Source organism: Carex rostrata, chromosome 28 (genome assembly GCF_964058835.1).
Source record: "Carex rostrata chromosome 28, lpCarRost1.2, whole genome shotgun sequence".
Lineage (NCBI taxonomy): Eukaryota > Viridiplantae > Streptophyta > Magnoliopsida > Poales > Cyperaceae > Carex > Carex rostrata.
The window spans coordinates 1,801,561-1,873,649 of NC_135945.1; the positions used below are offsets into that span (position 1 = coordinate 1,801,561).

At 30.2% G+C, this 72,089-nt stretch overlaps 2 protein-coding genes across 2 annotated transcripts; one reads left to right on the forward strand and one right to left on the reverse strand.

The window, feature by feature from the left end:
• The first annotated feature begins 8,182 nt into the window (after positions 1-8,182).
• LOC144545598 (Cytochrome c oxidase, subunit Vib family protein) lies at positions 8,183-41,795 on the forward strand. Its single transcript, XM_078294160.1, has 4 exons — positions 8,183-8,186; positions 40,313-40,385; positions 40,460-40,597; positions 41,506-41,795. The coding sequence occupies exons 2-4, from the start codon at positions 40,320-40,322 to the stop codon at positions 41,620-41,622; spliced, it is 321 nt and encodes a 106-aa protein (XP_078150286.1). The 5' UTR covers positions 8,183-8,186; positions 40,313-40,319; the 3' UTR covers positions 41,623-41,795.
• A 1,632-nt stretch (positions 41,796-43,427) lies between these two features.
• Positions 43,428-47,830, reverse strand: LOC144545601 (cinnamoyl-CoA reductase 1-like). Its single transcript, XM_078294165.1, has 5 exons — positions 47,498-47,830; positions 47,249-47,403; positions 46,972-47,160; positions 45,917-46,269; positions 43,428-43,834 (listed from the first exon to the last, which is right to left on the reverse strand). The coding sequence occupies exons 1-5, from the start codon at positions 47,640-47,642 to the stop codon at positions 43,645-43,647; spliced, it is 1,032 nt and encodes a 343-aa protein (XP_078150291.1). The 5' UTR covers positions 47,643-47,830; the 3' UTR covers positions 43,428-43,644.
• Between the last annotated feature and the right edge of the window lie 24,259 nt (positions 47,831-72,089).

Sequence of the window (72,089 nt, forward strand, 5' to 3'; positions counted from 1 at the left end):
AATGAATAATATACTTTTTAAGTTTCTCTTAACATCATCCATACAATCCTATAAATTTGTCATAAGATGATTTAGTGCACATGCTTTTATCATAACAACACATTTCATGACTTGTGAAAATTTACTACACTATTATAAATTTTGAAAAAAAAAAAAAAATCAGCAGTCTTACTGATTATCCGACCAATGAACCAATAAAACAAGCCTTGACCTAACCAAATTGACGTCTAATCCGGTTATATTAATACCTGAATAGAGCTTGGATGAGCTCACTTGCCAAGGAGGTAAATAAACTGAGCATAAATAATCATTGGGCTGGCTTCTAACAATTAAATTCTAATCCTTCACCTCAACGTACTTCACGAACCATGTTATAAATTCCTAGTTTGTGATTTATTTAGTCTGTGGTGTGCATGATCAAGATGTTGAAAAAAAAAATTGTGAAGTTAGTAGTTCGTTTAATTGTCAACAAAATTTGAACTCTTGATTAACCAATAAAACAGTAAAAAAATTACAAATTTGTAACACAAATGTAAGAGGATGATGTTTCGAACAAAATCAACACTTAAATTAGACTCATTGGAGTTTTATAACAGTACAGAAATATTTTTCAAGCTTGATGACTTTCTCCCAACATAAGATAAATTCTGTAGGGGATATGCAGTTTTTCTTTTGTTTTAAGTGGACAGCATTGAACTAAAAGGTGGATAACTCAAAATACAAAAATAGTACATGTAAAGGATTTTTTTTTAAGGTAAGTGATTAATAGTCTACTAACAATGGTATTGACAAAAAAAAATCTGCTATAGAATCTAATCACTCCTACTCTATTTAGCAATCCCAGACATTTAACACAAAATTTTATCTTACAAATAAACCATGAGATTTATAGCAAAATTTTCAGAGAATTTTTGTTCACGCATTTAGAACATTCATGCATGATGCATTCCACATTCATTAATTTGAATTTGAACCAGTCAGCTGCTACTCTGCCACAATTGTCATATTAAATAAGGGTCTTATAAATGCTAACATTATCTTTGTGCTAAGTTTCAGAATTAGTATTACAATATAACACAACCGATAACCGTCCTTTGTACAAAAAAAAATATAATTAGACACTAGGTCAAAAAAATGAACCTTTCAGTGTGATATCAACTATTGCACAAAATATAGATCATGTCCCTTAAATATAACAGAAAACTAGAGAACAATATATAGTTTGGGTATATGTCAAACAAATCCTTGGTTACTTTTAAGTACAGAAATTGATAGCACACACTAAATAAAAATTTGGTTTTTGGATCGACAAATTGTATAATAGTTAAAAAATTAGGTACAATTTTTTTTTTTTTTAACCATGCAGGGATATTACATCAAGAATGCCCCATATATGCAACAAAGCTCAATTGTCTCACGAAAGCACATCATGCACACAAACTCATAAACATATAACGACAGATGCAGTAGAGTTGATTGGTAAAACATGAAATAATATAAGACAAACCAGATATAATTGAGATAGTAGAGAACAAAGAATTCATCCTTAGATTGTTTGTTTAATGTTTATTCCAACAATTTAATTATAACCACCAACTATGCAAAAAAAAAAAATGATAGGTTTCAAAGGAATTAATTATTTTATGCTTAATATTGGACCACATGAATTTGTATGGTTATAAACTAGACATGTATCATACTTGAAAGATCAATTAAAAACAGTGATAGGTTTCAAAGGATTAATTTTTATGATTAATAGGACCACATGAGTTTTTGTATTGCGATGACATGCAATACAAATTTGACCTCCTTGCAAACAGGCTAAAAAATATATTTACTAACTCTTAAATTTGATCTGTCCTTAATATTTCATCTTATGATCAAAGATTCTCCAAGTGAAACATCAATTTTATTTTTTTAGTTGGAAATATTGTGGACCATTCTCATGTTATGATCACATGCATGAACAAATTTTTTTTTTACAAAATAGAAATCAGAAAGGAACTATACCAAACAAAAAACAAATTTTGTACAACTGTGGGCATCAGAAACTTTCAAATTCAAAGAAGAAGAACGAATATTTATACATTTATAGTAAAAATTGCCAGCTTAAAACCAAATATGAAATTTATGCATGATTATTGCATGTAGTGTAAACTCACAAATACATACAAATAATTAATAAGAACAAACCCTCCTATATAGAGAAAACCCTAGCAGATCCTTGAAGCTTGAAATACAGTACAAATCTACAAAAGAAGGATTACAAGTCTAAAGATCCATACCTTTTTATCCTTTCTTTTGACTTCAAATATTCATCCATTGATCATGATCTAGGGCTCCTCTTTCTAGAACCAATTAACAATCACAGATCAACTTGTAGCAAAAGAAACAAAAAGAAAAAAAAATAAAAGAAAAAGAAAAACAAAGGTGAAAAAGAAGAAATGAAAGAGAGAGAAGGAATGAATGAAGAGGTGCAAGATGAGACCAGTCAAAACAGTAATAATTTCTCTTTCCGTTAAATCCGGGCAGCGTGCAAAGTAACCCAAAATCCAAAATCTCGTTTTCCCATAAAAACCCTAAACAAATCTCTAATTAAGTAATGATCTCTATCCGTACGATAAACTAGGTAGAATTTTATTTTCTCAAAAACCCCGCTCCCACCTCACGCCTCTCCTCTTTTCCAATGATTTATTCCTCCCAAAAAGAGCACAGAAATTAAGAAAGTACTGGATAACCTGATAAGATCAGATAAGATAAGATAAGATAAGATAAGATCCATTTCTCTTGCCTCCATGGGAGTATCTCTGAGCTTTCTTCATGATATGTCAAATCTGAAACAAAAGAAAAAAAAGAAAAGAAAAGAGGAGACAGCACAGTAGTGGATAGTAGTGGATGGGAAGGGATATGATTCAGTTCCTGGTACAAGTACCGAGAGAGGAAGCAGAGCTGACAGATAGAGACGTGAGCACGCAACAGCACCGGTACCGTTTCTTCTCAGTTCTCTCTTGACAGGTACCGAGTAACCGCTATGTGCTCACTCTCTTCTGTCAGCCTCTAAACCCATATTTCCCCAACCACTACCATTCAAAACACAAACAGAGAAGGAAGGAACAAGAAGCATCGATCAGATCTAGGGTTTTTTATCATAGAAGAAGCAAAGAGAGGCGGCTAGATCTGATCTAGTGTTGCTTAATTAGTTGGTGTGTGTGAAAGAACTGCTGTAGGTTGCTCCTTTTATAGAAAGAGAAGTGTCCCCAAATTCCTTCCATGATAGGCTAACCTAAGAAATTAGGGTTTTTTAATTTTTTTTCTTGTTATAGGTCATCTACAATAGGACCATCCTCCATGCCGCCTCATCTCTCTCCGTGAGTGGTTTCTAAAAAAATATATATTCTTCAGTCTTTTCAGGCTGTAAGGTTTCCAAATACACGGTAAAAATATTGTACATAGATTGTAAATTTTGACAAGTTAATGAAAGATATAGATATAGACCTTACAACTCACATCCTTTAATTGTTTGTTTGTTAATTTGTTTGTTTCCTATTTTCAGCAAAAAAATCTTTCATCTCACCTTCTTCTGGGGCCCATTTGAGGTGGTAAAAAATGGACACGTCGACGCGGTCAATTCTTGGACGTGTCACCAATTTACGCCTTGTTCTGGTAAAGTTTCTTTGATTGGATTGTCAAAACAAAAATTAGTTTGGTATTGTTTGTTTTCTTTTGTATTACAATGAACTAAACAGGCACACATGTGTTCCTCGCTCTTTCCTGTAATAGTAACTTTTATTATTAATAAAAAAAAGCAAGTGGGGAAAAAAAATAAGCATTAAAGGAGGGATACAATCGTCAATATATATAGTATGGAAATATTTGATCTTGTAAGGTAATTAAATGGTGAATCAAATCCAGGTCAAAATACTTTGTATATGTTTCTACGATTGATTGCTACCACGTTGATTTTATCTCTGGTCAACAAAGTAACTTGTCAAGTTGTCATCATTTATTACTGATTTTGATCGTTAATTGACTCCCTTAAATGGTTTTTTTTGTTTTTTCCTTTTTTGTACACAAGAATAGTTTAATCCTTTGTAAACATTTATTTTTCATACACCCCTATACACACCCTTTAGAATGAAACCATTAAAAATATTTGAGTTTATTTATTTAATTTTGACAATTTGAAGTCGGATAAGCTAAACCGACCCAAGTAAACAATAACACACAATATATATAGTATTGCAATATTACACATGAATTGCAGTATAGAATTGGGAACAAATTAATTTAATGTGTTGTGCTCATTAAGAAAGTTCGGTGAGCACAATTTTAAAAATTTATCGAATTGGTTTTAAACAATGAATTCTAACTGTTGAAATTGACCTACTTCATTAGTGATGTGTATGCATGCAAAACTTTGAAAATTTCGAATTAATTTAGTACAAAGTGAAATCGTCAAAAGATGAACTTTTAAAAGTTATTTTATGTATTTATTTTTCATCTTCTTTTTTTACCGATTGACTTTGTACTAAATGAATTCAAAAATTTCAAAATTTTGCATGTACGTACATCACTCATGTAGTAGATCACTTGAATTCATCATTTGAAACAAATCCGACAGACTTTTGAAATTGTGTTCACCAAACAACACACACTAGCTTTACTCTAGAATTGCAACATTACACATAATAAGTATCAACAAGTTAATGACTGTATCATTGCTCAGCAATCGGGTGTTTTATACTAATTTTGTTAATAAAATTAAACCAAAAACTCAAAAATGGATTCTGCATCTTTTATTAGATTTACCTTGTTCAATTGAGTTAACACATTCTGAAATCTGAAGAATGTTCAGTTTGGTTAATCAAAATCTCAATATATATAGATTATCATGCTAATTAAAGAATTATGTTACCGAGAAACCCCAATAGTAAATTCACATTTTTTTTTAGAAGAAAGCTCCTTCACATCTTTTTGAGAAGAGGTTGAGATTCTCAGCCGTTTCCTTCACATCGCGTCATATTCAATTCTAAGATTTGGTAAAGTGGAACATCAATTCCGCCTATCCTTTTTAAGATTCTAAAATTATTGAGCGTTGTCATTTTCAATTATAAATTTTGGTTGTTATGTAGCAATATCACATCCGAGTATTGAAGTGTGTTAAAATATTTATTGTTGAAAATGTAAAAATGGATGTACAAGGGAAAAAAATCATCTATGTGTCATTAGTTCTTGGTATTAGCATCTACATCACTGGTACTATGAGAGTTTCTAATCTGATGTGGCAGTTTCTAATTTAATTTTAGGGATGTGGAGAGTTTCTTATTAAGAAATTGTTTATAAACTCTATGTTAGCCAAATGATTGGCTGAAATTTTATCTCCTTTTAATTTTATTGCTAATGTGGTTTAATAGAAATTTTAAAATTAATTTCAGGAATATGAGAGTTAGAAGCTTTAGAGACTAATTTCTAAAAAGTAGTTGACCGTTATTTTTCTTTCTTTTATGATGTTTGTAACAAATATAAAATGGTTTGCGTCTGTTTTCCAAGGAAGAACAACCATTTGTTTCTTTACAATATCATTTGAAAGATTATATATGCTGTCGGAAAGTATTGTACAAATCTGGTGATTTTAATTGACAATATATATATATTTCCATGCATTGGTAAATCTTGTAACATATTACTTCAATCCTATTTTCCTAGAAGATGCAAGTTGGATTATTGTTTCAATATGTTTATACTAATTAAGAGGTGATAAAAGGGGTGGTAATGATAAAAGTTGGTTCTTTCAACATGTTTAATTACACTACTTTAATCCAAAAAGATGCAAGTACTATATATATGTTTATACTACATAGAAATGACTGAGTTTTTTTTTAAAAAAATTCTGACAAAAGGGGTAATTATTAAATGCCGGTGGATACAAACATTAATTTTCAAAAGCTGGCATTTTGAATTGTAACATTATTATAGGTGAATTCAAGAAACATATAGAAAGAGAGTTACAAAGTATATAATTCTAATCAAAAGTCATAACTATTAGTCCCAATGCAGTACCCAGAGATAAGCCTTAGGAAAAACTATAGCATTCTATCTTAAATTGTTGATAATTATGACCCTGAATATAATTTCTTTTCATGCTTAATATTTCTTGAACTGTATACAGTGTAATTCTCATAGTTTTTAACAAAATTGTTCACTATGGGAGTGAATTCATTAGAGATGTCTGTTTTCAAAAGGAACAAAGCATAATGTATAAACAAGAGCACAATAAAAGTAAACATAGAATTACACAACAAAGGCTTTATTAGCATCAATTTATACATCACATGCTACCATGGCAATATCAGAGGAAGTAACTAAAAATAATGGTACATGGACCGAAGAATTAGATCTATTCATAGGTACCTAAAAATCTAACATGCTCAGTGAGGCCAAGAACAACACTAGCTATGTTGTGGCTTCGATCTGTTGATGCGCCTACCACTGTTGATCCGGTCACTATACTTGCTATTGATGTGTATGTTACTCTTCTTTGTGTTTTTGGGGCGCATCTAGAAGCCGAAAGGGTGCACCATAGGAAACTTCAGACATATTATACAGGCTGTTGCAAAACCAAATTATTATATCTGCCCCACAAAATATGTAAAGTTCATAACCATAGTTGTTATTTTTGTTTTTCCTTGTAAAAAGGCTGTAATAGCCCTGTAGCAATAGTTGTTGTGTACTTAATAACATGCCAAATTCCCTAGGCACATATTGCACATGTCAAAGTGCTATAGTGTACACTAAAACAAAGGATTCAATCAGACAAACCAATAAAGATGGAGACCGAATCGTCTGCCCCCCAGGGGGCAGGAAATTCCTGCTCCCAGAGTCTCTGCGGATGGGACCCCATTTAAAAACAGTAATAATAATTAAACCCTTAAACAGTAACCGGTCCCACCCCGGTCCCACCATGCAGAGACTCTGGGGGCAGGAAATTCCTGCCCCCCGGGGGGCAGACGATTTGATTTCGTAAAGATGGAGGCTGGATTTCCATCCTCAGCATTCCATGAAGTCTACTCAGCAATTTCCTAAGAATTGATTTCATCTGGTCATTTTAATTCTATCCTTTATAATGAACTACTAGGTGCATATATCAGCTTTAATGATGCATTTGAACCCCAAGAAAAAAAATTTATGACTTTTAAAACCTACATAAGTTAAATAGAAATTATTAATTCTAGAAGTAGAATAATTTCTTGTGATTTCCATCCTCAGCATTCCATGAAGTCTACTCAGCAATTTCCTAAGAATTGATTTCATCTGGTCATTTTGATTTTAACCTTTATAATGAACTACTAGGAGCATATATCAGCTTTAATTATGCATTTGAACCCCAACAAAAAAAATTGACATTTAAAATATATATAAGCAAAATAGAAAGTATCAATTCTAAAAGTAGAATAATTTCTTGTGATTTGAATAATATTAGTACCTTATTATTAAGATTTTGAATCAATTGATTTTTAAAAAAGAGAGATCTCTAATTTAAATCAATGTAAGTTTTTTTAGTAATACCAATATTATCAATTGGTACAACAAGTATGTAATACTAAGGAATAGCTTTTTAATTTACCAAAGAGAAATCTAATTTAATTATCTTCTTCTATTCTTGTACATTTCGTGCTCATGGTAACTTTGATCTAATTAAGCAAAAAAGGTGTCAGTTTTAAAGCAAGTAGCCTAATAATGCAACAAATTCCATGAATCGAAAGAGACAATTAGTGAAAGTAGTAAATAATTTTTAAAAAGATCAACAAAACTGAATTTGGGTTCATCTGATCCCAACCAAAATTAGTCTAGTGTGGAGATCAGAAGGCACAAGAGAGAAGCGAGCTCGCAAACCTTTGCTCTGGTGAAATTAGGGTTAGGGTTACGGGGAGGCTTGCCACTGTGAGCAAACACCGGCGAGAAAAATGAAAATGAGAGAGAGAGAGAGAGAGAGAGAGAAGATGTTCTTCGCCTTTTTGCTCACATGAGATGGGGTTTACTGTTTCAATTTTCTTCGTTTTGCTTTGAAGTTTTTTTCTTTCTTTTATTTTTGAATTAAACAAAATTGGGAAAATTATACGGTTTGTTCTTATATTGCGTCAACTACCTGAAAACAAGATAAGTTTTCTTAACAAAACAAAAAGAGAAAAGGACAAAACAAAAAAAGGGAGAATCCCACCAGCTGTCTCAATGGTACTTTGCTTGTGGTTTTTGGGGAAATTAAAGTTTTAATAAAAAAAAATAATGGAGAATTTGGAGAATTTTTTATTCATAGTAATTATAAAAAAGAGATGTACGGAAACAGATAGATTACATCATTTTTAACCAATATAGTAAGATCGTCAGCACGGATCACAATTCACATTTTATGAATCTGAAGCAATGCCCACGATCCATCTTTTTTTTTAAAACTTAGAAAGTTTTACAAAAAAAGAAAAAAGAATGTGGATCGTGGGCATTGCCTCATATCCATAAAATGTGGATCGTGATCCGTGCTGACAATCTTACTATATTGGTTGAAAACAAGGTACTTTATCTATTTTCGTATATCTATTTTTTATAATTACTACGAATAAAAAATCTCCAGCTGCATGTGGGAGTGAGTTTCTGCCATATCGACACAATAGTTCTAAATATTATATCAAATAATTTTAAATATTTATTCAATGTAAATTCTTATAACCATGGAAGTTAGACTTTCAAGTTATGAGGATCAATCATATTAAATTTATATACAGAGAATTTCACAGTAACGTAGCATTTTATTATAAATTATAAAAAAAATAATAAAAAAATTGGAAATGAATGGGGTCAATTGACCCCATTCAATTAACTTAGACCCGCCTCTGCTTATAACTTGCGGTGTTGTGTGTTGACCATCTAATATTTTTATAATTCACGTATTTATTTAATGTAATCAAAATATATCAAATATAATCAAAATTTAAATTAATTATATTTAAAATTATAAAAATTACTATTAATTTAGGATTAATTGAAACTACATCCTCCTTAGACATTATCTCCAATAAATGTGACTGGAATGGCATTGGAGAGAGTCAAAAGTAATCATAAGGTGTGATGTTTAGCACAAGAGGAAGGGGAAATTTCACAATTTTGATGCTAAAGGTTATAGAAGCAAGGAGCGATCATAATTTTAACAAACTAGGAAAGAGAAGGGACATAATTAGATACTTATATACATAGACATATACATAGAGATTGACTAAGGTCACAATGGTGTGACCAAGGCCAATACACAATCAATTTGTTTTTGCAATTTCAAATTTCAAATAATAAATCTGAAGTGCTCAATGTGTTCTCCATATTAAAATGTATACTATTTTTTTTTTTTTTGAAAATCACTGTTTTAAAAAATATATTTTTTTTGGAGACCAAATCATATGTATGTGCATGTGTATATAGATTGGCTACGGTTATAGTGGTATGACTAAGGTTTTGATACTACACCAAATCAATTTTGTAATTTTTAAGTTCGAAAAGTGATCAATTTGAAGTGCTGAAGGTGTTCTTCATATTATAATGTGTTTGAAGACCAAGTTTTACATTTTTTTTTAGAATTTTTGTACTATTTTTAAGATAAAAAATTTTGAGATAAAATTCTTAAAATTTAGTAATTCTTTTTCAAAAAAAATATAAAATTTTCAAATTTAACCACCGCCTTGTTACGGTCGTTGTGGCAGTCAATAATGTTGTAACTCATTTATGAGAGTTAATTAATGAACCCAAATTTTCAGTGTCATAAACCGAAATATTGGATTTAATAAAGAAAAGGAATCAGGATACTATTACGGAACTGTTCATTTATAAATTTAATTTATAACTGTGGGCCTGCATGCAATAATCGAGTTAATTATGCTGTTTTGTAATAAGAACAGTAGGCCATCCAAAAAAAAAAAAAAACAAAAACAAAGAATTAAAATACGAGCAGCTGATCAAATCCAACTTTATTGGTACAAGGGCCAAGGCCAACCTGTGGCATTAATTAAGTAATTTTATAATTAATTTAATTCTTCTCTTGTTCTGTAGTGCATCACTAGTAATTAACCTAGCACATCTATTACAAGGTTATATGTTATTATTTCGTTTGAAAGGTTAATTGACTCACTTGTGCCTGGCATTAATTGTGCTTATGGTGGTAATTTATCAGGCTATGCATGTAGTTTTCTATTTGTTAATTACCTTACTATGGTTGTTTAAATTCAAAATCATGACTTCGTTACATGGATGGAACTATAAAAAAATTTGATTGAGGGATTGAAATGTTACATACATAATATAATTTGAACTCAAGTTTTTATGACATTTATTATTTTACAAAGGAAACTGAACTTAAATAAAATCTTATATGACAACAAAATTAAATTAAATTCAAATATACATAATTAAAAAAAAATTATCAGGGGACTAAGCACCCATTAAGATCGCCCCAGTGTATCCTCTCTCTAATTTAAAATCTGTATAAACAAAATAAATTATTTAAAATTTGAAGATATTAGTAGTCACAACACGTAGCATGGTTTTTAACCACAAACACACCATTTTTTTAAGAGAAAAATAGATGCTTTTGGGTATATAGTCTCTGCACAATGTTACATATATATATATATATATAAACCCTTTGACTTAGGATTAATGGTTTGCTAAACCCCTAACGGGTTCAACCCGTTTTGCCCAGCCCGTACCCGTTACCCGAGCTACCCGTACCCGTTGCCCGGGTACAAACGGGTAGACGGATACGGGTAATAAACGGACCGGACAACCTAATTTGAAAAAAAACCTGTTATACCCGTACCCGTACCCGTCTACCCGCCTACCTGTACCCGCCTACCCGTACCCATCTACCCGCATACCCGTACCCGACCCGTTTCACTTCAAAAAAATTTGAATTTTTTTAAAAAAACAGAAAAAAAAAAAACCGGGCGGACCGGACCCGTACCCGGATACCCGGATCCGTACCCGCGGTACCCGTACCCGTCAACCCGCAACGGGTACGGGTAATAAACGGACCGGATAGAGGTTTTGGAAAAATTACCCGTATACCCGTTACGGGTTTTACCCGTACCCGACCTACCCCTTTACCCGTCCTACCCCTTACCCTAACGGGTAACCCGGAACGGGTCACGAGTAACCCGTTAGCAAACCACTACTTAGGATGACGACTGACACATGCACTGTGATATAAAAGACTGACATGTCTAGATGCACTACAATATAATAATATCTGATAAAACTATCCTAACATTATCATTCTGGAAGATTACATGATCATCATCATTTTTGGAATCTTTCTGTATCTTTTGTGTGACAATTTATCTCCTTAATTCATCTGTGTTTTCTTTTAAATAATTCAAGCACAAATTTTATCTAAGCACGAAGAGTCTGATAATAAATTATGTAGACTCACAATCTATCAATCTGAGTACGAGTTCAAAAAATCAGACATACTTAATATATTATCAATCGACCTGAGTGTAGAAATCTTTGGTTCTGTTTATATTTTTTTATTTTTCTTGTCCACTTTTATAAAGAAATTCAGTTGTAATATTTTATGTACGGATATAGATATTGTATATGCTGGTACGAAACTAAGTAGCCGGTTTGTTCTTATTAAGAAAAACACTTACCGTTTTTAAACCAGAAAATAAAGGAAAGATAGCCATAAAAAATAAACTGACAAGTGGGACAAATTAACAATGATTGAAGTCAAGTTCAGAGAAAATGAAAGAAAGTGAATTGGCTACAAGTGCAGGAATAAAGGAATAAAGGAATAAAGGACTAAATTAAAGGACCGGGAGAGACCAACGAATGAATCTCAAAAAGTGAGAAAACAACATGGTTTATTAGTGGTACAATGGCGGCAAAAAAGTATGAAAACAACCGGGGGTTTGAATGTATATATGTTACAAAATTTAATTTATTTTCAGCCCTCGGAGGAATTTTAAAAGTTATGATTCAAACCAAAAATTAAGAACAATTTAAAGTTTAATTAGTCGCTGTGGTGTCTTCTTGTCTTCAGTGACGGAAGGACGAGTAGTATTTCGTTTGTGTACAGTGGAGTATATCTTTCATTTTCTATTTGATGTTTGTGTATTGTTTCTGCTTCTTCTTTTTTTCTGCTTAGAGGTGACTATATCATGTTGGATTTATTGCCAACCTCGTTGGATTTAATGTCAATATTGAGCATATATGTAATCTAATTATGTATTGTTTACTGTCATATATGATTGTCAATTAAAGTAATCAAATAAGATAATAGACAGTTAATATATTCATTAGGATGTGGTCCATAAATGTGTAAACCAATTTAGGCAAAGATCAAATCATTGATGGACTGATTCTGAAATTTGCAATTAAGGAAACCGATTCTCTAACTAGTTGCTGCACGGATTTTGATGCAGTTGCACACTTTTTGATGCACGTTTTTTTTAAGTTGGCATGTGGCCAGAAAATCGGTTTAGGGTTAGAGTTTGGCAATATGTCGACTCTACATTTCTATATATAATGATTGGTTCCCAAGACACAAGGTAACCAAGAAAAGCACAGAAACTGAATATATGTTTTTCTCTTAAAAAAATACAGTTCTGTGTGCATTCTCTTCTTGTTTCACCATCAACAAATAGAGAAGAGAAATATATTTGGAAATATGGAGAGGATTTCTCAAGGACCACACCTTGCTGTCTTGAAAGACTTATTCCTCGATCCGACGACAAAAGACGAGAATGACTTCTTGTCATTGAAGATTTGTCTCTTGCTCACGGAAATGGCTTGCTCTACAAGGCTTTGGTTATTCCATGACAAACGACATGGAATGAGGTATTATGTTCCGCATTTATGATTTATGTTTTGGGTCTCTTTGGCATAGGACGGTTCTTAGGTTAAGGTGGGGAACTATTTCTCCTTTCCCGGGGTGTAAGTGTTTGACCCCTAGATGAGATGTAATTGTTTGATCTCTAGATAAGACGTAATTGTTTGGCCTTTTATGATTCCCCAACATATCATAGACTGGTTGATTTTGTTGAAACTTGAATTCTAAAAACTCAAAATTATATATTAAAATCTCCGTTTGTAATATTTTGTAATCTTGAGGACTCAACCGCGCGAATATATTCATATCAAATTAAATTAAAAATTACAGAGGTACCTGTGCATAAGCACCCTCTGTTCTCTCTTTGTATTAAATCATTCCATTTATTTTCTAATTAATGACTTTCATTAATTCCTTAAAGACCCTTTTATTGATTGGAAACGGTAGCACTATTTCGGACAGAAAATAAGTCAAAAAGATGCGTTTGTTTTATAATTCAATTATCATATTAGTCTTTCTTTTAATTACATGATATCTCTCTATAAAAACTGACTCTGTTTATTTTGGTAGGATCGATTTCACTATCTAACTGGATCTCCTATCTCTCTTTTGTATCCGATCGAGAAAACAAAAAGGAAATCTATATATTTATTTTCTTTACTCTCCCACATAATCTTTTTATTTATCTCAATTAATCAAATTCTAATTTATACTGGATATTGCAGAGTTATCGTTAATTGCTTCCATAGTGTGTCTAAGAAGCAACATTCCCGGATTATCTTGATTGCAGTTCCATCTTGCACGATAAGACGGAATACGCTTAAGGACAGTGCTTCGCATGATCCGAGTAACTCTATTTATATTTGATTTATTTTAATTAATTTCTAATTATCTGAATATTCTGAAAATTTATACCAGCAGATTCAATTTCCAGTCTGATTTGATTCCGTGTCTTCTCAACTGATGGGTGACTATCACTAAGCTCCTATCACTCCAATCAAGCAAGGATGATTAAATTGTGTCCACAGGATACGCATACCCTATGCATTTTTAGTTTTGTTTAGCTGTATATTTTTACAGACACTCGTTGTCTAATCTTATGTAACACTAATTGGTACATTTTTTATCAATACAATTGCCTACGGAATTTTATTAAAAAATAATAATAATTCAATAAAGGAGAGATGAAAAGAGTTGATTCAAAAATGAATTTTTCATGTTGGAAGCAACCATCTTTTTCTTCTTCTTCAAAGTCTTTATTCTCAAACAAGTTGGAGTATGCTAGAAATGAAATTCAATCGGAATCAGTAACACAAGGACTTTCCAGGAGGTCATCCTAGTACTACTCTTGCCCAATTTGTGAAGGTTTCACTTTCATTTTCATAAAGAGGCTATTTTTTTTTTTACCGCTAGCTCGCCAAGTCTGTCACAAACTCTCCTCCTTTTTCTTGACTTAGGACATGCTGTGTAGAAACTACACAAGCAGAGTTATGTTGGAAGCAACCATCCTTTGGAAAATTCTCCTTTTTGATTAATTTGTATATATACTTAACATTTTACTTAATTTTTTTATTGTGCCACTCAAATTATACATCTAGAATTTGAGTTTATTGCAAAATTGAAAAGATATGAGCAATAAAAGACTATTATAGTGAATCAGAAAGACTAAACTAATGGAATTTACTCATGTTTATTTTCCTCTTCCGATTGGTGAATTCATTCCGATTCTATTTCCGAATCACGTTTTAAATTATCCTTATACGATTAAAGTGTAATTGTGCCATCTAGAAAAGAAGGGAGAATTTCATATATACCACTCAAAAATTGTGAAATTACGTATTTACCATTCAAATTTTTGTAAGTACATATTTATCATCTAAAAATCTAATAACTAACATATTTACCAATATAACTTTAGTATATATCAAATATACCCAAACTCAAAGTAATTATGTTTAATTTATCTAAAAGTCTAAAACTATAATTAATCAAGGATTAACTTAACACCCTCTCTTTCTTTCATTAGATATCATTCTCTTTTATACCCAATATAAAATATTAAAAATAGATATTCTAAACTAAGCCAGTAACAAAACATAGATTCTCAAACTCAATTACTACTTTGGTAACGGATTGCCATATCATTGTCAAATTCAGTACGAGTTTTGAAAAAATTGGAGTGATTACCTTGTTTTTAGATGTTTAAGTTGGGCCTAGAATCCTAATATCCAGTCTGCTACCCCCCTTCTCTCTAAGTTTAAGCGGGAGGAACGAGATGAGGAGGGAGTTTCAGCGAAAATGAGAAAGTTACGTCCAAAAAGACAGGAGAAAAATCTGTGTGCATAAGAGAAAGGGGTGAAAAAAGAGAAAAGATTAAATAACTTATTAATTATATTTTATAAAATATTAAAGTTAAATTAATCTCATTTTTTTATTAATTGGGTAAATACGAGAGTTATTAGATTTTTAGATAGTAAATATGTAATTATAAAAATTAGGATGATAAATATGTAATTTCACAATTTTTGAGTGGTGTATATGAAATTCTTCCAAAAAAGAACAAAATTTAATATGATGTATTCTGAAACCTATATTTTTAACCTAGATATATATATATATATATATATCGAGGAAATTTAGGTTTCAGGACATAATTTGATTGAAAGATATTGTAAATAAATATATCCGCACTATAACAAAGTAGAATTTTTTTGCAAGGAAAAAAGCGCATTTATGATGGTAGTCCGTCGCAAAAAGAAAAAGTTGAACAATGAGAGTAGTCCGTCGCAAAAAATCACTTTTTATCTTTGCGAAAAATGTCTCATTCTTGTTGTGCCATGTATATATGTAGATGTATACTGATCGATGCTGATTTTGTCCTCTTGATTTCTCTCCATTTTTTTATTGGGTGGGGGTTTTGTCGCCCAAATGGCTTTGGATAAAGTCTCATCCAAAGTCTTATCTAAACTGTTCGATCTGCATCAAAATTCATATAAACATTTAGATTCAATGAGCTATTTAAATTTACCAAGTTTTAAATATATTTGCACGAATCTCAATATAAATCGGCCGTTTAAGATGAGGTTTTGTCCAAAGTAATTTGCACAAAATCCAATCCCTTTTTAATTGCCCCTGAATTTCTCTGATCTTTTACCACCAGAACTAACTTCTCATGGTGTATATAATCAGTTCTGAATTAATTAATACGAGTAATAAGATTTTGTTGCTTATTACAAGTTACAATCAAGTGCTGAACCGTTGCTGCATACGCGCTTAGCACTTGACCGCCACATGGGTTCATGATCTTCGCCCAATCAGCGTGAAACAACGCCAATCTGCTTTGTTTTTATTATGCTGTTTTTTTGTGGTGCGGCCCCCGTGATGAAGTCAATAATTAGAGCATGTATGCATGGCTCCATACACTGAGGGTTATTATTAGGTAGATGAATGACACTATTTTTTAATAGTTGTTTGCAGTTTGGGATATAAATTTGTGACGGATCGTCTGCCCCCATGGGTCAGAAAATTCCTGCCTCCAGAGTCACTGCAGAGTGAGCCTCTATTAAACTCTAAACCCAAAACTATTTTAACCCTAAACTCTTTAACAGTAACTGGGCCCACCCTGCAGTGACTCTGGGGGCAGAAATTTCCTGCACCCCGGGGGGCAGGAGATCTGATTCCATTTGTGACGTGTGTGACTTGATTAGTTAGACTATGTTATGTATTTTGTTGTATTGTGATTAAATCAAAATTTTGCATATTGTATTTTGTTGTGATTAAAATTGAGAAAAATAGTTATAGCATGTTAGTCATGCTTATTTAATATTTAGACACATTTAATCACTGCTTAACTACATATATTTTTCAATTTTATGTTCGTTTTTAGAAAAAAAAAATCATAAAAAAGCTTGAAAATGTGAAAAAAAAACAAATTTGTAAATAAATTTACTATCAAAATTTGAATTGTAAATAAATTTGGTCATGTGTAGTCATATTTGGTCGTGTGTCGTATCATGTTATGATTATGCATATTCGTGTGACGTGCTGTGCTGCATCATTTTCTTTTTAAAAATAATCACGATACATTACATGCAAGTTATGTCAAGTGAGCCGTGTCGTGTCGTAACAGAATCATGCTCTGTCATGATATATATTTGATCATGAGACTTTTTTTTACATTTTTAAGGGCGTGCTCGAATGATTTATATATTTTTTTTGTGAAAATTTGTGACAATTAATTTTGATGGGATGGAAGTTATATTTCTAAGTGGATTCGGTGTTCCTTAGATAATAGAAAAGTTCCTTAGATAATGGAAGTTATATTTTTAAGGGCGTGAAATTTTGATGGGATGGGATGCTATTTAGAATCATGATATTTAATGATACAAGAATATGTGGTTTTTAAAACAAAATCAAAATTTAATCCTCTTCTTTCAATCTTTCAGAAACTTATTTTAATCTTCAATTACTTGCATGATACATAAAAACATTTTTGTGTACAATAAGATGTCCTCGTATCAATTCAATATGCTTCACGTGGCATTGGGACCCACCTCTGTCGGTGATCTGATCGGACTGCGTTGAACTATGATTGGGGTACATTACTTATATGTACTATGTACAACAATACGTCAGCGCGCCACCTGCCAACTGTACCCATAAAAATCTAACGCCAGTACAAAATAAAAAATTTAAAGTACAAAAGGACAACTCTGAATTCCAAGTATTTTGTTTTTTAAATTCAATTTTTTTTATCTACATTTGGTTGAATTATCTATAACTGTGAGCTCTCTTCCAAAGTCAGATCGAGATTTTTTTAAGTAATTTAAATCTTGAGTTTGGATTGGATCATCAAATTGAGATCAGAATTATAACAACAAAACGATTAAGTCTTTAGTTACAACTTCTTGGAAATAGATGAGAAATGAAACCTAAAAATTGATGATGATGATGATGATGATAATAATAATAATAATAATAATAATAATAATAATAATAATAATAATAATAATAATAATAGAGATGGGCTACGGTGAGTTGTGAAGTAAAACGCGTTTCTACTTCACGCAATATCTTTATTTTCAAAGTTCAAAACGTCGATCCGAACCGTTAGATGTAATCTCCATATTGAAATGTACTTGGAGACCAAATTTTACATTTTTTTGCAATTTTTTTACTATTTATTAAGCCACTTTGAAAATCTGAAAATCCAGGTGAACAGTAAAAATTTCTGGACCACCGGATCGGCGATTTTCAAAGTGGCTTAATAAATAGTAAAAAATTCCAAAAAATATAAAATTTGGTCTCCAAGCACATTTCAATATGGAGAACAAGATGAACGGTTCAGATCGACGTTTTGAACTTTAAAATCGCAAAATATGAGTGTGAAGTAAAATAGTCGTTTTACTTCGTAACTCACCGTAGCTCATCTCATAATAATAATAATAATAATAATAATAATAATAGAGTAAAACTAGAGTGTGATGTGCTCATCAAGAGAGGTTGGTAAGCACACTTCCAAAAGATTATCAAATTAATTTTAAATTATGAATTTAAATCGTTGAAATTCAAGTACTTTGTGATTGATGCATGTACGGTCAAAACAATGAACATTTTATAGGTTATTTTTTTAATTATTTTATTCATTAATTTTTTATTACTTTTTTACCACTTGACCATGTACTAAATAAATTCGAAACTTTAAAAAATTTACATGTACATGCATCACTCACGAAGTATTTGAATTTTAACAATTTAGATTCGTAGTACGAAGTTAATCTGATAGTTTTTTGAAGGTGTGCTCACCAGCCCTTCTTGATGAGAACATACAACAACAACAACCACCACCAACTCTTTAGTTCCAAACAAGTTTGGATAGGCACCGGTGCTTCAGGAGGCCTCCGTTGGAGATGTCCAAACCATCTCAAACGGTGTTGGATGATCTTCTCTTTAATTGGTGATATCCCAAGTCTGTCACATATATCATTATTTCTAATTCGGTCTCGTCTTGTATGGCCACAACTCCACCACAACAGATGCATCCCTGCTACACTTATCTTCTGAACATGTTGTCTTTTAGTAGCCCCACATTCTGCACCATATAACATCACATGTCTGACAGCCGTCCTGTAGAACTTGCCTTTGAGCTTTTGTGGAACTTTTCTATCACATAGGATGCCAGATGTCTATTGCAATTTGACTCACCCCGCTCGTATCATATGGTTAACATCTTCATCAATCTCACCATCACTCTGCAACATCGATCCCAAATATCGAAAGTTGTCCTTCCTAAGCACTACTTGTCCAGTCAAAGTGACATCTTCATCATTTGACCTGACACTGCTAAACTCACACCTCATATACTCGATTTTAGTCCTACTAAGTTTAAAACTCTTCAATTCTAAAGTCTGTCTCAACAACTTTAGTTGCCTATCAACTCTTATCTTACTCTCATCGATTAGCACTACATCATCAGCAAAGAGCATACACTAAGGGATCTCCCCTTATATGTCCCTTGTAACTTCATCCATCATTAGGACAAAAATGTAAGGGCTTAAAGCTGACCCTTGATGTAATCCAATCTTAAAAGGAAAGTCATTGGTTTCTCTATCGCATGCTTTGACACTAGTCACAACGTCATCGTACATATCCTTGATGAGGGTAAAGTACTTTGTTGGAACTTTCTTCTTTTCAAGAGCCCACCACATGACATTCCTCGATACTTTGTCGTACACTTTCTCCAAGTCAATAAATAGCATGTGTAGATCATTCTTCTGCTCCCTATATCTCTCCATAAGCTGTCTCGTTAAGAAAATCGCATATGTGGTCAACCTCTCAGATATAAAACCAAATTGGTTCTTCTTAACGCTTGTCATTTTTCTTAAGCAATGCTCGATGACTCTCTCCCAAAGCTTCATTGTATGACTAATAAGCTTAATTCTCATGTAATTTATACAACTTTGAATATTTTCCTTATTCTTGAAGATTGATACTAATATACTTCTCTACCACTTGTCAAGATTGATACTAATATACTTCTCCACCACTTGTTTGATCTGAAAATGTTATTGAACAACTTAGTTAGCAAAGCTATCCCTACATCTCGAACTTATCTTTTGAATAAATTAAAGTTGGAGGTCAAACTATATATTTATTTAATATTTACAAAATTTTTTTTTTTAATTTCAAACTATCTATTTTTTTTTTAATTACAAAGTTGGAGGTCAATCATTGTTTTTACGACTAAATCAAAATTGGTTCTCTAAATCTCGAATTTATCATCTTATATGAAAGTACCAAGAGTATATATATAAGCCAAAAGTGACATGGAAATTTCTTTCTCGAAAGGCGACAAAATAATTAATAGGCCATGGGATTTGGTCGTCTTGGATTAGACCAAATTGGTCTCCTATAAATTAAGCCTACTAGGCATGCTTCAATTGAGGAGATATAGATAAGTGGAGCATTGATTGTCAATTGATTAATTTGGTCATGTCTGTCCATTTAATTGACCATTTTTGGCCAATTAATTATTTGTCAACAACATTTTCGATCCAGCCATTTTATATTATTAGTATTATCTTTTGAACTTCTCTTGGAAAAAATAAAAATAAATTAACCTTTATGTGTTATTAAAATTTCTTCACATTTTTATTTAACAAATACGTGCTAATTAACAAAAATTTATGGTCGTAAAATCTAATCAAATTTCGTTTTGTTTGTATGGACGGGACAAACATTTCAAAAAAAAAAAAAAATTACTCACCTAAATTTAAAGTTGAACATATAATTTGGAGTTTGGCTAATATAACATCAGTATCATTTTAGCCTATGTAACACCAACTCTAAAATCTATCAAATCGACTTCGAACAACTTATCCAAACCGTTCAAACTGATTTACATTATGAGTGATGCGTTTACATACAATTTTTTTTTTTTATATTTTCGAGTTATTTTAGTATCAAATCAAGCGGTAAAAATATTACAAAATGAATGTATTAAAATTAACTTAAAAACTCACACATTTGACCGCTTGACTTAATACTAAATAAATTCGAAAAATTATAAATTTTGCATGTAAACGCACAACTAATGAAGTAGATCGGTTTGAACAGTTTGGATTCACTGTTTGAAGTAGATTTGATAGGTTTTAGAGTTGGTGTTATATAGGCTAAAATGACACTGATGTTATATTAGCCAAACTCTATAATTTGACGGCCTTATCCTGCATAATTTGCATGACAATGATTTACAACCATTGAATTGTACTTAATTGTTAGAGAGGGCATGAAGAAATTTTAATAATTTGAGCGAATCCGATATGTAGTTAATCAACTACCATACTATATATATTTTGGGTTTAATTTACAACCGAAATTTTTGCATTTACCATGTTTTTTTTATAAAAAAAAAACCAATAAGGAATAACCACTTACATCTGAAATTTCAAAATATATATACCATGTTTCAAATTGCGAAACTATATTATTGGTGACTTCACAGTTTAAAATTAGGATCCTAATAACAATTCCCGCAGTCTCAACCCTGTAAAAAATCCCGCACAAACTGCCAAAAAAGTCATGGGGGGACCGCTCAAATCATTAATACTCCGCAGAAACTGTTAGTATTTAACTTGAAGCATCAAAGTATTTATTGTGGATTTGCAAAGTATTAATCCCTATGCAATGATCTCTATTTATGACTGAATAAATCAATCTATTAATTGTCCCCGCACAAAATTTTCTTTTTTTGTGAATTGTCCCCGCACAACTAGGGACCATTAAATAAACAATCCCCTCATAAATATTTGTCAGTTATCCCCGCACAAAATTTTCTTTTTATTTTGGATTGTCCCCGCACAACTGGGGACCATTAAATAAACAATTCCCTCACCTAATGATAAATATTTTATGTTACATGGATAAATACTTTATGTTACATGGATAAATATTTTATGTTACATAGATAAATATTTCTCAGACATAATTGCAATTTTCAGTAAAACATCAATGATAAATACTCTATGTTACATGGATAAATACTCTATGTTACAAGGATAAACATTTTATGTTACATAGATAAATATTTCTCAAACATAATTGCACTTACAGTAAAACATCAATGATAAATACTCTTAGACATAATGATAAATACTCTTATGCATAATGATAAATACTTTATGTTACATGGATAAATACTTTATGTTACATAGATAAATACTTCTCAAACATAATTGCAACTTACAGTAAACATCAATGATAAATACTCTAAGATATAATGATAAATATTTAATGTTATATGGATAAATGTTTTATGTTACATGGATAAATACTTCTCAGAAATAACAAATAAATATTTATTAACAGAGATTGTTATTAGATAACAGTATAATTAATGCGGAAATTATTTTTAAATGAATAATTAATGCGGGAATTGTTATTAGAGGAAAACATAATTAATGTAGAGATTGGTATTAAATGACAGTCTAATTTAATGCGGGGATAAATGAAAATTTTTAGCGAAATAAGTGAGGAGATATATGACAGTTAAGGAAGAGAGAGAGTGCGGAGATAAATGGAACGACAGAGGTGGGAGATTAGTATAATTATTCTTAAAATTACAACCCAGTTTGATTCAACAGTTTCAAAGTCTGGAACCAATTTTTTTTTAACCACATTCCTTGATGCAGAAGTGGGCCCCACTTTTTAAAAAAACCGCGCTACATTTTTTTAACAATATCGCTTGCACTAACTTGAGTGGGGCCCATCCAATTTGGTTTTCGCATTTTCAAAAGTCACATATGTTTAAAAAAAAATTATTTCTCAGTTTCAAAAATGATTTAAAAAAAAAGTGGTTGAATAGATTTTTTTTTTTTTTGAAGGAGGTAATTTTTTCTGGAATTTACAAAACTCTGATAGCCTAGATATTACTGAACTTTTCTATACTCATAATGTTGTAATTTAAAATTAAATTTTAGAATTCCATAAACCAAGTTTAAAAGAAGGAAGCAGCTAACAGTCCCCCAACTCCAGTTCCTCAAAAATCCCCAAAGATTTTCAACTAATTCTGTAAACATCAATACTAAATCCTGTAAACATCAATACTAAATCCTGTAAACTAATTCAACAAATCCTGTAAACATAAAAACGCGTGAAAGCTGTTAAAAACGCGTGACAGCTATTGGGGACCACCTTATTTGAACATACACATAATATCCTGTAAACATACACATATTATCATGTAAACATACACATATTATTCTATAAACATACATAGTGTACTTGAAATTACAGCAGTTGAAATTAGGGTAGTTGTGGCAGTTAAAAATGCGTCAGAACTAAGCTAAAAAGGGAAGGCTTCTATACACGAAGATTTTTGGAGGACTGTAGTCCGGGGACATTACCTTTTCTCTTAAAAGAAAAGATATATAGATAAGATTGAAACTCTTTCCATTTCTTTAAATTATTTATCCCAACTAGAGAGAAAGTATTTGTTTTCTATCCTAATTTAGGGAACCAAAATAATTTGTCTTTCCTAACTAATTAGATGTTTAATGGAGCACCAGAATCCGAATCAATTAATCAAACCATCTTTCTATTTCTATAAATTAATATATATGAGCTCCAACTCTAACCAATGTCCGGAAAAAAAAAGTAGCCCATTCCATTAAGCTACGTACATGTAAATTATGTACAAATTAAATTTGTATATATGATTAACACTTATAAAAAAATAACAGAATTTAAAATTAAGTTGAATGATTATTTTTTTATATTTAAAAAAATTGACAAAGACCGGAAAAAATTAAGATGCTTTCATATATGAAAGCGAGCAATGATTAAATACAACTATACACTTAAATTGAGAAATAAAGAAGAATGTAAATATATAGCCGTCATACTTGTCGCGTGTATGTATTACAAATAAAATGTTTGTGAAACTCTCCATCTTATTTTTTTTGGAGTAAAAGTAAGATATCAAGCTATCTAATTATTTAATATTTACAAAAAAAAATAAATTGGATTTCGAACCTGCAATCAATTAGGAGCAAAGTTAGACTTTCAAACTATATAGATCAAATGTAAATAGAGATCAATCATATAAAATTTTATTACTGCGAATGGAGTCATTTTGCACTACCCTTACAATTTTACTATCAATTATATGAAAAATAAGACACAAATAAAATAAAAAATGGGGGTCAACTAACCACCATTCTTATACTATAGTTCTGCCACTACCTACGACCTTCTATACGTACAATATTGTTTTTAGTTCTCAAGTAAATTAATCTCTCCACCTAATTAACACAAACTTACAAACAGTGGCTAATCTACATTGCTTGAGTGGGGGTCAATTGACCCCATTCAATTTAAACTTTTTTTATATTTATATCTTATTTTTAATATATTTAAAGGAAAATATTACAGACAGTGTGAAATTGATCCTCATTCGTAGTAAGAATATTTATATATTTAACTTTCATTCATGTTTGACTCCCATAGTACCAAAGTCTGGCTCCGGCTCTATTTACAAATATATATCTTTTTCAACATATCGGCTCCAAGACAGTTCATGTAAATACTAATTTAGACGATATAATTAAAGTATAACAACTGAAATTTGATTTCAAATACACAAATGATTATCTTTTTTTTGGAATCTGATAGTGGCTATCAGATTTGTGTACAAGTGGTGTAAAAAATAAAATCAAATACACCAATCCGATTGGGCGGCTGGATTCTTTCTTTTTCATCCTCTCATTCCCTCTCTATAGGGCTATATTTTTCTAGAAGAACAATTAAAGTACACAATTTGTGATGCATTATTAAGTATTCTTTTTTTTTTCAGAACAATCCTCAATGATATTACTATTTATTATTTATCTCATAAAGTAGAAAAATAAAACAAAGAAACAAGTAAATAATTCCAAAGGATATTATCATTTATTTGTTTATATCATAAAGTAGAAAAAAAAAAGGCAAGAAAATAATCTGTGATGCATTGTTGAGTACTATTTTTTTTTTCTTTTTAACCGAAAGATATATATTACCATTTGCCTTTTGTCTCGTAAAGTAGAAAAATAAATTAAACAAAAACACATGTAAACAATTTTTTCAAGAACAACCCCGAAGGTTATTATCATTTTCTTTTTATCGCATAAAGTAGGAAAAAAAAACAATTTGTGATGGATTATTATTCCGTATTCTTTTTTTGAAAGAATACTCCCGAAGAATATTATCATTTACCTTTTTTTGTTTCATAAAGTAGAAAGAAAAAAAAATTAAGAAACAAGTGGAAACAATTTGTCATGGATTGTTCATAATTTTTTTAGAACAACCCCGAAGAATATCATCATTTACTTTTTTTGTCTCCTAGAGTAAAAAAGAAAAAGAAAACAAAGACACAAGTAAATAAGTTGTGATGCAATATTATTCAAAATTCTTTCTTCTTCTTCTTTCTATAACAATCCAGAAGAATATTATCATTTCCTTTTTTTTATTTTATAAAGTAGAAAAGAAAACAAAAAACTAATATTGAACATTTTGGATGCATTATTCCAGAAGTGGATCTAAGAAGATACAACGGCGACTAATTGACTCCCATTTAATTTTTTTTTATATTTATATTTTATTTTATATATAATTTAACGTAAAATATTATGACACGGTAAAATTGATCCCTATCTTTCATATAAATTAAATTTGTATATAATTGATGCTCTATAGTTCAAAACTTTTTATATAATTGATCTCATATATGTATTTGATTTCATCCCTGCATTATTCAATATTCTTTGTTTTTTTAAGAACAATTTGGATGCTTTCAGTATTCGATATTCTAAAGGAACCGAAATTTAGCAAGAAAGAAAGGTCCATCTTGTTAACTACACAATTTTTAATATGGAGGGAACACTGCAACAGAACTTTTAGAGAAGAAAATTGCAATCTACTGCAACTCTCCAAAAAAATGGAAGCACAATGGAGATATAATTCATAGGAGCTTAACAAGAATAAATTAGCTTATCTTAGTTACTTTGCATATTTTAATTTTCAATTTTTATCCTTATTTTCTTTAATCTGCTTTCTTTATTTCCTTTTCAATTGCTTTATATATGTTCAAATGTTTTGAACATAATTGTTTTTCTTTATTTCCTTTTTAATTGCTTTATGTTGAAATATTTTGAACTGAATTGTTTTTCTTATTTAGTTACATTTCTTTTGTAACTTCAAAATGATTAATAAAACAAGAACCGGACCCTTTTTTTTTGCTTTGTAAAAAAAAAAAACCTATTATCATTATACTTTTTCATGTTTATCCAAAGAATTAATGGCTATTGGCTAACAGCCGACCTCGAATGGCTATTGGCTAACAACCGACCTCATCCTGTTTTTAGAACCGGGCCATGTTGGGAAATGGGTTGGGACCAATCTTTCTCCTATTTCTAGTACCTGGTCCCCTGTGTACCTCCTTGAGCTGTTCTCCTGTTAGCTTCCACGATGTAGCAACATGCAATACCTGTTCTTTTTGCAACTTGCTATAAATATTTTTGATTAAAAATATGGCAGGCTTTTAAAGTTCAATTTGTTATATATATATATATATATATATATATATATAATTGAATATGTTGTGAAGACCAATGACACAAATTTAAAAATGGAAAACCCAAGAGGTTGGTTGTCAACTAAGTTTATGAATAACAATTGAATGATTATATCAAGATCAAATTGATTTAAAAAAAAATTATATGGTTCGAGACGTTTTAACTTTTATGTTGGTTCGACGTTCCACTAAAGATAAAGTCTGTTGCAGATCTCAAATTGTTGTATTATAGTCATTTATTCGAAGCGTAAATAACACGACAAGAAACGAATCTACTTTTTTTTTGTAATGGAACAATTACTTATGAAAGTTTATCGATTATAGATTATAAAAAAAACTCGGAACTAAGATTTATAATCTTAGCATTTAACTTTCGCATTGCTGAAATTATTGCTAATATTCTTAACTATTATTAACTTGTAATGGTTAGTAATGGATTCCATCTTTAAATTTTCCTTTTGATTTATTTATTAGACATACAAACAATCAAATCAAACTTAAATGGTAGAGATATATTAATTAGGGGTTCAATTTTAGAAAATGTTTGCAATATATATAGCTAGGATAAGATTTAAAATATGCATGCACTACGCTATTAGTCCATAATAATACTTAGTATTTGAATTTAATTATTATTTACCAATATTAATAATCTTCACACTATTTCTTCTTAATTGAGGTGTTTCAGTACATTTGACAAAAGAGATACATGATATATATATTCCCAAAAAAAAGCATATTTTTTTATTACAAACAATCACTATGTCCGTAATATAATACTTGGTATTTGCATTTGACATTTATATAAATATGTTGATAATGTTCACACAATTTCTCCTCAATGGAGGGTTGCACATTTGGTTATAGAGATTGAACCACATTAGATCTTTTATCTGATTCATGATATATTCCCAAGAAAAGCACAACTCGACACGTTCAGGGGATCCTAAAAAAGGGTATCTCCCACTAAGCATGATGTGATAGTGTACTGAAAGAATCAAAACTAGCAAGAGATAATTAACATTCTCTTTTCTCTTTTCTCTTTTCTATGCGCGCGAATGAAAGGACGAATATACGAATTTGTGGGGAGGTCCAAGATTCCAACAAAGTATGGTAAACGGCATCCAAGCTTTTTATTAAACTATCCAGATATTATTTAGAGCAACAACCCAGGTGGTACCTGTGTTTTTACCAATCACCCCTTTTCTTTTATCATATTTGCATCACGTCTATATATATGCGCTAGTTGTGCCTAATTATCAAGTCTATATGCTAGTTCTACCTAATTATCAAGTCTTTTCTCTTTTCTCTTTTCTATATGCTCGATTGCCTAATTATCAAGTCTATATGCCAGTTGTGTCTAATTATCAATTTGCATCAAGTCTATTTGCGTCAAGTCTAAATAGCGATTGTTACGTCATCATGAAAAGTAAAAAAAAAAAAACGCTAGTGCAGCTATAACTATAGTATAGAAAACGGCTAATAACGCTATAATTTTTAAGGTCCGTAAAAAAATACAACTAGTTATTTAATTAGAACCCTGCTAGTCCATTTTTTTTTTCAAAAGGCCGCAAAAAGTAAATAAAGAAAATAGTTGTTACTTTTTATTTTCCTTATAATGTGTTTCTTAACCTGGTAAATTCCAACCATAATCTCAATTTTTCAAATAACTCGTGCAGGACGGATTTAGATTATAGCCGAGATTGGCTAAACCATAAAAATATTATGTGTTTTATGAAATCACCCCTTTTGTTTTTTTTTTTCATTTTTAAATCAAGTCAATCTGCTAATTACTTTTATCTCTAAATATCTATTTGTTTAAGTAACTCTGTCTATTGCATATTTAGATTGTAGACAAGAAGGATAAACCATATTCATAAACTAGAAATTAATATTTATTTCTTTATACTTTATATTTAATAAATGCTGATATTTTTTAGTTCTTCTTATAAAATAAAATGTATTTTCCTCTCTAAACTTTGAAATTACATATTTTCCCTCTAAAATTTCAAAACTCTAAAATTTACCCATTTATTGTCTTTTATATCAAACTCATTTTAAATTTATAAAATACTCATTTTACTCTTTATTAAAAGCATAAAAAATTGTATCTTGTTTAAGAAAATGGTCAGTTTTATATCTGATCGGTTTTCGAGGGAAAAATTGGTATTTTATAAAGAGTAAAGGATATAATGGGTAAGATCAACATTTTTGTTAAACAAACTACAATTTTTACATTTTTAATAAAGGGTAAAATGGGTATTTTATAAATTTAAAATGAGTTATAATATAAAAGACAATAAAATGGGTAAATTTGTTAGTTTTGAAAGTTTAGAGGGGATACATAATTTCAAATTTTAGAGGAAAAATACATAATTTTGAAGTTTCTGAGGGGTATACGAGCCTAAAATTTCCCAAATAAAGTTACATGACAGTATCTTATTCAACTGTCTTAAATCTCAATTTTTTTTTGTTTTCTCAAATTTTATGTCTATATATGAAGATGGAAATTCTTTTTGGAACTAAATGCATATATTTTTGAACAAAATTAATATTTATTTATTACAAATCAAAATTAGTGCTGGAAACACACAGTGACTAGTTTCTAAATAACTAATTTCTTTTTTCAAACTCACATGAAATTAATTAAGGAACAGATATATTAGCTAGAAAAGACACATGGTTTTAGCAAGGTGCACACTTGGCTTTAGTTGAAAATATTTCCCAATAACTATCATCAAAACATGCTTTATAAACTAGCAAATGATATTTTGAAATTCCATTTTCATTTTTCAAAAACTCCAAAAAGTACAGACTTCCATTGAGTTAATTAGATACAACACATATTGAGGGTAACATGCATTCATACTTCATTAAATTAAATTAATGTTTGAAGTACATCTGAAGAGTGTGAACACTAAAAATATTACAATAGTACATGTATATTTGTGTTGATCTATTAAAAAATTGCTCAAGATCATTGTTGAAACTTAAAACTTAATAGAGTTAATTGGACAAAATTTTAATTTATATCACATTCTTAAAGAAAAAACAAATACATTTTCTGGAATTTCAAAAATAGCCAGGCCGCTAATTTAATTTGCAGCCCCATTTTGAGAGGCAGCAAATTAAATTTGAGACTCCCCAAGAATTCAAAAATACACTGTAATATACTAAGGTTTTTGAAGGGCCTCCAATTCAATATGCAGTTTTCAAGAATGAGATCAATTTCAGAGGTGTTTTGGTTTATTTTATTTTATTGAAAAAGTATTAATAAAATTTTCGACTTAATTGGCATCCTTTATAAATGATCATTGAATATTTATACTGTTCATTTATTTATTAATTTATTCACCCAGCATGATTTTATAGTTAGTGGCACAACCACTACATGTCAAGAAAATAAATCAGTGATGTTGATAGCAGTAAAGTACAAGAGGACAATTTTGAAAATCTAGGCCTAGTCAGAAGTCAAACCACAGACCAATATAACACATGGTTTAATCAAATTTTGTGACAGATTTTCCTTTTTGCTTTATATTTTTTTTCTCAAAAGAAATTTAAGTGAAACTACTCAGGCTATAAAAGTATACTACTATCCTATCGACCGTAAAAAAATGACTATTGGTAAAAAATAACTATTTTTAAAAGCACACCGATAGAAAATACTATTTTTATTATGAATAAAATATTAATGTGCATGTTAATCTATTTACAGTTTTTTCATTTTGTAATTCTCAACATTAATCACCTCAATTCATTTTCCACTATAATTAGAATTTATTTTCTCATTTATTATTGGATTAAATTAAATGACTTTTTATTTACAATTTATAACCTATAAATAGAGATTTTGTAATCTTATATTATACTCACAAGTGAAATATATAAATAAAAAGATTGTCATCTTTTATATATTTTATCTGTTATTTATTATTCTTTGTTTTTATTTTATAACAATTTTGAATATATTGATATTACTGATAGGAGTATCCGTGAAGATACTGTCAACAAAAAACACTTTTATCCTTACGGATAATTTGTAGTAATCAACTATTTATTATCTTTAGAAAAATATTCATTCAAGTTTTAAACTTAGTTTTTTCATACGAATGTTTTTTCTTATTATTAAATTGGATATAAAGTTATTCCATTTCTTACATTATTTTTTTCTTTTTTTTTAATATAATTGGTTGATTTATAACACAGTCCACATTAATTAATTACATAACAGGACCGTTTATATTAACTAATTTTAAGTTCTAAGAAATATTAACAAATTCACTCTTTGACCCTCTTTGCATCAAATCAACGAAAACATCAATTATTGTCTTGAAAAAAGGTCTCAGACAATTCAAGAAGATCCATCTCCCCATAACTTTTCAACTTGATGCTTGGCTGATAGTTTGTGTTAGTTATGCGGCACAAAAAACACAAAAGCTTAATTACATCGTGAATTGCATGATGGATGGATTTCGCAGGCTATATTACCTTTTTGAAAATCTTCCCATAAGCTGCGAAATCGTGAGAAGGACACTACTACAGAAAAATACTTCACCGTCATTTGAAATCACAATGCTTAATCAAATTTCGAACCATTAACTATTGCTCTGATAGAAAAGATATACATATATATCGTCAGCTCTAACGCCATCAATTAGAAATTAGAGGCAAATGAGAATAATAGTTTTTCGGTCATTAATAAGTCGTTTAATATAGAAACATCATTGTCTATTAAGTGTTATTAGCCGATTGGAAAAGTGTTTTACACTATCTGTTTTGTTTGAGTTGGCGCTGGTAGGTCCTAGTTTGCCATCTTTTATATATTATTTTAGGTCATTGGCAATATATGAGGAGGGATGCAATTACACCCTTTTTCGGTGACACAGAATTAGACTCTCCATTTTCAAACTTTTCAAATTTCAAACAGTCGATCCAAACCGTTCAACATAATGGATATGTTAAAATGTGCTTGCAGATCAAATTTTATATTTTTTGGAATTGTTTTACTATTTATTAAGTATTTAACAAAATCGTTATATTCATACCGTTGAATTTTTGTACCCATCTTAATAAATAGTAAAAAAATTAGAAAAATGTAAAATTTGATCTGCAAGCACATTTTAACATATCCATGCATCAAGTTGAATGGTTTGGATCGACTGTTTGGACTTTGTAAACATAGGGTGTAATCCGGTGTCACAAAAAAAAATGTAATTGGATCCCTCCTCTTTATTTATATATTTTTTAATTATATATGTTTGTATTTGGGGCTAGCCTAAAGATAAACAACATAATATAGCATCAAATTAAGCAAATAATATAGAAGACTAACAAACATATAAAACAATGCAGCAAATTAAGTAAAATAATATATATAGAAAACCAACATAATTAATATGTAGCACTAAATTAACTTAAGTATTATCATTAACATATATGCTATGTTGCAACAAAGACAATCCCAAAATATATCAAAATTACTCTCGACCTTTTACCTAGCCAACTAACCAACTGTGCTATCTCACATTTCTCTTCATGAGCAATATTATGATGAGGAGGGTTCAAATGCCTCCATTTTTAAAAACTTAAATAACTCAAAGTTTAAAATTTAAATGTCAAAATAAACCTTTAAATGTGATCTATGTTATTTTCTCTACGTGCTCATAAAAAATTATTACATTTTGATTTTGCTTTTATATGAATCAATAAGTTGAAAAATCAACATCTAGAAATTATCCACATTAGTATACATTTTTACAAGTTCAAGATGACAACCAAAACAAAGTTGAAATGCTATATTTACACGTGCATAGATAAAATGATGTAGTTCATATCCAACGGTTTTATTTTGAATTTTAATATTTAAATTTTGCGTTATTAAAGTTTTTAAAAATAGAAACATGATGAAAGCACAAAAAATAAAGGCATTTGAACCCTCTCTATTATGATTATACCATATCAATAATATCATAATACCATCTTTTTCTTGAAGGCTCAACCACAAAATGTGGAATATGTGCTCTGAGCATTAAGTATTGCTTCTGTATCCCCTTTGGGGATTAAATAAATTGCAAAAAAAAAAAAGCTGAATTAAAACGCTAGTGATCTATGTTTGGTTATCAATTGTCTCAAGTTAATACCACTTAAATATATATGTAGAGGTGCCATTCGAGAAAATATTTATTACTATTTTCAAAATCAGGAGGGTATACACAAAATAAATAACAAAGTTACACAGTTGGACGACAGTCATGATCTCTCATACAGGTGTGGAATGATGACAATAAGAAATTAAGGTCTTTATTTGTATCTCTCTATATGTTTTCATAATTCAAATCAAAACCTCTGGAAAAGTTGTAAATAGTTTACACTTTCTTTTGTAACAACATGGGAAGGGTTATGAATATAGATAGTATAACTTTGTTATTTAAATGGGAGTAGGAAATACATGACCCACAGTACAAAAAAATTCTGGAAAACAATAATCCAATTAGGGATGTTCAAACAGTCAATTCGGTTGAAACCAAAGTATATTAGTCGAACCAAACTTTTGTTCGATTTTCAAAAATAGAATCAAACCGAACCAATTAAACCTATCAACTGATTAAAAACAGAAACAAACCAAAGTGAATCTTTATTAACGAAAGTATACATATATTTTTTATACACAAGTTGTTCAATTCCATACAAAATATGTAGATGTTTTTAAATTATTCAAACCAAAATGAAAGAAAGGAAGCGATAATTGAAACAAATAAAATATAAATCATACTTGAACCATTATAATTCGGTCGGTTTAGTTTAGTCGGCACCGAATCTATCCATTTAAACTGAAATAATTCAAAATTTCAACCCAAGATCCATTTCAACCGAAAAAAAAATCAATCCATCTAAACCGAAAAAAATCAGTTCAGATGAATAGCAAACAATCCGAACCATTCAAACACTCCTAAATCCAACGTAAGCATGATTTGAAAATGTATTCACCATTTGGCAGGATATTAGGCAACCAGATAGGTGATCTAGACTGATAAATGCATACTAAATTTCATTCTAACTAGAATGATAGATTTAACTATCCTCAATTTTTTAATTTGCATGGAGTATTTTAAATGAATTGTTTATAATTGTACACAGTGTCCAGCTAAATATAGTTGTACTAACATACTAAAATAAAAATGATCACATGTTCAAAATCTAAATAAAAAATCTTTATGGATATTTAAAAGTGAAGAGCTTCGATCCTTTCATTTCTTAAAAATTAATTGAATGAATTTGTAGCCTTACTTGAATATAAAAATGGAAAAGCCAACTATCTATGAATGGCTAATGCAGAAATTCCATGTTATGGCGGCAGTTAAAGATGCCACATGCAATCAAAAAAATTAATTATGTAACTATATATTAGATAAAATTAATTAAATGATTTTAACAACTCCGATTAAGTGCTTATTTTTTTTGGATATTGAAAATGTGTTAGGAAAATGTCTTACACCTCTAATTTTTTTTATTGTTTGAAATCGATCGTCGGTGAATTCGCATATATATATTCTCTGAGATATCTCAATCTTTGAATGAATCTTTGCAAAATCAGTACCATTCAAATCGTTTTTGCACCAATCTCAAGGCACCATATACTCTCCTCCATTTCAAATAGGCACCGAAAAGAAATTCATGGGCCCATATCTTAGAGTACAGGTTCGGTTGTTAATTGAATTGTTTGCACCAATTTTGAAGTTTAATTTTATTCGTTAAATCATCACTTATGACACTTTCTTAGCTGAGAATTAAAGGTTTAAATAGTATTTACTGCGTCATAGCGGAACAATTAAAAAAACAATGCTATAGTGCATCATAGTGTCAATCAATAATGCCATAGCTTTAGAAACTTACCGACAATCTTACCGACAATATTTCTAACTTGGAAAATTCACCAATTTAAATGCTCCCCGTAAAAATATAGTTTCAGATTCGATACGCAGCCATTGTAGAATGCTCATTAGATAATAATCTTTTTTAAAAAGTAATAATAATAATTTAGATGATAATCTTGATGGTCCAATCAAACAGTAACAAAGGCACTACGCCTCTATACATACAGTCATGCATGCATGCCAAGCAAAGAAAGCAAGACATGTGTGGCCGCAAATATGGTTTCTTTTTATTTATTTTTTTCTTTTTGAAAGCATCCATCACATGGCAATGGCATGAGAAGAAATTTGGTTTGATGAATTTAGACTCGTGATGCCTTGGAAAGAACGCTAGCGGCCAGCATGCCTTCTCTAATTGGGCCGCATTTTTGCTTTTTCAGGTGGTGATATGAAAAGAATTTGTTTCTTTTAAAAGATTACGGGCTACTTCCCCTCTTGCGTCTAATCTCTAGCTTCATCTTTATTTATATTTTTCTAAGTTATCTCCTTTTGTTTTATAGGCCATTTATGCGCCATCTTTTCAGAATTTTTTTGTACCATTCGGAGTATTATAGTCCGTGGGGTCAAAGAATTTGCATTAACAATGCATATTTATCTTTTTTGAAATGAAATTTAACAACCAACAAAGTAACTTCCATTATTTCTGTTTCTGTAAGTTCTAGTTAAATATATAGGTCTAATTAATAGCATTGCAACAATTTTATCAACAGGCATGTTAGGGATAGAATTATGATGGGACAACGATAACCTATGTAATCCGATACTCCTATATGTGTTATGTATCTGTATAAGATACGTATCGGATATCGACATGCGTCCAATAATATAGTCTCGATATATATTAAATACGTCAACTGGCATATTATATACCTTCTTATACGGTCACTGATACAACACTAATACATCTAGATACACATACACCAACGACATAGTCTTTCTACAAAATTGAACCCAATGACATGTACTAGCGGTCCAACACATACAACACATACAACAATGACATATGCGCGCACCACCTATGAACCACATGCCAAAAACCATTTTTCTAGCGCCATGCAGAATCAAATCTAGATTTTGTGACACAGTAACATACCTCTTTACCACTACACTAACTCACATTTGTTATTAGAAGCTAGTAATTATGATATTTAATGTATACTTGGGTTATCGTATCGTATCACATCCATAATTTTGATATTTTACTTATATAATATATGTATTGAATTAATAATATAATTAAAATAAAAAATAATATACATTAGACATATTATACATATCTTTGATTTTTAAAAATTATCGTGTCGCCATATCCGTTCAATACATACCCATGCATGTGTCGCCATATCAATTCAATACATATCCATGCATGAATCAATCATGATTTGCACACTCAGAAAAACACTCACTCTAGATGACGGCAGGAGATCGATCTCACAATTTGGTGTTAATTATCCTACAAATTAAATTGATCTTCCAAAAAACAATATAAAAAAGTTGGGGCTATATACTTATCATTTTATCCTATTTGTAGGATAAAATGATAAGTATATAGCCCCAACTTTTTTATTGTTTTTTGGAAGATCAATTTAATTTGTAGGATAATTAACGGCTACATACTTTTCATTTTATTTTTCACATTGCAAATTACCAAAGACTTAATTCCAAAAAATTATATAAGTTTTTAAATCGATTTATTTGAAACCTATTAGGGCCCGTTCGGCAGCCCAGTAGGGAATAGGAATGGGTGTGGGAATCAAAAATTTTGAACTGGATTTTACTGTTCACCATGGGAATAAAAACTTAGCTCTGAGCAAAAAAAAAATTTCCTCACGGTGAACAGTTGTTCACCGAACGGGCCCTTAATCTATATTTTGTGTAACAATATTGTTGGGTTTAAACATGAAAAGTAAAATTAAGTAATGGAATACTAAAAAGGCTTCACGCAAAAATCGTTTCTATCATTTTTGTAATCTAAAACTAAGTGTAAATCTAGGAGGCCATTGTGGTCTTTTCACCATTAATGTTTTTAACCACCTAACTATTTAAGATATATTTACAAAAGATTCTCCATTTAAATTTAAAATATGTAATCTTTCAGTAAATATATTATTTTTATCACTGAACAAAAGCTAATTATTTATTTTTTATATAAAAGTCCTTATTTTCTCTGTCAATTAAAAGTCACTATCAAAATTTCCCACCTTTATTTTTCTAGTTAATCTTTCTCAATCTCTATTTTTGTACTCCAATCATACTCTACATCATTTTCTTCGTTTTCAAAGTACAAACAGTCGATCTGAAATGTTCTACATGATCTTCATATTAAAAAATATTTGGAGATCGAATTTTATATATTTTTAATTTTTTTACTATATTTTTAGATAGGTAAAAAATCATTGTTTCAGATAGTCCATAATCTTTTGAAAACAATGATTTTTATCTAAAGAAACAGTAAAATAATTACAAAAAATTATAAAATTTAGTCTCCAAACACAATTTAATACAAATATCATATTGACCGGTTTAGATCGGCTATTTGGACTTGAAAAACAAAGATAAAAATGTAAAGCATAATTGGACACAAATCTAAAATCTAATGGTATATTTTAACCCTACTCTACTCTCCCATTTGACAAATTGCAAGATCTCCATGATGGTTGGTTGGAGAAGTGGGCCTCACCACGTGGCAATACCTAAAAGAAAGCACAAGATGTGTGGTCTGGATCCCATGTGGCTCCCTCCAAGAACAAATCCTTTTATGGAAAGTTTCACAAAAATAACAATTAATACTTTAATATCAGAAATAGAATGTCTTATACAGTGCAATTTTGTCCATAACTTTCAAAGATATAACAACAGAGAGCCTAATATAGAAATTTGATTCTCTACATATGATTTCCTTTCAGTTATTTAGGATGAGCGAGCCTATATATACTATTCCTTATTAACACCTACTTGTCGTTGTATTATGTTTACTTTCTTTAACCATTGAAAAATTTAAACTTTAATTAATTAATCATAAAATCAGTAAAAAAAACATATATGAAGAAAAAACATATATACAAACAAAAATATACGAAAAGTATACATGATTAGAAAATTAACCACATTTATTATTTGCAATTCTCTAATAAAAAAAAAGTATTTGTCATATGCAAAGTAATATAATATATATAATATATTTTATGAAACTTTGAACTGTTTTTTTTATTCATCAATCCTATTAACAGTAAAATAAATACATACATATAATTGTAATGAAACATGATTGACAAAAATATAGCAAATTTGTCAATCTATAACACCAGAAAGAAATTAACTTTTACAAAACTCTTATATAATTACCAAATTAAATTCATTTTGTTTAAGATGAGAAAACTTGAAGCACAATTTTTGAATGTCTAAATTCTTTTTTCCAACATATAATTAGTACTAAGATCAAATTAGTTTGAATTAATTTAACCACGTTTGAGGGGTCTAAACCAATAAAATTTAAAAAAACAATTATGGAGACTGCAATCCAAAATCAAAATAAATAACTGGGGACCAGACTACATATATGTTGATTATATATATAGCAATAATATTAATTAAGAGCACTCTTATAAAGATGGCATGCTTTATGAAAACATGCATGCATTACTTTTAAGAAAGGTTAGTTAAGAATAAGAATACTAACTAACAGTTGTATAAATAAATAGTAAAAGCAATAACCAGAATCCCAATTAATGCTCCACTAGCTAGAGAGATTATGCATTCACAGGATCTTCAAATTACGCTGTTCAATTATATGCATTCAGAGCAATAACCCCAGGCAGTCAGCATAAAACAGCAAGATTCGCTTGTATTTGGATGAAATGATAATAGCTAGAATAGAGAGTTATTTTAGAATAGTGGCTATTCGGAATACTAATGTGCATCCAAATAATATTTTTGTTATTCGGAAGAGTTAGAATAGTTGCTATTTTTTATTCCTCGTAAATATTGTAATAGCTACTATTCGAAAGTGGAAAGAGAGAGAAAATAAATGCTTCCTTGTTAGATTTCCGCTAACACAGTCCCGTAATTATAAAATTGACACCACTTCTATTATCTCCATCTCGTGACAATTCATTTGAGACCTCACTTGCCTATCTTCTCTTAATTAGCACCTTGTTAACACTATCCTTTATCGGTTACAGCTATTCACTATTCCAAATGTATAATCCAAACAACATTTTTACTAATCCGAATAGCACTATTTTTATACTAATCTGAAAATCACTATTTTTTTTTATTCTCATTTGCTATTTTTAAATTTCACTATTCTAGCTATTATAACTTCCATCCAAACGTACCCTATATATTTTTTATTTTAATATGATATTGGTGCCAATATATATATTTTTATGGTGAGTTTAATGCACCTGAATCATAAAAACAATAGCATACATAGCAGCAGCAACAACAACAATTACTCTCCGTAGAAGAACAAACGAGTCACTATAAGTTACAATTTGAAAGGACAAGCACAAAATAAAAGAGGTCAGATTCTCTAACAAGTCAATTGGAGAAAAGACAAAACTTTTATTAATTTTTTGTATATGAAGCGCAGATAACTTGGCTAGAAACAGGACCAGATTCACGATTTTCGTTAGGAGGATAAAAAAAATAACAAATTGAATTTAAATATTTAATCGGGTTTAAACCTATGAACTAATTGGGTATTCTTTAAAAACAATACTTTAACTTATATTTTCCAATACTTTAACTTATAACTTATGATGCTCTAACTTATAATTCTAATAATTACCAATTATAATTTAATTTTAACTATAAAATCTGAATTACAAATTACAAATCCGAAGGGAGCAAAAAAATTCAAAAGAAGACAAAATATGCCGGAACATATAGTTCTCCATTAAAACTCAAAATCCAAAAAAAGCAGTCTCATGTGTCGGCCCGCCCCTATACTGAAGTAATTTTTTACTGCTACTATTATTATTATTATTAATATTAATATTGTTGTTGTTGTTATTAATAATAATAATAATAATAATAATATAATATTATTATTATTACTATTATTATTTTATTATTATTGTTATATAAAACAGGAAAAAGAACTCGTCATTTTTTTTCCATTCCGGAAACCCAGTTCATAGTGGTAACATACAATACCAACAAGAACAAGATGAGACGTACAGGTAAATATTTTAACAGGACATGGTTTTGACATCATACAGCTTACAAACAATATGTAGCAATATTTTCATTCTATGGTCCATGCGATGCTTGAAGTAAAAAATGCTCTGTTAAAATCTTTGAAATCTTAAAAAAAAAAAAAAAAAAACTACATCTCTAGTACTATGAGAGTTTTTAATTTGATATGGCAGTTTCTAATTCAGTTTCAGAGATTTATGAGAGTTTCTTATTTAGAAACTATGCAGAAAAGTTTATTATTTAAGAAACGGTTTATAAACTCTATACTGACCAAATGATTGGCTGAAATTATTTCTCCTTTTAATTTTATTGCTGACATGGCTTAATAGAAACTCTAAAATTAATTTTAGGGATGTGAGAATTAAAAACTTTAGAGAACATAATTTCTAAAAAGTAGTTAACAGTTATTTAGAAACTCATTTGAGTTGCTGGGATGTAGATGATCATAATGAAAATAAACAAGCTACTAATTTAATTAACTGGTGAATTTAGTCATAACCAGTATCTTCTCTAACAAGGCCCAAATATTAAATCTCTTTAGATTCATTACCATAAAGAGCCCAAAAAGAACTTAGTCATATATAAAGGCCCATCCAAAGAAACCAAACAGATGAAACCCATCAACCAGCCCATAAAAGCCCATATTGTTTGTGAAGTAAGCCCAGCGTTGTTGATCAAAGACTAAAAAGAGAGCAGGATGAGGGAGGAGATGGGATCGAACCAAGGCGGCGTCATGGCGGACGTTCTCTCCAAGGGCCGCGACAATTGCTACAAGGTAACAACGCATCTCTCTCTCTCTCGATCGATCGATCGAGATTTGATGTTTTTCTTCTCTTGTTATCATTGAAGGCGAGGGATGCGTTCTACGCGTGCGTAGAGAAGGAGGCCGACAAGCAACCAACGGAGATCGCCACCGCAGGGTTGCTCTTTCCTTCTCAGTGCAAACAGTCACGTGCTCTCTACGTCTCCTCCTGCCGCGCCTCCTGGGTATCTCATCTCCTCATCCTCTTAACAGAGCAGTTTTGGCTTCATGCAGTGCTTGAACCATATGCAGCGTTGTTTTGATTCTGTACACTGTGCACTGCATGAAGCCAAAACTGCTCTGCTAAAATATTTACCCTTTATTTTTAGACTGTGCTCCAGAGCAGTGTGTTAGGGAAGAAAATAGGAAGGAGAGGTGTAAGCCAAAACTGCTCTGTTAAAATCCGGCTGAATTGACTACTTTTCTGGTCGAAATAATGAAAACAAACTGGATTATCAGCAGTTCCAATTTTTTCAGTTGAACTGTGCCAGTTTGGCCTGGATTCTACGAATTCGTTTCCCCTCAGGTTACCTGACTGAGTAGAATTGAATCGGACGGTCCAAAAATGGATTAGCACACATCTCAAAGCACAAATAATCCTGCCCCTCTGTCATCCCGAATCCCTACCAGCTGAGAGTAAATCTGAGCCGTCCGTTTAAATTGTGTTGAGTCCGGTACCTGGGAGGATACGGATCCTGGATTCTACTGTCATGTCAAATAGTAAACTGGTTTCTACTGTCATGTCAAATAGTTTGGTACTGGTATATAGCAGGTGGTACCAGCCACTATTCATGCCAGTATTCTTCCTTGAGTGAGGATATGGTATTCAAAGCGCAGATCGATATGTGCTATGGATTCATATCAATTGTTTCCAAAGCCAAACAGTCGATCTGAACCATTCGTCGTGATCTCCACATGAAAATGTACTTGGAAACAAAAAAAATTATTAAGTGTTCTGCAATTAAGTTTGGTGCATATTAGGGAACTGTACCTACTTTTCCCAATAGGAAATTAAATTTTATTTTAGTTGTACCATAAATTTCCTTCCATGCTCTAAAAGTGTAACTGATCCTTTACCATGTAATATATTTAGGTGAGGCATTTTGATAGACAGTTCTGTGCAAAGAAGCGTGTACAGAGGCTTCTAGATTCTGATGATTCGAGGCGGGGCCCAATGACGCTCCCACAGCCTTCCACTTTCAAGACCTAACTTTTTTCTATAAGTTTACTGTATTATTTTTTCATTTTTTTTTTCCTTAGTGAACTTTTAGTTGTGGATATCTGTACTGTGTATGCACTCTTATGAAGCACCTAGTGGTTATCTTGAAGGGAGAATATCTCAGCTGATATGAGAACAAATCATGTGGAGATTCTATTGATGCATTTGCATGTGTTTTTTTTTTTTTTTTTGTCATGTTTAGTATGACCATTTTTTAAGTAACTTACAAATGCTTAATTTGTTTTTTAAATATAGTTTATACATAAATGCTTACAGCATTTCAGCTGTGCATGAGTGGTTTTTTAGTTACTGATATGTATACAAAACTAACAAAATCAGACAACTTGGTTAGTGGAAAGAAGAAACAAATCCAAATTTACGGGTGTTCATTGGAATCCAATTTATTTGGTTTCAACTAAACCAATAAAATTTGGATTACATAGGTTGGTTTGGTTGAATTTTTGAATTACTTTGGCTTTTTATATTTGGTTTGGTTGAATTTTTGAATTACTTCGGTTTTTTATATTTAGTTTGGTTTAAATTTTTCTTATTTCAGTTCAATCTAACAAATCGATTGATATATATATGTTGATATTTATTTAAGGGGAATTTCACGTATACGGTATACCCCTCAAAAACTTTAAAATTACGTATTCATCCCTCTAAACTTTAAAACTACATATTTTTCCTTCTAAAAATTAAAAACTCACAAATTTACTCATTTTATTGTCTTTTATATTAAAACTCATTCTAAATTTATATAATACCTATTTTACCCTTTATTAAAAGCATAAAAAGCTTGTCATACTCAAATTTGAATCTAAAGAACCCTCTACCATTCGAACTGCTTTAAGATCTGCGTGCATTAGATTAGCACAAATCTTGAAGCGAACACGCATAGATATTGAAGCGACGTGCACAAATCTTAATGCGATGCGCGTGAATCAGAATTGTTTTAAGATCCATGCGCATTAGATTAGCACGAATCTTAAAGTGAACACACACAGATATTAAAGTGACACGCTTAGATCCTAATGCGATGTGCACAAATCGGAAGGTAGAGGAACCCTTCGGATACAAATTTGAGTTTAATGAGTGTTTTATGATTTTAATAAAAGATCAAATGGGTATTTTATAAATTTATAATGACTTTAATATAAAAGACAATCAAATGGATAAATTTGTAATTTTTTTATATTTTTAGGGGGAAATACGTAATTTCAAAGTTTTGAGAGGAAAATAAATAATTTTGATGTTTTTGAGAGGTATACGTGAAATTTTCCTTTTGTTTAAAATTTACTTGCTATTTACTTGAATTACTGGATTTTATCTTTTTATTTCAGTTTGATTGATATATATGTTGATATTTATTTATATGATTATCAAATGCATTTATGTATGTATTGAGTTTTGACTTTTAAAATTAATCTCTTCTTTCGGTTCAATCAAACAAATCAAAATTTTTTTTTTTTTTTTGATACGGTAATACCTTTAACAAATTTAATTCGATTGGTTTGATTAAATTTTTAAAAAGCAAATAAAATTTTAATTTTAACTATTCAATTTGATTTTAACCAAACCAACTATTTGCACACCCCTATCCAAATTTCCTTGTTATAAGGACAACTTTTCCATGATTTCAAAAAAAAAAAAAAAATTTAATTTTTTTATTTAATATTGGTATTTTCAATGTTAGATATGAACCAAAATGCCTCAGAATTAGAAACATTGATAACTCTAATATCATAACCTAGCGCAAGTCTTATCAGGAAATCAACAAATTAATTTAGCACAAATTTACGAATAGGAAAGCTGTAATTTTTTGACCAAGCCAAATATCATTAGCTTGCATCAAAATACCAGATTCAAAGTTTTTTCAGCACAACATAGATTTGCAACACCACATACTTACAAAGCACAGCTTCTCCATTACATAACAGAGGAAAAGCTTGCCATAATTAAGTTACATAAATTAACATCTCTTTTTTTTTTCCTTTTTTTTAAGAAAAAACACTAATTGAGCATGAAATTCGCCGAGAAGTGATTCGATGGACTCATGATGGGAAGATGGCGTTTCTCTTGGAGGCTCTTCACCGTTTCATATAACGACTCTGACACCGGCGTGAACTCCAATCCGAGGTCTCTCAGACGCTTGTTCGATATCTTGTATGGTTGCTTCCTCGGGTTCACTTCATCAGAGCATCTGCATGTACAAGCAAAGAATTATTACTATGTCAAAGAAAATTTACCAAAAACAAAAGAAACATATGTTACCAAAACAAAATGAGGGGAAAAAAAAAATTGGAGTAGATAGTTTTTTATGTAGGCCCAATGGGCCAAGGTAAAGCCCAAGAAGGAATGGTAGATGATGATTGCATGACGTAATCACTAGGTAAGCTATACGTGGCACAATGTGCTACAGTCACTTCATAGTGCCACGTGTGACCCACCAACCATGCAAGTATATATCAGAGCAAGGCTCCTCTTTAAGCCACAGCCATAGCATGGTTTGTCTTACTGGGGAGTAAAGCAAAATGTAAAGATATGAGCTATCTTTTCTTGAACAGGACACTTGTACCATTATTTTTAATAATAATTAAGAAATGTTAGGTTAACTTGAAGTTGTTTAATCATAATTAATTTATAGAAGACTCTTAGAACCTTGTGGAAGCTTCATAATGTGATAAGATTGTTAACAAAATTATCTTCAAAAGTCCTTTTAACAAATACAAATAAATTTTGCATATACACTGAAAATACTTGTAATTTTATTTAACAAATCTTAAACAAATTTTAGAAACATATCACCTTGATCTTCTATGTATTAATTAGTGGCCTAATAAAAGGACAACAAAAGAGTAAAAGAAAGTGACTTTTTTTATCCTTTGGTAAAAACAAAAGAAAAAACACTAGATATCTAAGTTCCTCAACCACCTCATGCATCTCACCAACTCCAACATATACTTACAACAAGCTTTCATTCTTCTATGTCTCTCTCACAACAATAATTCTACCAAATTGTCAAAAGGTTCATTAATTGTTTTTATTTGTTTGATGGTACATGCATGCATTGTTGAACTTTCACAGACTAATTTGTGGCTTCTTAGAACTATTTTGATCAGCTAGAAGACCTTCAATTTATGTGAAGGATTATTCAACTAATTAGATCATGTGAACAATATTTGCCAAAATTGATGGATTTTCTTTAAATTTCCTTAATTACCACCACACATGTGTCAATATAAGGAAGTACCAAGATGTGGTTGAGTTCTTAAGCCGGGCCAACACGGTACTATTAAAAAATATCAACCTGTCAGAGTATGTTGACTTAGAGCATGCAAACAATATTTGCTAAAATTGGTGGATCAATTATCTCTAAATTTCCTCTCCACCAGACATGTCAATATAAGGAAAGTTCCAAGATATTACTGAGTTCTTAATAATTATCTCAACATGATACTATTAAAATCTATCAAAATATCATTGACCATCTGTTTTACACACATATCAAGTTGTACAAAATTTAATTACATACCTAACATATCTGCATGTTTAAAAGCATGTCTAAAGTTATATGGTTTAAAAAAATTCTCCAAATTTATTGTATGTGAAAAATAATTCATTCTGTTTTGTCTCTCTCATTTCCAGTATTATATATAGTGTACCAAATAGTTTTCTCGTCAGCAAGTTGAAGTGAGTTGGTTCAACTGATCATGAAACCACACCACTACCTCAAATTTTGTTCCTTTCTTTGCTCCAATTTGTTTCTTACCTACCAAAAGTGGACCTAAATGATTACTATAGTTCTACTTCTTTCATTCAATTCAGTGCACGCCTTCTCTATTTCCCATCCTCCTATCTACTCCTCTTATCTTTTAATCCACACACAGTGTGTAACTATATATCCAAATGGCCTTATTACAATCTCTTTCACACTCCAACGTTTCTTGTGATCTTGGTTGCTATATTTTTCTTACCATCAATTCCGTAAATTAATTGTACACTGCTCATATGATTTTATATTAAGAATTTTACAACCTAGTATTTGAATGAGAGTTGGTGACCTGTCATGATCGAGGAAGTATATGTACGTAGAGATTATGACTAAAGGATTACTATATTATATATAAATTACATCACATATGCTGTAATTTATTGTGGATATCTAATGTGGACATGTTATTGTTACGATATTTTATCTTTTGGAAACAATAAAATTGTTACAGTAATCATTAACACAAAATTTTATATGTTAAAATTTTAAAAAACAAGGTCTTGCACTTACTTGGTAGGGATGGGGTACTCTGGGAAGTACTTGGCGAGGATGCGAACCACATCTTCCCGATGGAGCACTCTCTCGGCGCACAAATACCGACCCGACGCCTCCTCCGCCTCGAAGACTCTGACATGTGCTTGAGCCACATCTCGCACATCAACGTAAGCCTGCACGGCGTTGGTATACTTCTTTGCCGAGCCGTCAAGGTACTTGAGTATGTGCATGATGCTTGCATTGATTGTGTTCTGAAGAAGTGGTCCGATCACGAGGACCGGGTTTACCACAACCAAGTCGACGCCTCTCTCCTTCGCAGCCTGCACGGCCGCCTGCTCGGCCACGGCCTTGCCATAGCAGTACCAGTTCTGAGGAGAACAGGGAACTTTTGTTATTTTGATGTCATAAAAAATATTTAGTAAAATTTTATTTTTTATTTAGGAAAGGTGAGAAACTTAAAATAATTAGAAAAAAAAAAATCACCAACCAACTCACTTAAAAAATACTCTCCTACTAATTCAACATCTTAGACAATATCATTTGTGGTCCAAAATAGAGACGAAAAGGCGTAATTATAACAATTAAACTAAGTCAGATGTAAAGAGGAAAAAGCTTGTAGGTAACAATACAATACACGTGGCACATATTAATTAATTTCAGTACAAAAAAAGGAGAAGTTTATACGTTCCAACTTAAACTTGAAAAGAACCAGATTACTAAAATGGCACATATTATTTGAGTAGGTCCATGAGATCGACATGAACAAACAGTACCTCGTTGAGGGTTTGGTAAATAAAACATTTTAATCATTATTTAAAGTCCTTCTAAAACTTTGGAGTATAATGGTAGGGTTACAAACAAGGGCGGAACCAGGACTTGAACTTGGGAGGGCCAAGCTGCCGAAAAACGAAAGAACAACTGCATGGGGGGTGCCAATCGGTATGCATCTGTAAAAAACCACATAAAAATAACCACCCCAGTAAGCACTTCCTCCTCGGTTGGGGGGTGCCTGGCCCCCCCCTTGCACCCCCCTGATTCCGCCCCTGGTTACAAATACATGTTGTAGTTACCTTTGTTTTCTTGCAGAACTCAAGGTCACTCCAGCACGATTCGTCGACAACTACATCCGGTCCACGGTTCGGGTTCATTGTCACCGCTCCGATAGAGGAAGTGAACACGACTCGACGAACCGTGCCGACTTCAGCAGCCGCATCTATCACATATCCGGTGCCTCTCACCGCTGGCTCTACCATTTGCTCCTGTGGAACCATTAAATAAACTGTAAGAACCAAAATAAAATGAAGTGCATGTATCAACTATCAAATATGATTTTATCATGGTTCATACCGGGTCGTCGGTAACCGGGGATGCTGTGTGAAATACACCTTGACAACCTTCGATAGCGAGGCGAAGCGCGTTGTAGTCAAGCAAGTCGGCTTTGCATAATATAAGCCTCTCTTTTGCACCATCAAGGGCCTTCAAATGATCATTCTTTGGGTCATCTAAAAAAGATAAAAACAAAAATATATATATCATCAGTTGTCTATGCATGCATGTTATGTTAAACAAATGAATGTAAGCAAGAACACGCATTACCTGGATTCCTCACTGTTCCCTTTACAGTGTACCCCTTTTCTAAGAGGAGCTTAACCAACCAAGAGGCGATGTAACCTCCTGCACCAGTAACACAGACGGTTTTTGCTTCTGCACCAGCTAAAGTGGTAAGGTCTCCAACGGTCATTTTGTTAATTCAAGTATTCTTTTAAGTTTGTTTTGTTGGTGTGGTATGATAAAAAGGTTTCAGTTGTAGAAGTTGAATGAAAAAGCGTGTACTTGAGATTAAGAGAAGAGAGTAATACTGCTTTGGTGAGATGATCAGGTAGAGATCAATTGTGGTGGGTCGGTGGATTTGGTAGGATTTGGGATGGAATAGGTATGGTTATAAAGGATTGAAAAAGGGAATAAGGTGCGTGGCATATGTAAGAGTGAGGTGAGATGCGGTAGGTGAAATAATGGTAATTGGCTTTTGTTGTAAGATTAAATCAACTGCAAATTAACTATCATTTTCTTAAGGTATCTATACTACTAATAGTTTCTTTTTGTGTCATGGTCATGCACGCATGTCCTGCTTGTTTATATATATATATATATATGCGCTTTACATGCTTTGGTATTAACAAATGAATAAATATATATACTTCTTGATTTTGGTGAGATATTGTTGTTACTCATTATGTTTGTATCATTATTTTATAAGAAAGCAAAGCATTATTTTACTTAGGTAGAGAAAAGATAGAGAGATAAAGGTGAGAAAGATAAAAAGGATAGCAGAGAAAGCAGCAAATTTGAATAATAACGGATTTCATTCCAAAAAAAGAAGCATGGCTTTATAAAATATATTTATACATTTGAACACAGAGGAACAAATTCTATTTATTTGCACGTGTAACAGTGTAAGATTCCGCAAGAATTAATTTCAATTACCTATTGTAATAGTCATTGCATTCATATATATTAATTACTTACAGTGATTTTGGTGGGATATATACATCCTAATTAAGAGCTCTGACACAACCGCTTAAAAATGTGAATAAAAAAATGTACAAGTTTAAAAAAAATAAGAATACTCCTAAGATAGTAGGCATTCCATCTCTTGCCATCCTATCTATATATAAACAAAAATCTTATTTATCAAAAATCGTTTAAAAGATTAATAAGAAGTTGTAACTTGGGAGATTCAATTGTTATTTTTGGAAATAGGCTAAGTTTGTAGAGTACTTTGCATGAAAGTGAAAGGAATACAGAAAGAGGCCAACCAACCAACAAGCTGGATTTTCTCAAAAAAAAAAAAAAAACCAACAAGCTGGATTTGATTGGAGGAGGTAAAGGGAACTAGGGAAGGTAGTTCATGTTTAAGTACTGCTCTAAAATTATTTTGAATTAATGTCCATAAAATTTGAACTAAACATTTGATAATAACTTGGTCTATCAACTTGGATATATACTTCAGCCAATTTTGGAGTTGGTAAATTTAATTGTCAATTAGGTATGATCAATTCGAGTTTATGGGTTAATAGTGTAGCTATATGAAAAACTTGACGTTTTAATTGAAATTTTTTATCGCAGATTTGAAATTCGAAATTTAAAATTCAGATGAAAGATTCTTATATTGTAAATATTAATTAAAATACCTGGAGGATTTGATTCCAATTTTACTCAAAAAAATTACATATAGGAATTGAATAAATATTACTTTTATGTATTGTGTCAATACTATTATATAATATACAGACTTCTGGACAAAATGGTAAATAAACATGTAATTAATTAACTATATATCAACTATATGCTTCAAAAATTGTATGAAAAGTATCTAACCAAAATATTTTTTTGTAAATTGCTACCAATATTATAGTAGTAAATACTTCAACAATAGTAGCCCCACAAATTTTGAATAAGTCCTAAGCCGAGTTATATATGTAGCTAGGATGGTTAACATTGCTAAATCAAAGTTTAGGTAAAGGTCCCATTAAAAATTCTAGGAGAACCATTCTTGAGTAGTAATAGAAGGAAAGGTAGGTGAAAAGGTTAAAACTTTCAATCTAATCTTTGTGGCCAAATATGTAACAAGTCCTATCGGAGTAAAAAATACGTTGAATACACTTTATATCTGTGAAAGTCAAGACTCAGGAGAAATAAGTTTTTAAACAAAGCAAACAAATTTCAAGAAAAAGTTCAAAAGAAACTGTTAATTTGTAGAGTTGGTAAGCAGTAGAATATGAGTATTTATAATTAATTGTACGGATAAATACGTTTTCATGTTATAAAATTAAGTCATATTTAAAAAAAAAATTGATTGTAGTTTTGTTTAACAAATAGCTAGTCGTGTAATGGAAAAAGAATGGGTTGGAATTTGAAATATGACATTCAGCAAGTTTACCTCTTCTACACTCTAATTCAAAGATGAACAAAATCGTTAATTTTCTAAATGCAGTCCACTTTCTCTCCCACCTGCTCCTACCATTTTTTAAATTATTGATTATTTCTTTCCTCTGATGTCAACATTACATGTGAAACAAGACCTAAAGATATGATTCCTTGCACAATAAATTGCTACACGGAGCTCTGCACTAACATTGCCACATAAACACCAAAGTCAAGAGCAGGAGCACAGACCACCAATTTGTGGGAGAAAAAGAAGAAAAAAAAAAGCAAATATTGCAACGACCGACCAGGAGCTGAGTAACAGAGGATTGCGCCGATTGCCATCCACACACTCGAAACGCTATCCTCTGCAGAGGTTTTCCGTGCGGTAGTTTTGATCTGGTACGTTCGTTTCAGATCGGACGGACTGAATTAAGGGTTCACCAAATATTGAGTTTTTTTTAAATTCAGACAAGATTTAATCTGGTCCGTTCAATTCTAAACAAACGGATCAGATCAAAACCACCGCACAGCACCGCACAGAAAACCTCTGCAGAGGATACTTTTCCCCCACACACTCTCTCACGCTTTGTCCACAAATAAAAGGTTAGAAATGGGACCCACCAATAAGCATTCTTAGTGGAGCATCAAGTGTATAGTGAGTGAAGTGTGTGTACAATGCTGCAGTTATACAGGAGATAAAAAAAATTAATTAAAAGATGGATGGGACAAATGACATGACACACAAAAGAGGGCTTTGCTTTATATCAGTTCTTATTTTATGCATTGAGGCTTGAGCTTGAATATGGATTAGGTGAGGTGAAGGTATTATATTATATAAGGTGAGTATATGGACGAGGAGTATGGCTAATATAATATCAGTGTCATTTTAGTCTATATAACATCAATTTCAAAATCTATCAAATTGAGTTCAAATGGTGAATCCAAACCGTTCAAACTGATCTACTTCATTAGTTATGCGTTTACATGTAAAATTTATAAGTTTTGAGTTTATTTGGTATCAAGTCAAGCGGTCAAATATTTGAGTTTTTAATTTAATTTTAATACATTCATTTTTCAATTTTTTTGCCGCTTGATTTGATACTAAAATAACTCGAAAATATAAAAAGTTTGTATGTAAATGCATCACTCATAAAGTAAATTGGTTTGAACGGTTTGGATTCACCATTTGAACTCGATTTGATAGGTTTTGGAATTTGTGTTATATAAACTGAAATGACACTGATGTTATATTAGCCATACTCATGGATGAGATATATAGGATTTTGTTTCAATTTGTCTAAACAAGCTGTTGAATGTCAGTTTACATTAAGAAATTTTACAAGTTTTTTTTTATAACATTTTAATTAGTAGACTATATCTTATGAGAAAAAAATGTATTAATAATTAATTTTAACTATTAAATAGGGAGTCAAAAAGTTTTTCAACAGTAAATTTTGAACTTAGAAAGAACAATATCTTAATCACAAATTAATGTATTTTTTTTAAAATTAATTTGCGACTGGTACCGAATAAATTAATTTATGAGTTATTCTAGTGGAATCCATGTGTCAATTGTAGGATCTTTGGGTGGTTATATATTTAAATAAATTTTTATTACAATCTGACATATATATACCTTTATTGAAAGTGATCCATATATTATAGACGCGGTTTTAAAAGTTTAAATTCTAGTGGCTCTGTTATGATGTAGATATTGAATATGTACACTATAAGGGATATTTTTTTTAATTAATGATATACCATACGAACCAGAACAATGTGTAAATTTATCTGATTATTATATATTAAATTTCCTAGGGATGAAAAAGAAAATGTCCATGCATGGTTGTTTGCCAATTAAATGCAACAGTATGTGGCATATATGCATGTTAGCTCCATAATAAAAACATACCAAAATGAAAACAGCTGTGAGATTCAGATACCTAAAATGGATCACAGTTGTAATAGTGTCACTGACAAGGTGGTCCTACTATTTTGATGCTTGTGAGATGATCTGTCTGGTAGCGGTTCTGAAACAAAATCTATCCAAGACAGAGACCCTGGAATCTGGCAACTTCGTTTCTTGTACTTATAAACTATTTATGATCATTAAATTATCTCAAAAGTATAAACTATGAAGTACAAAGCACAGCGTGCATGATTCATTGGAAAAAAGTGTGTGCAATATTTTTTTCATTTGATTATTACTTTTAGATCATGTTGAAAAATATTTTTTTTATTTTGGAAATATTTGAATTTAATTTGTTGCCACTAAGAAGAGTTATTCCATACATCTCTTGTCTTACTTATTTTTATCTCACCGGTTTAAAGTAAAAGTTCTGATTGATAATGATCAAAGTAAGCACTAGAATTTGGGCATTAAATAGTGACATAATAAAAAAAATCAAATAAAAAAGGGAAAAGTCAATTTATTATGGACGACAGGTATATATGGTATGGAAATAAATTCCATTAATTGAAACTTACAAAGCAAAATGTTTGCGTACATGCATGTTGAAACCTAACACATGCAAAGAAAAAATTACCAAACAAGTGTCTTCTCCATATAACTAGATTATACATTTTTGGAAGAGAAAGAGAGCTCCAAACCAAAACAGGTAACCAGCCAAAATTCAGTTGCAACGGTCGTTTGATTGGCAATTAATGTTATCTATTTAAAAGTGTTTGTGTTTTTTTTTTCTTTCAGTTGAAAAAGTATGGGCATTTCGGTAGTCGGAGAAGAAAATTAGTCGTGTTGTTATCAGTCATGTCATATCGATTATATTACGTTATATCACGTTTATCGATCAGTATTGTAATTGTTTTTTACTATTTTAGTCATGTCATATAAATTGATCTAATTACATCACGTTTTGTTATGTGATGACCACATGTGACATGATTGATGTTTTTTCTATATGATTTTTTAATTATAATTTATTTTATAATATTTTATTATTTGTTAGTATATTTTGTTGTTAAACATAATCATTCACATCACATATATATATGGTCACAATATAATCATACATGTGACATGACTGTCATCTACCATTAAAATGTCACTTAAAAAAAAATCACATGATGTGTCCAAATCACGATGTGTTAATCACGTTTACATCACTTTTTTTTCTTCACTATCTGTTTCATTTTATGAAACAAACTATGTATACCTTCAAAAATTGTGTGCTAATACAATTTTTAATGAAATTTCCTCAAATAAGTTCTTTTGAACCATTCATGTATGCTCCAAAAATGAATCAAACATGTTATTGTGTTAGAATTACGTCCATGTATTGATTCACGTGTCTCTGTCCGGGTTCTAACTCATGGTCCAACTTTGTACATAAGTATTCATTCTTGCACCGTATAATATATATATATTTCTGAAAATCCGGGTGAACAGTAAAAATTTCTGAATTGCTGGATCGGCGATTTTCAAAGTGGCTTAATAAATAGTAAAAAAATTCCAAAAATTGTAAAATTTGGTCTCCAAGCACATTTTAGTATGGAGATCATGTTGAGCGGTTCGGATCGACATTTTGAACTTTAAAATCGCAAAATATAAGCGTGAAGTAAAATAGTCGCTTTACTTCACGTAGTCCAACTCTATATGAGTTAGGCTGGGGTGCTATGGATAGCATAGTGGCCTCTATGCTACGGCTCAATATTCGAGTTTTCAAAATCCAAACGGTCGATCCGAACCGTTCATCTTATTCTCCATATTAATATCTGCTTGGAGACCAAATTTTACATTTTTCTGAATTTTTTTACTATTTATTAAGTATTTTACAAAATTGTTGATCCAACGGTGGCTGCACAAAATAGTAAAACCGTTGGATTAGCGATTTTCAAAGTGGCTTAATAAATAGTAAAAAAATTCAGAAAATTATAAAATTTGGTCTCCAAGCAGATATTAATATAGAGAATAAGATGAACGGTTCGGATCGACTGTTTGGATTTTGAAAACTCGAATATTGAGCCGTAGCATAGAGGCCACTATGCTATCCATAGCACCCCAGCCTAACTCTATATATATATATATATATATATATATATATATATATATATATATATATATATATATATACCTACACTGTTGACTGTTTAGTCTAGTGTCTTTTATATATATACTAACTTGGAGATTAACTTCTATTGTCATGTTTTCATTAAAACTTTAACACGTGGTGTTGTATTTGAATGCTAGCGCTCTATTCTAACAGCACGATGCTCCTCGATAGAATTATTGAATAATGGATGAAAATAATATGTGTTAACTCATTGTGTTGTTGTTCGACAAGAAATGATTAAGTTATTTTAGAGTTCCTTGATACTTAAGGAGACCTAGGTTTATCTAAACGGACTCTTCTTTATAAAATTTATTATTAATTAGTCCTCTCTTTTGTCCCTATCTTTTAAGCTAGTTCAAGTTTTTAGCCGAAATTTTTATTAATATCCAAAAAAAAATATTAAATTTCAAAAACTACACCCTATACTTGTGAAATTTCGAAATTTGCTCAAATCGCAAATAATTTTTAAGGAAATTCAGTCAAAAACAAAAAAAAAATTCTGACAACTCTATGAGAAAAATTCTCATTGATTTTTTTCTTTTTACAATTTTTTTGTTTTTTCAAAAATAGAAGAATCCAAATATTTTCCGTATTTACTTAGAAGTGAGTTTTTAATCAGAATCAATAACTCAAATTCAAAACAAATTAATTTTTTTTCAATAACACACAAATAAATATTTTAATTTTTCTTATAGTTGCAAAAAAATCTGGCTTGAAAAATATTGATTCGGGTTATTTATGACTGTCTTTCTAATAAATCAAATTATATAGTATTCTATCTATTTTCAAAAAAATATATAAAACATTTCTAATGTTTTAATACAAAAATAAATAAATTATAAATATTTATGTTTAATTAAAAAAATGAAAAACTTAAAACCGCCAAAAATAATTGCAGTTTTGGAATTTAAAGTTTAAAACAATAATTTTTTTTGCAGTTTTGGAATTCCAAAATTGCAATTATTTTGCGATTTTAGACTTAATTTTTGCAAAAAAAATTATGGTTTGGGCAGATTTCGAAATTTCTCAGCCTCGGATGTAGATTTTGAAATTTAATATTTTTTTTTTGATATTAATAAAAATTTCGGAGTTTTAGTTATAGTAGTACATGTCTTAAGTATATTATCAAGTGTTTTGTTTTAATGATAGAATTGGAGATCAAGCTATCCAACATTTTTTTCAAACTTCTATTGTCATTACAACAACAAAAAATTATTTATTTGAAATTTCGAAACAATAATCTCTCGTATCAAATAACATGTGTTTTTGCCACTAGATCAAAGATTGATTCTTATATATATAAATTTTTTATCTAATTTAAAAGTATTTTAAAAACAATTAATCATCAACTTTATTGTCAAACAGACTTTCATAGTTCAGCTTAAAATTTAGACTAGTCTCTGTGTGACTATTTAGTAGTCACCACCATGAGAAATGTATTGCTATTCATATATAGACTTTGTATTCTCTATTTAGATTTGAATGGACGACTTGTTAGTTTGCAACTAGGAAGTCATAAAAAAGATTGGACTTTTACCATATCACCATAGAAAATCAGAATACTAGACCTAAAATAACTAAAAGCAGCTTAAAGAAGACATTACGTAGAGGGACGGTCGTTTCAAGTTAACAGTAGCAAATCTACAACAATTTGACGCTTTCAAAACAAAAGTAGCTCAAAGTAGCATGTTTAGAGAAATTTGATTCTCTTTTGATTGTGTCAAAGGTGACATACTGACATGACAGTCTGGTTGTTTCCAGAACCACCACCGCCAAAATAAAGATAGCATCTATACAGCTATACTTACTACGTACTATGGTTTTTATAATATTTAAAAATATACAACATTTATATACTCCAAAAAATTTCAATAAACAATAACTGGGTCATATATATCAATTCAGAGTTAGGTGAAAACAATCTCTAAGAAGATCGACTTGGCACTTACCACAAAAGAAAAGAGAGAGGTGTCTGTTATTTTTTTTTTTTTTTCAATCCTTTTGAAGTTTTAATAAGGGGTGGGGATCATATATACATGGTCCAATGTGATGCAAGAACCATATGGCCTTTTATGTAAGTACATCTTTAATTACCTCCTAAATCCAATTTTTATTTTGTTTTGACAAATTCATTATGCTCCCAAGTTTGGAGAAAAATATGTGAAAATTAGGGTTAATATGCTTTCAAATTCAATATGCATAATCTTCATCTTTTTCTAAAAAAAAAAAAAATAGTGTTTCTAAGGCAACCTTTTTATTTGAATCTAGCAGATGTATTATAACTTAATATATAGTTAGAATAAGTTGTTTTTCATCTATACATCTTAATGAACCTTACAAATAGTTATAATTTTACACTATTGAATTGAAGACTTATTTGTCTATGAATGAGTCAATAATGTGACCCTACCATTAGAATAGATAAAATAGAGAAAATGTAACCAACTAACATCAGTCTTATGGAAAAAAATTATAATATGTTAATAGTTAGAATGAGTTGTTTTTCTTCTATAAGTTTCACTGCACTTGACAAGTAGCTATAATTTTATAGTTCTTGAATTGAAGACAATTTTGTGTTGCGAACAAGTCAATAACATGACCCTACCATTAGTTAAAAAATAGAGAGAAAATGTAACCAACTAGCATCAGTCTTATGGAAATAATGAGTTGAATTTCATCTATAATTCTCACCACACCTACAATAACTACAATATTATAACTCTTGAATTGAAGGCTTATTTGTATTAAGAAAGAGTCAAGAACGTGACCCTCTTGGTTAAAAAAAAAAAGAAAAAACGTAACCATCTGACACTAGTATTATTGAAAGAAATGATAACACCAGTCTTTTAATTATTTTTATTTTTTGTTTTACAAGGAGACTTACTGTGTAACCAAGCTAAAAAGCATATATATTTACAAGAATTTCATGTTTAACTATTTGATCTAAACAAATTTATAAGTACATATATATATTTTTACTAGTTTAACTTTTATTATTTATACTTCTTATTCTTTAGGAACTAAAGTGTATGAAGTAATTAGTTTTTTTATGGATTCTACTTTTTAAACACTAATAATTAGTTATTTATGTTATTTATTATAATTAGTACTTATCTCAGTAATCACAATAATATTAATCATTAGTGACCAACTGCAACCACATATAATGCAAAAAATTTGCAATGTAAGACTTCTTATTTTTTGCACATATAATGCAATATTTTGTAAATTGTCATCTTTGGTGTCTTGATTATTGGAATATAGAAGCTTAACTTCCGCATTTTTTTTTCATAAGAAAACTTTTCTTTCATTACAATTCAACATGTATGTATAATATTTTTCTCACATACGCACAGACAATAATGTATTATTTCTACAACCTAGCAGTTTTCAACAAAACAAAAATTTTAATGTTTGTTAAAATAATTATTTACCATCAACTTTTACACTACTAATTTTCTTTATAAAAAATTGGACCGAATTGTTCAAGATTCTAATTAAACGATTGGAATCAATATTCAAAATTTGAGTGAACTTGATATCTAAATTTCTGGAAATGCATCATGGAAAAATAACAAACAATCTTGGCTTGGAATATATCCTAAGAGAGTCAAGCTCAAGGATTCTATTCTTCCATATATTTATGTCGCCATTTTCATAATGAGATAAGATTATAATTAATGCCTGCCATCACACAAGCACACAATTAACCAATAAAAAATTGACAATTAATAGATGTGCCTTAGTGGATATGATAAGTGATTGTCAGAGTGTGACTATTCATCATAGCAACAAAAATATTTTGCAGAATCATATCATATTCTTTCAAATCTTATGGTTTATATTATTTATATATATTTATTCCCTTAATTTTTTTGTTAGAAAGTCGGATTATGCGTCTATAACAGCAAGCATTTAGTACTTGCAATGCCAGGTAGCTCACACAACAGCAACAACAATATTATTATTATTATTATTATTATTATTATTATTATTATTATTATTATTATTATTATTATTATTATTATTATTATTATTATTATTATTAAAGATGAGGTTCAAATGTCTCTATTTTTATGCCTTCATTGTGCCTCTATTTTTAAGAATTTTAATAATTTAAAATTTAAAACTTAAAAGTTAAAATAAAATTAACCATTAGATATGATCTACATCATTTTATCACTGTATGTGTAGAAAATTGTGACATTTCAGCTTTGTTTTGGTTATCATCAAGAGCTTATAAAAACGTACTAATGTGGATAATTTTAGACGTTGATTTTTCAAATGATTAATTCACATAAAAATCAAAATGTAATATTTTTTTTTATCAGCACATAAAGAAAACAACATGGATCACATCTAACGGTTTTATTTTGACATTTATAATTTAAATTTTGAGTTATTAACATTTTTAAAAATAGAGGAATGGTGGAGGCACAAACAAATTGAGGCAGTTGAACCCTCTCAATAATAAAATACATAATCAAATAAATATATATTATTAATAACGACAACAACTAAAAATGTAGATAATAGATTTAGACAATAATTAACCAACTAATCATGACAGAAAGAGAAATGTTGATAAGTTTATATTGTTTATTTTGAAAAATCCAAAATTTCAAAATGTTCAAACTCTAAAGGGTACGGTTTATCCCTTTTACACTACACCCACCTCTCAGAAAGAGACACCATCTCTTTGGAATTTCTTCTTTCTTTTCTCAGGAAGATAATATAATTTTCTAAAACAAAGCTATAGCATTAATTTGTTTTGCTTTTTTCCACAAACAAACCAATGCAAAATCGACAAATTAGAACTATTTGCTTTTACTTTTGTAGAAATTAAAAGGGACATGTGATGTTATTGAATTTTGAAGTAATTCCTTTTTTACCATTTTATGGACAAATGGCTTTCAAAGAACTTGCTAATATAATTGACTCACAATAATTTGTTTATCACATAATTCATAAAATGAAGAGTGATGTGAAATCAAATCAAATTTTAGTTTTCTCAAATTTTTTTCTTTTAAATATATTTTTAATTTCTGAATTTTCTTTAATTAATGGCACATAATTTTTACTTCAAAATCTAAGTTATTTTTTCAAATTAATATACAAATAAGTACATGATTCTTATTTTTTTCCTATAAAAATAGAACATCATTAGTGTTGTAAAATTCCAATCATTGATTACTTCTCCAAGATTAGATAACTTTTTTCTAACACTATCTATAGACGAATTTTTTGAATTCAAATTATATTTCACTTTCCTAACAATTATTGGTTAGGAAAAAATAGAATGCTTGCCACATAAAATATATATAGTCAAATTACTTGACTTCATGTTCATTGCATTTAACTTATTTTCCACTAGTTAAAAAGTATACTCAACTAACTTTTAAGAAGTTCCTTATTAATTCATACTTCTATTTTTTTATTTTAAAAGAATCTTTACAGAAGCTGCGAAGTTGTGAGAGAGCATACTTATAATTAATTCGCATTATTCAGCTGAAAATTAAAGTTTGTCACAGCCAAGGATAAATTAACTAGCTAGATTAATTTGGGTGTCGATTTATTGACTTTTATATGACTTAAAATTTTGAAAAAATAAAATTCGAAAAAAACTGTTAAAAATAGTTATAATTTAAGAAAGAAAAAACAATTGCCTTATGTATTATGCATATCATATGTATAATATATACACACAATATATAAAAGTATTATAAGAGTAAGGATTGGGTGCTATGGATAGCATAGCGGCCTACAGTGCTACGACTTAATATTCGAGTTTTTAAAATTCTAACGGTCGATCCGAACCGTTCATCTTGTTCTCCATATTATTAAGTGTTTGGAGACCAAATTTTACATTTTTTGGAAATTTTTTACTATTTTTTTAGATAGGTAGAAAATCAAATATCTAAATGGTGCAGAATTTTTTAGATCAAGTGATTTTCTACCTAGCTAAACAAATAGTAAAAAATTTCCAAAAAATGTAAAATTTGGTCTCCAAATACATATTAATATGGAGAACAAGATGAACGGTTCGGATTGAGCCGTAGCACCGTAGGTCTCTATGCTATCCATAGCACCCAAGCCTTACTCGTATTATAAAATTTGAGGCAAGGGTCATTATAACATCATTAATAAGGACATTTTGTGTCAATCACATTCTAATTTAATGGAAATTGATGTACGGCGAATCATAGATTCTAAGTAATTAAATGAAAAGTACAATATTGAATTTTGAAGTAATACCTTGTTTGCCATTTTAGGGACAAATGCCTTTCACAAAAATTGCTAATATAATTGACTGACAACCTACCAAGAATTAATTTGTTAATCTCACAATTCATCCGAAATTTTTTCAGTTACCATCTTATTAATATTTTAAAATTCTGACCATATTATCGATATTTAAAAAATTGAAAACTTACCACCTATGAAACTCACAGAGAAAGGTGGAAATGGAACCCCCACTATTAATTATAAGATCATACTAAAAATCAATTATATTATTCAAATAAGACCCACAATTTTCAATTATTTATATAGATCGTACTAAAAAAAAAAAAAATCAAATTATGCAATTTTCAAAACTGAAATAATTTAAGTTCAAATGGGACCCATCAGGTCAATTTAAGGGATCCGTATCCTCCCAGGTACCTGACTCAAGACAATTGAAATGGACAGTTCAGATTTAATTTCAGCCGGTGCCTGCTTGGAATGGCGTTAGGAGATAATATTATTTGTTCTTTGAGATTCGTGTCAAGTTTAAATTTCAATTTTAGCTGTCCAATTCAATTGTACTCAGTCAGGTACCTGAGGGGATGTGAATTCCAATTTTAGAGTTGTGTGGGTGATAAATTCTGAATATTTTAGAAATTGATAATAAGATCAGAATTTTGAAATATTAAAATGGTGATTAAAAAATTTCGGCACAATTTATAAAATGGAGAGAGATGTGCTAGAACTTTTAGAAATCAAATCAATTCACTTGACTCAGTGGAATTACCTTGTTTGTTTTGTTTGTTTGAAACTCTGGTAGAGGATACCAGATTCTCAGTGGAATTACTTAATTAGTAATTTTGTCATTGTTTTTCTTTTTTTTCTTTTAAATTATAATTTTAGTTATTTCATTTTCTTTAATTAAGGACACATAATTTCTAAGTCACATGTGAAACTTTTGCAAAACAGATTTCAAATATGATCAGCCTCTTTTTAAAAATTAATAATATATAAATAATGACATGATCCTTAGTCATCATATTGTCTAAAAATGAGTACATGATTCTTATTTTTTTCCTATAAAAATAGAACATAATTAGCGTTGTAAAATTCCAACCATTTATTACTTCTCGAAGAATTGACAACTCTGTTCAATTCTAAATATTTATAGCCGAAATTTTTGAATTCAAATTTTACGTCACTTTCCTACCAATTATATATTAGTTAGAAAAAAAAATAGAAAGCTTGCCATAGAAACTATAGTCAAATGACTTGACTTCATGTTCAATGCATTTAGCTTATTTCCACGAGTGGTAAATTTACTTAATTTTCTAGTATTTTTGTGAAAGTTACTTTATAGCATAACCCCAACCAACTTCTAGTTAAATTAATTGCATTATTCAATCCAAAGTTTGTCCCTACCAAGGATAAATAGCTAGCTAGATTATTTTGGGTGGGGATTTATTGACTTTTATTTGACTTACAATTTTGAATATTGTGTTGAATAGTATTTATAATTTGAAAAATAACAATAATTAGCTTAATATTAAGCATATCATATATATATATATATATATATATATATATAGAGAGAGAGAGAGAGAGAGAGATGAGCTATGGTGCATTGCAATGCATGGAGGAATTTGTGCATTGAATCATAAATCTAAAATTCAAAATCCAAATGACCAATCCAAACCGTTCATCTTGTTCTCCATATTAATATGTGCTTGGAGACCAAATTTTACATTTTTCTGAATTTTTTTTACTATTTATTAAGTATTTTACAAAATTGTTGATCCAACGGTGCCTTAACAAAACAGTAAAATCAGCAGCCACCGTTGGATCAACAATTTTGTAAAATACTTAATAAATAGTAAAAAAATTCAGAAAAAATGTAAAATTTGGTCTCCAAGCACATATTAATATGGAGAACAAGATGAACGGTTTGGATCGGCCATTTGGATTTTGAATTTTAGATTTATGGTCTAATGCACAAACCCCTCCATGCATTGCAATGCACCATAGCCCATCTCTTTCTCTCTCTCTCTCTCTCTCTCTCTCTATATATATATATATATATATATATAGAGTTAGGCTGGGGTGCTATGGATAGCATAGTGGCCTCTATGCTACGACTCAATATTCGAGTTTTCAAAATCCAAACGGTCGATCCGAACCGTTCATCTTATTCTCCATATTAATATCTGCTTGGAGACCAAATTTTATAATTTTCTGAATTTTTTTACTATTTATTAAGTATTTTACAAAATTGTTGATCCAACGGTGGCTGCACAAAACAGTAAAACCGTTGGATTAGCGATTTTCAAAGTGGCTTAATAAATAGTAAAAAAATTCAGAAAATTATAAAATTTGGTCTCCAAGAAGATATTAATATGGAGAATAAGATGAACGGTTCGGATCGACCGTTTGGATTTTGAAAACTCGAATATTGAGCCGTAGCATAGAGGCCACTATGCTATCCATAGCACCCCAGCCTAACTCTATATATATATATATATATATATGAGTAGAAATAGGGTGCTCTTAAGCTCACCAAAGTTTTGGTGGGCTTAACTCTAAAACTCATCAAATCGATTTCAAATGACGAATCCGAACCGTTGAAACCCGCCTACCTTACGTGTGATGCATCTACATGTGAAATTTTTAAACATTCGAATTAATTTAGTATAAAGTCAAGCGGTCAAAATTAGAAGGTTAATAAATTAATTTTAGTGCATTCATTTTCTGAACGTTTTTTGACCACTTGACTTTATACTAAATTAATTCGAATGTTTAAAAATTTCACATGTAGATGCATCACACGTAAGGTAGGCGGGTTTCAACGGTTCGGATTCGTCATTTGAAATCGATTTGATGAGTTTTAGAGTTAAGCTCACCAAAACTTTGGTGAGCTTAAGAGCACCCTAGTTCTACTCTATATATATATATATACAGATAGGCTAATGTGCTTTCGGTAGCATATGGGCCGAAATATACACGGTCAAAATTTGAAATTTCAAAATCCAAAAAGTCAATCTGAACCGTTCATCTTGTTCTCCATATTAATATGTTCTTAAAGACCAAATTTTACATTTTTCTGAATTTTTTTACTATTTATTAAGCCACTTTGAAAATCGTTGATCCAACGGTTTTACTGTTTTGTTAAGCCACCGTTGGATCAGCAATTTTCAAAGTGACTTAATAAATAGTAAAAAAATTCAGAAAAATGTAAAATTTGGTCTCCAAGCATATATTAATATGGAGAACAAGATGAACGGTTCATATCAACTTTTTGAATTTTGAAATTTCAAATTTGGACCGTGTGTATTTCGACCCATATGCTACCGAAAACATATTAGCCTATCTCTCTCTCTCTCTCTCTCTCTATATATATAGAGGAGGGATCAAGTTACAACAATTTATGAGTTACAACAAGTTACAACAACAATTTTCTACATTTTCAAAGTCCAAATCATCGATCCAAACCATTAGATGTGATCTCTACAATAAAATATACTTGGAGACCAAATTTTACATTTTTTGGAATTTTTTTACTATTTATTAAGATGGGTACAAAAACTAGTCAAATTCAGACCATTGAATTTTGTACCCATCTTAATAAATAGTAAAAAAATTCCAAAAAATGTAAAATTTGGTCTCCAAGCATATTTTATTATAGAGATCACATCTAACGGTTTGGATCGATGATTTGGACTTTGAAAATGTAGATAATTGTTGCTGTAACTTGTTATTGTTGGGTTTTGACGGTTCAAACCCATCTATTTGCTTAAGGTGCGGAAAGAGTAAAACAAAATTTTTACATCTAACTTAAGCTACAGATTAAATGAATCAAGAAGATCCGTTTAATCCTATTTACAGATCTACTCCATAATTGATTTTCTAAAGCTTTAAATCTATTTTCCAATTAAATAGATTAATATAACAATTTATACCTTGTTTCCAAATCACAGTCGGAATGCAGACCGAGCGAGAAGAGCTACACCAGGGAAGAAATCAACTCGGAGTATCACACGTGTGATACCTCTATTGGTTATCCACCAGGACTAACCAGAGAGCGGTTTATTTCTTTTGCCAGAAATACTATAAACCGCAGTATACAGCAAAAACACTATTCACCTAAAAAGGTGTAATAACACTATTCACAAACTTTCGGTTAATCAGATTCACTATTAAGCAAAATCTGAAATACCGCGAAATTTGGTAAAACACTATTCACCTATCGAAAAACCGTAAACCGAGAAAGAGAGAAATTCCAATTAACGAAGTAATCAGATTAACACGTGAATTAGTGAGTTTTATCTTTCACCTATGCCCCTCTATTTATAGGCATTCGAGGAGGTTCGCAAAAGACCGAAATACCCCCGAAATTGCCAAAATTACAATTTTGCCCTTTAATGGCGGTTTTGGAGATGACATTCAAATTTGATTTTGCAACTTCATATTGGTTAGATTAGTTTAATGGATTCTAAACCCATTAACCCAAACCCATTATGAATAGTAAATATCCAAATCAAATATGTATAATTGTCATGTACAATTATATTCGTCTGCGGTTGTCGTTTGGTAATTTTTATACAACTGTCAAACGCGTTTATAAACAAACCATTGTTTCTGTTTGTCATTCTAAATGATGTATGATTAATTATAATTAATTATATCAAGTATAACTAATTATAACCATTAGTTTTTGCTTTGTCATTTTTACATGACAAATATAATTTAATTATAACACGTATAATTTAATTACAACCATCTTAATATTAATTACAATCAATTTATAATTAATCAGTAAGATTCTCCGAATAGCTCCTATATGGTGTGACCCAATAGGATCTGTGTTATGTTGGTAAATAGAGTTAAAACTGTTTTAACTTCTATAATCATGAGCGGCATCTGGCAGTATACATCATGACCATCCAATTACACAAATGATGCTGTACTGTACAATATCACGATCCATTAAATAATTTACTTGTGTCTGTTCTTCTGTCTCATAGCTATCAGATCAGTTTCAAGGTAGATGTGTGTCATCCTTGTTAACTGAATCTTTTCTTGATCTTGAGTAGATTATCAAATATAATTACTCTTGTAATTATACCGCATGCAGATAATCTAACTCTACCAAGGGGACCAGTGATGCTATAGCTCGTATAAAATACGAGGGACAAATAGTACTTTTGGTAAACCATCACTTCCTTAGCTAAGCTATACATATGGAAATGCTACCGTTATGACTGCTTTTTACGGACAGCGTTAGATAACACTCACACATACACCTCTTAGCTAGAACGATGAATACCTCATACTGTAGAACTTTACACTAAATGAAAACATTAATGACACGAACACAATTCTATTCAATGTTTCATTCGAGGTCTGTCAAATACCATGTTCCTAGAACATGTATCTATGTGATTAAAATGACATCTCGTTTCTATGGTTTGTAAAACTTAACCATCTTTTAATCCACATACTAACCTAGTAACGGTTAATTAGTGTTCCTGCTAATTACCTCGGTTAGTGACTTCTTAAGAATATACATCATCTTAATTATGGAGTTTCACAATTCCAGTCATGAACTCGAAATGATCCATAATACAATAATATTCAAGGCAACAAAATGATATATAATTAAACATTCAATTCATGAACAAAGCTTTATGATAAATTATCGTATTATTGACTTCTAGATTATTACAAACTAACAGTTATAACTCAAAAATTGTTGTAACTTGATCTCTCCTCATATATATATATATATATATATATAGAGAGAGAGAGAGAGAGAGTGGCTAATATCAAAACGTTTGCACCACGCCTCCCGTGCAACCGATTCATTTTCTGATTTTTAAAGTCCAAATGATAAATCTAAACCGTTAGATGTGTTCTCCATATTAAAATGTGCTTGGAGACCAAATTTTACATTTTTTGGAATTTTTTTACTATTTATTAAGCCACTTTGAAAATCGCTGATCCAACGATGGCTTCTGATTTTACTGTTCCAAACAGCCACCGTTGGATCAGCGATTTTCAAAGTGACTTAATAAATAGTAAAAAAGTTCCAAAAAATGTAAAATTTGGTCTCCAAGCACATTTTAATATGGAGAACACATCTAACGGTTTAGATTTATCATTTGGACTTTAAAAATCAGAAAATGAATCGGTTGCACGGGAGGTGTGGTGCAAACGTTTTGATATTAGCCATTCTCTCTCTCTCTCTCTCTCTCTCTATATATATATATATAGAGAGAGAGAGAGAGAGAGAGAGTGGCTAAGCTCAAATCGTTTGTTCCTGGGCTCAGGAACAAACGATTGGGTTCTCCAATTTCCGAAGTTCAAACGGCCGATCCAAACCGTTAGATGTTTAATCTATATTAAAATGTGCTTGGAGACAAAATTTTATATTTTTTGGAATTTTTTTACTATTTATTAAGAGGGTTTGAATGTCGCTGTTTTTTTATGGTGCAGAATTTTAATAAAAACAGCAACTTTCAAACCCTCTTAATAAATAGTAAAAAAATTCCAAAAAATATGAAATTTTGTCTCCAAGCACATTTTAATATAGATTAAACATCTAATGGTTTGGATCAGCCGTTTGAACTTCGGAAATTGGAGAACCCAATCGTTTGTTCCTGAGCCCAGGAACAAACGATTTGAGCTTAGCCATTCTCTATATATATATATATATATAATATATATGAGGAGGTAGGGTTCAAATGCCTCATGTATTTCATATCTCATCGTGCCTCATGTTCTTTATAATTGTTTTCAAAGTTGAAATAGTCAATTCGAACAGCTCAACATGATCTCCATATTAAAATATGCCTGGAGCTCAATTTTTTTTTTTTTTTGGAAAATTTTATACAATTTTGTTAGATAGGCATCCAAAAATAAAAACAGTAATTTTGTACTTATCTAGAAAAAATATATATATATATAATTTGGTCTTCATGCACATTTTAATATGGAGATCATATTGAACAGTTTAAATCGACTATTTGAACTTTAAAAACGGAAGTAATAGTCTTAAAAATCACAATGAGACATTTTAACAAACTTCAATATACACATAAAATATTCTAAAATTTGAGGCAAATGTCACTATTCATCAAATGACTTAAAAATCACAACATTAATAATGACATTTTGATAAACTACAAATCACATTCTAATTAAATGAAAATTGATATACAAACCATTAATTTGAATCGTCAAAAGTAATATTTGATCATAGGATTTTTTTTTTTTTTTTTAAGGTTAGTGACATATATTGCCAGCTAACCATTGTATTGATAAATATAATATTTACATGGTATTTGGTAAGAATTGATGTATTCTTTGTTGGGTATGAAAAAAAATTATATAACAAGTCCTACTCAGCACATCCTGCTGGATTTCATATTGAATTATTTACAAATAATTTTCTCAATTTCAGTACATATTTTATAAATAAAATTTTCAACTTGATTATGTTAGAATAGAAATTTTAAATAACAATTCCAAGTCATACATCTTGAATGCAATATTGAAATATTTATAAATTATTTTTCTAAGTTCAGTACATTACTAATTAGTACATGTGTATCCTGGATTCCATATTGATATTTATAAATTATGTTTCCAATCTCCGTACATCTTGAAAATTAAAGTAAATGAACTTTTCAACTTGGTTATGTTTGAATGCATCAGAATATAACACCAATCAAGAATAATAACATTAGTTTGAAGAATATTAGCGAAGAAATTATTGAAAAAAGTAATTAATTAATAGCATAACCTTAATTTACCAGATTCTAATGCGCGTTGATTATTTCCGTTTCAAGTTTGTCACTAGCGTTTAAATTGCTATATATATATATATATATAGAGTTAGGCTGGGGTGCTATGGATAGCATAGTGGCCTCTATGCTACGGCTCAATATTCGAGTTTTCAAAATCCAAACGGTCGATCCGAACCGTTCATCTTATTCTCCATATTAATATCTGCTTGGAGACCAAATTTTACATTTTTCTGAATTTTTTTTACTATTTATTAAGTATTTTACAAAATTGTTGATCCAACGGTGGCTGCACAAAACAGTAAAACCGTTGGATTAGCGATTTTCAAAGTGGCTTAATAAATAGTAAAAAAATTCATAAAATTATAAAATTTGGTCTCCAAGCAGATATTAATATGGAGAATAAGATGAACGGTTCGGATCGACCGTTTGGATTTTGAAAACTCGAATATTGAGCCGTAGCATAGAGGCCACTATGCTATCCATAGCACCCCAGCCTAACTCTCTATATATATATATATCTAGCTAGTTAGCTATCTGTATATTTGTATATATGATGGTATATATTTAATGAGGAGGGATCCATTTTTTTTTTTTTTTTTTGGTGATACCGGATTACACCCTATATTTTTAAAGTCTAAATCATTCAACATGATGGATATGTTAAAATGTGCTTGCAAATGAAATTTTATATTTTTTTTTGAATTTTTTTTACTATCTATTAAGATGGATATAAAAATTCAATGATCTAAATATAGCGATTTTGTTAAATACTTAATAAATAGTAACAAAATTCGAAAAAAAATATAAAATTTGATATGCAAGCACATGTTAATATATCTACTATGTTGAACAGTTTGAATCGACTATTTAAACTTTAAAAACTTTGAAAATGAAAAATGTAATTCGATATCACCAAAAAATATATAATTGGATTCGTCCTCATTTAATATAATATCAATGCTTGTCATTGATTTCATGAGAATGGTCAATAGTCGGATACACGTGTGTATTTGGTAAGAATAGGACATATATATTTACCCATTGACCAATCTATGTATGAACTTAACAACTCGATTCCAAGTCTTACATAACTGTTTTCAATTATGTAGGGGTGCAAACGGATCGGATAATTAATATTCGGATCCGTATCCAAAAATTAGATAAAAATATTTAATATCTGAATATATGTTTAAATACAGATGCAAATATGGTTTCGAGTTTTAATTATCCGTATTTAAATATTAGATATATATCATATAGTTTAATATATATTATGAAAATATGAGTAGAACTAGGGTGTTCGTAAGCTCACCAAAGTGTTTAGTGAGCTTAACTCTAAAACTCATTAAATCGGTTTCAAATGATGAATTCGAACCGTTGAAATCCGCCTACCTTACGAGTGATGGGTCTATATGTGAAACTTTTAAACATTTAAATTAATTTAGTATAAAGTCAAGTGGTCAAAAAACGTTCAAAAAAATGAATGTACTAAAATTAATTTATTAACCTTCTAATTTTGACCGATTGACTTTATACTAAATTAATTCGAATGTTTAAAATTTTCACATGTCAACGCATCACTCGTAAGGTAGGCGGGTTCCAATAGTTCGGATTCGTCATTTGAAACTGATTTAATGAGTTTTGGAGTTAAGCTTACTAAACACTTTGATGAACTTAAGAACACCCTAGTTCTACTCTGAAAATATATATATGTATATATCTACGGATATTCCATATCCGATCCGTATCCATATTAAAAAATAAAAGCAGATACGAATATGATTTTATCACTATATATCCAATCTATATCTGATCCGTTTGCACCCCTACAATTATGTGTCCTTATCAACTATTAGTAGTTGTGTAATTTCAAATTATTTACATCAATTAAGTTGATAAATTAAATATTATTCAACATTGACTTGGAATTAAACTGGATTAATTTTGTTGTATGAAATTAAATGTGGTTTACATTTGTTAATCAATATAATTAATTAGTGATACAAGCTCCATCAACTAATTCTGGAATGAAGGAATCCATAAAGTATATTTTAATTAGCAATAAGCCACGCGTCTGTTTTCATTATGTTTCCTTAATTGAGATGGATGTATGATTAAGTATTCTCACAGCTCTATTTTATTTTAACAGTGTTGCTTAATTAAGAAATAAGACACGCGTCAACTTTCAATATATATATTGCTATAATTACATATATATTAAATGTTTAATTAAGTTGAGATTCTAATTAATTATGATCATGACCATTTCTTGGTGTTGTTGAGGTTGGAAAGAAGAGAGAGAGAGAGAGAGAGAATCCAAGTCTAGCAGTCTACCCCTACAGAAACCTAGAAAATACAAAGAAGAAGTCTATGTCAAAATGTTTGGTGAAAAATTGACTGATAAATATTACTGTCGTTTGTGTTATCTCTGTTTGTAACAAAACTGGAGATGTCCATGGACAAGTCCATATGGATACAAGTGACTGTGACATGTATCCAGTCGGACCCAAACGGACAAAAAATTGAGATATTTTTACCAGAAATTTGTCCTAACTTTGGTTTGTTCAAAGATCTAAATTGAAATGACAATTATATATTTTTTTAAAATTATTATTATAAAAAGTAGTTCAATTTTTAAGAATTACAAAGTTCACGTACGTAATTTTTGCAACAGGATATATAAGAGAACTTTAATGACCGATGACTACAGCGGTCGCTGATATTAATCGCTATTGACTAAAATTGTTTTAGTAATTAACTGTACAAGTAGTGTGCTTTTTTCAATGGTATTACTATAACATTTTTCGGACCATAAAAGCTATGGAGCTATCGACACCATAGCTCGCTACAGCAGCGTAATATGGACAGCGTCGTTTTTTAGCTGTTCCGCTATAACGCAATAAACACTTTTTAAATCTTTAATTTTTTTTTTAGCATTTAACATCATTGCAGAGTTGATCACAAAGTTTTTTCAGTTTGTTTGCACAATCTAACACTTTACATTCTAACAATTTCATATCAAATGTTTGGTGAGAATTAACTGGTAAATAATATTGTTGTTTGTATTATCTCTTTTTGTGGCAAAATTTGAGATATTCTTGGTGAAAAAAAATACAAGTTACATATATTCAGTTTGACAAGACGGACAAAAAATGAGATTTTTCTTACCAGAAATTTGTTCAACTTTTTTAGTGCCACTAGCTAGTTTATGGATTCATGGTTTATTCAAAATGCAAATTGAGATGCCAATTATTTTTCAAAATATTTTTCTTTTAAAGAACTACAGTCTACAAAATTGACAAAAAAAATATTTATCTCATAAAAGAAATCACCTGAGCTCTGCAGTTCCTTTTGAAATTCGCTAGGAAACATCATAACGATATAGTTTTTTTTAGTTTTTTTTTAAATATTTTTGTTCAATATTAATATGAGATTCCTCTTGAAGTTGGACAAAATTAAAAAAATTTGTTCAATATTTTTGTTCAATATTTTTGTCGTTTGTATGATCTCTTTTTGTGGCAAAATTTGAGATATTCTTGGTGAAAAAAATACAAGTTACATATATTCAGTTTGACAATACGGACAAAAAAAATGAGATTTTTCTTACCAGAAATTTGTTCAACTTTTTTAGTGCCACTTTTTTCAAATTTGTTCAACTCTTTTAGTGCGTTTGGATGAATCAAGGAATAGCTCGAAATAGCAGCTATCTCTGAATTCGAAAGAGCCGCTAACTCACCATTTCATAGAAATAGTGGAATAGTAGCTAACCCGAGCTATTCCTTTGTTGAGAATAATATTTTTTTTTTTCACCCAAACGTGTTGTATTGAGAATAGCTTGTCAGAAATAGCAGTTATTCCTGTGTCACCCAAATGTACCATATTAAAGAATTACAGTCTACAAAGTTGACAAAAAAAATATTTATCTCATAAAAGAAATCACCTGAGCTCTGCAGTTCCTTTTGAAATTCGCTAGGAAACATCATAACGATATAGTTTTTATTTTTATTTTTTTTAAAATATTTTTTGTACAATATTAATATGAGATTCCTCTTGAAGTTGGACAAAATTAAAAAAAGGTTTCCCTTCAAGGAGAACTATTTTTGTTTTATTTCTTTTGAGTTATTTTCTGCAATCTAACATTTTAATTTTCTAAATTGTAATTTC

Coding starts and splice junctions, on each gene's coding strand:
- LOC144545598 (XM_078294160.1), top strand. CDS start 40,320: ATGGGATCGAACCAAGGCGGCGTCATGGCGGACGTTCTCTCCAAGGGC. Junction 40,386..40,459: donor GCCGCGACAATTGCTACAAG/GTAACAACGCAT, acceptor TTATCATTGAAG/GCGAGGGATGCGTTCTACGC. Junction 40,598..41,505: donor CCTCCTGCCGCGCCTCCTGG/GTATCTCATCTC, acceptor TAATATATTTAG/GTGAGGCATTTTGATAGACA.
- LOC144545601 (XM_078294165.1), bottom strand. CDS start 47,642: ATGACCGTTGGAGACCTTACCACTTTAGCTGGTGCAGAAGCAAAAACC. Junction 47,404..47,497: donor GGGAACAGTGAGGAATCCAG/GTAATGCGTGTT, acceptor TATCTTTTTTAG/ATGACCCAAAGAATGATCAT. Junction 47,161..47,248: donor CCCCGGTTACCGACGACCCG/GTATGAACCATG, acceptor ATGGTTCCACAG/GAGCAAATGGTAGAGCCAGC.